Below are 69,138 nucleotides of genomic sequence, written 5' to 3'. Positions count from 1 at the left end.
TTTGAAAGGCAGAATGAAGTACAGCTGTGATTTTTGTGCTGCCCCCAACATTGTATTGCCTGGCAAATGTGCCTTTGAATTTTTTTTTTTTTTTTTTTTTTAAGGTTTTCTTGTTTGTTTTGTTTGCTTTCGTTTTTTTTTTTTTTTTTTTTTTTTGTTGTTGTTGTTGTTTTGTTTTTGGGTTTTTTTGGGAACTAAAAAGATACCTTGTGTTCCTGGAATGTTGCATTCTACCTCTGTTGTTTTCCCAGTTAGTCTGGATCCTCTGCTTACATTTTTTCCTTCACTTATTAGATGTCGTGGATATGCTGGCTGTTCTGATGGAGGGCAGTGATGGCTTAGATGAGGAAATTGTGTTCTCTTTAAATGAAGGCGTGATTATCCAGACATTTCCCTTCAGTGCTGTTGTCCCTGCTGCATTAGCAGCCAGGAATATGCTGTTGCTTCAGTCTGAAAACGGAACAGGTACAGTTTTTTTTTTTTATGTTTTATGTGTCGTTTCTAGCAGTGGAGTGAAAGTGGCATCATTTCTACTCTCTTGTAATAATTTTTTACCGTTTATAATTTTTTACCTTGAGGCATGTTATTACCTTCCCTGCAAGCAGAAGGAGGTGCAGATTGATGGTGTTTTGTGCTCAAGAGGGGCATTGAAGCTCTGTAGGTGCTTCTGCCCTAATTCCCTGACCCTGAAGAGAAGGGACACTGTCCCTGCATGGACAGTCTTGGTCTGGAAGTAGTTGGCCTCAGTAACACAGCGTTTTAAGGGCAGAGCATGGCGATCAGGAGAGGAAGGTGTTTCCCGTGCCTGTGGGCAGCTCTTCCCGAGATCAGGGAGAGGGGACTGCCTTGTTAAGTAGGAAATGGATGCGTTTCCCAAGGAAAACTTCAGAAATTAAGCTCCAGGGGCAAATACTGCGAGGTTCTACTACCTCCTTGAGGACAGCGTTAAAACCACAGGGGCATCAGCAGGGCTTGGAACAGGACTGGCCAACCGCAGAGCACCTCACGAAGCCCTCTCTGTGTATGTGGCAGTCGAGTAGCACCTGGGGGGTGCTGAAAGTCCCAGTTCTGACAGAAAATTCTGTTTAACTTGTACACGTTGGCTGGGTGTATCCCCCCAGTACAGCTCGGTTCTTCTCTGAGGCGGTGCCTGGCAGGGTGTCTCCCTGTAAAGAGACGGGCGTGTTTTTGGCACAAGACAGCGAAGGTGGATTGTTTGCTTCAGCAGGAGCTGATGATGTCTGGAGGGTTTTTCAGGTACCTCTGCAGTCAGGAGCACGTGTCTAGGTCACTGCGAACACTTTTTGATCTCGTTCAGTTCTTTTCTGCGTGAGGCTCTGTGGGCTGCTGGCAAGGCCCAAAGTAAGGAAGGTTGCCCCAGTGTCCGTGCTCATGTCAATAGTTTAATTTATTTGGCTTTTCTAGGAGCAGATGTCGTGGAGGACTTTGTTGCTGTTTTCACTGGCCTCCTGCACTCTCCGAGAGAGCCCCTTTCTCCCTGCTTGACGTTCCAGCTCTGTGACAAAGCTGCTAAGTATCCTCAGCTCTACCAGTTTAACCGATACTATAGACTCTGGATGCCCAAGTAGTCCCAGGAACCTGTGGTATGGAATACCTGAAGTCACTGAATTCTTGAGCCAGTATTCCTATAAAATCCTCACAGTTGACAGAGGTTACATTTCCATCAGGAACAGCGTTTTTATTGAGGAGGTAATTCTGCATCCTTGTTGATCGTGCTGGGGACACACGTTTGCTCCAGGGCTTTTCTCTGATGACACAAGAGGTCTCTGTGGTGTTTGGGAGGCGATACCAGGCCTCAGGGCTCATACAGAGACTCCTCAGCAGGCACAGCAGAGCCTGGTGTGCGCTGTGGCCTCTGTTTACAGCGCCCGGAGTTCCCCCGGGTGGGTGGAGGATCACAGGCCCCTGGGCTGGGTTTGGTGAGTTTTTCTCAGTTCAGCAGTGTGAACACTCCAGATACCCCTGGGGACACTACTGGACAGCTCTGTTCTAGCAGGACTGCACGCCTGTGCTCCCAGAGCTTCAGTTCAGAGCTCATCTCAAACCAAAGGTGGCTGAAGAGACTTTTGTTTCATACTCATCACTGTTTTTCTCTTACGCTTTTTGTTTCGCTTTAAACAGTTTGAAAACCACAAGGAGGTCAGGCAAGAGCCTTCTGTGGCACCGGATTCTGTATTTGCTACTTTGCTGAAGGGAGCCCGGGAGAGAGGAAGCAGTACCTTCCTGGAAGATGGTGTTCAGACAAAGTGGAGAGACTTGGCTTCCCGGCTCCCCCCACCTGAGCAGCTTTTGTTGGGAGTAAAGCACGTGCTGCTGTACCTTAAACCTACAGTGGAGAACTTCAGCAGATAATACTGTAGTGATGCTTGGTTTACTTTATGGCACAAGTTACAAATGACTCAGCTGCTAAAACTTAGGTTCCAGTGCTGTAGCTCTTTTTCCTCGACTCGCCTCCGAGGGTACGCAGCACCATACAAAACTGCACCTAATTTGTAAACAAATGTCAGTTGTTCTGATTATTGAAGCTGGGCTTTATTCAGTTGTGTGTGCTGTGGCCAGGTCCTTTGTACAAATAGTATACGGAGGGTGGGGAAACCAGAACTGCACATTCCTTGTGATATGTATGGGATTTTGGGGGGGGGTTAAATGAAAAGGAGATGCAAAATGAGGGAATTGCTTTTAGATGTAACTATTCTTGTCCTAAAGGAGCCATCAGCTCTGTCCCGAGAGTTGAGTTACAAGTGTGTGTTGAAAGAGCCGCAAGCCTTTAGGGGCTGCAATTTGTGTGCCCTGGAATGAGGTGCCCTGAGGAAATGTGTGAGCCGGAGGGAGCCGAGCTGTGGGAGTGGGCGAATGGAGGCGGGTGCGGGCGGGAATAGCCGAGCGTGGCCGAAAGTGGCCGGGAGGGCCCGTGGAGGCGAGTGGAGCCGAGCTGCGCCGAAGAGGCGAGTGGGGCCGAATGCGGTCGGAAATAGCCGAGCTTAGCCGAAAGTAACCGAAGCTGGCCGAGGAGCCGAGCGTAGCCGAGCGGCTCCGAGTACAGCCGAGGCGAGCCGAGCTTTGCCGAAGAGGCTAATCGAGCCGAATGCGGCTGGTAATAGCCGAGCGTGGCCCAAAGTAGCCGAAGCTGGCCGAGGAGCCGAGTCCAGCCGAACCGAGCCGAGCTCGGCCGAGCGCAGCAGCCCGGGCAGGGCGGGGCGCTGGGAGGATCCCCTCCTGTCCCTCTCTCTACCGCTCCATCCTCCTCCCCGTATTCCCCTCACTTACCTCTCTTTCCCCCGTTTCCGTGTCCCCCCCCAAACTCGGCTCCTTCCTGTCCTGTCCCTGCCCTGCTCCTCCGTTCCATTCCCCCTCTCTCCCTCCTCTGTTCACCGTCCCTCTTCCTCCCCTGCCGGCCTTTCCCTTCCCCGCCCGCTTTCCTCCGCAGCCCGTCCTCCCTCCCCGACCTTTCGCATGCCCCGCTCTCCCTCCTCTCTTCCCGTCGCCCCTTCGCTTCTTTCCCCCGCAGCCGCGGGGCTCGGGGCGCCGGAGAATAAAGCCCCGAGGGCCGGAGCCCGGCGCCCCCCGGGCCTTGCGGGAGTCCCCGCACGGGGCCGGAGGCTCTCGGCGGATCCCCCGCGCCGCTCGGACCCCGCCCCGGCGCTGCCGGACCTGCGGCTCCGCCGGCATCGCGCTGCGAGCGGCCCCCGCTCTGTGCCGTGCCGGCCGTGCCGCGTCCCCGCCGCCTCTGCCGCTCCCTCTTTCTGGCCCTGGCCCGCGACAGCGAGGCGGGGCAGGAGCTTCGAGCCTTCTGGGGGCTGCCCCCCCTTCCTTGTTGCGGCGGAGTCCCTTTCTGGGGGGATGGACGCGTGGGAAGGGCTGGAAGGGAGTGCTGGGCTGCTGTCCGGGGCAGTTGGACTCGTCCTGTGCCTTCTTCGGGAGTCAGGGTTAGGGGCTGAAGACTCGGGGCTCTGATGTCATTTGGGGCACCCCAAGGTCGCTAGGAGAGGGACGCACACTGCGGTGGGGGAGCGGGTGGGTGGCAGATGAGAGGGGGGGTCACGCTGGGTGCCGTCCCGCAGAGGGACCCAAAGCTACCCCAAAATTCCCAGGGAGGGGTGTGTGTAGAATACTAAAACCTGGCAAGTGTTTCGTTTTCACAGGTATTGGTAAAGAATAGGAAGCTATGGCTAAACTAATTTGAAAAGAAGCCCTCTCTCGATCCACTCATTTGTACCCAGGAATGTAGGAAACTCTGACTGTGGATGGGCAGTAGTTTTGAAAATCATGCCGTAGCCTTTTTCTCTAGGAACGAACCAAGCGAGTGCCCTGAAACCAGCGGAGCAGCTGCAGGGGCTAAATGGAACAGAAAGGGCTCCCCGGCACCTTTTGCCTCCGTTCTCTGCCATTCCTCAAAACGTGTCGCAGCCCCGGAAGAGGCGTTTGTCATTCCAGCCTGCCAAAATAAAGACCTGTAAAATCCTAGCTCTGCCTTTTGTTTAACGTGTTCTTACTTTCTATTTATGTCATCACAGAAAGCAAGGAAAGAAGAAATGTGACTGGTTCCCACTATTGCTCCATGCAGGCATTTTTAAAGGCTTCTGTACTTCTATCCTCTTTTTCCACTCCAAGCTTCATTTTTCCCCTCCTTTTTCGAGGTCTGCTGCTTTGGGTGTCCCAAGGAGGGCTGGGTTCCTCAGCAGGGGTCTTAGGAGTTGGTGCTGATTCTGCTTTTCCACAGATATATCAAAGTGTGCTACCAAAGTGACTATTTTCTCCAGGGGAAAGCTTTCTCTCAATGACCATCAATGCATGTATGTGTTTTAATCGTGTAACCAGATGGATTAAGAAAAGCTGACACCCGTAGCAGATTTCTGTTGGATCTGTGTCTGTGAGAAGTGCGCTGTGTGCTGGAGAGGGAGAGACGCTGTTGGAGAGTGGCAACAGCGGCAGGTGTGAGCTGTTAGGATGATGGGGGCTCAGAGCAGCCCCAGGTGTGAGCTGTGAGGATGATGAGGAGGGGGCGGCTCCTCCGAGGGCTGATTTAGGGGGTTTTCCTCACATCGCTTTTGCACGGAGCTGCTGGAGAAGAGGAGTTTATGGGGGGCTCCCGGGGCTGTCTCCTGGAAGGACGGTGAGTGCTTCGGACGGGGTCTGGGGGATCACCTGGATATGCACTTGGAGACGTGGAGCATTGCTCAAAGGAGGAGCCGAGGGACAAACCCTTGTGCCGAGAAGCAGTAGCCAAACAGGTGAGCCGGTGCGCCTTTGTAGTGGGGGCTTTTGTCCTTTCCCTTTGAAATTTCGTCATCCTGAGGTTGAAATGGAGGGGTCAGTCCTGTGGTCCCGCCTTTTAAGAGGTTTGGATTGAGGTAAAATTCTCCCTTTTACCATTATTTGAGGCAGGCCCCTTGTTTTCTGCTCTTCTAGGGGACGCAATTGAAGGGGGGGAGCGCACGTTTCTGTGCCCTCGTTGGGGTGAGGTGAGCGCCGGAGCGTGGCGTCAGTGTCGGGCCTTCAGAGGAAGGGAGCTGCAGCCGTGGCAGCGCTGGCAGGGCGGGGATCGCGCTGTGCCGCTGCATTCGGGGCGCTTCTTCTGCCCCCGGCCCGGCAGCGAAGGGTCCGGCGCGGAGCCCTGGCGGCAGTGCCGGGGCTGGCCGGGGCGGAAGGGGAGCTGGGCGCGGCTGGGCTGCCGCGGGCCCGCCGGAGCCGCGCCGGTGCGAGCCGTGCGGAGCCGAGCGGAGCTTTGGCCGGGCCGGCGGGCGGGGGAGGCGGCGCGGGCGGCGCGCCCCGGCGCCGGCCGGTGCCGCCGCTCCGGGCGCGGGGCTCGGGCGCCGCCGGGGCCCCCCGGGCCCGGTGCCGGCCCCGCCGGGCCGGGGGCAGCGGGCGGGGGTCTGCCGGCGCGGCGCCGCCTCTGCCTGCCGGAGGATCCGCTTTCCTGCCGGAGCCGCGCTGCGCCCGGGGCCGGGAGCGCGGCTCCGCATCTTCCAGCCTCCCTCGCTGCGCTGCTTTTGAGGAATTTATGGGATCCTTTTCTTTTGTTCGTAGTTGCTGTAGGAGAAGGGCCATGGTGTTACTTTTTGGTTGTTACGGTTCTTGCTTCAGGTGCGCATGACAAGGGGGTTTTTTTTGATTGAGTGTTGTTGGATTTCTTTTTGATCCGTTCTTATGTTTCTAAAGAATGTGTTCTTAAAGGTTTACAATGGTTTTTATGGGTCGTAGCATGAAGTAGACGTTAGGTTTTTAATTCGTTTGTGAAGGCTTTTATTAGCATGAGCATATGTAGTGTTTGTTTTGGTGGGTTTGAGGTAGTGTCCTGTAGTTAATCAGTGAGGTTTTTTTTTAATATTGATTATTGCATTCTTGTTTATTATGTTATAGGGGTTTTATGCATTTGGCATATTTGATTGCCGTGTATGTTTTATTGTTGCAGAGAGTTCGGGAGTTATTAAAATTGTTACATTTCTCTTTTGGCGACGTGTTTATTTCTAGGTGGTATTTGTGTTTTGATGGTTTGAGGCATAATGGGTTTATTGAGTTAGGAATAATTATTTTGTTGTTGTTAATATATATATCTTTTTTTTTTTAGTTTGATGTATTTGGTTGTTGTTTTTTTATTAGTTTTATTTTTGGGAACATGGGTCTATCTATGGTGGGTCTTTATGCGCAGTTATTTTATCTGGGTGGTGAATTTTTTTTCCTTCGTGGTTTCGATTTTTTAATATCTGTAATTATTTGGTGGGTTTTTTTAGTTCATTTTATAGAGCATTGGGTTCTCTTTATGAGTTAGTGTAGTGGTAGAGTTTTGGTTATTTTTTTTAGAAACGTTCGGGGTCTGTTGTATGATTTGCAGTATAGTAAGTTAGTTGGGTTTTTTTTTTTTTTCATTTTAGTGGTTTTTGTGATTTGCTGTGTGGATTTCTATAGGTTGTTTTAAATGTTTGTTTCGTTTTTGTGATGTGATAAGAACTGTTAGTGAAAGGAGTGTAGTGTGGGTTTTTTTGCTGGTAGTTGGTTGGCTGGTGGAGCCTTTCTGAATTTTTTGGATGGTATTGGTGGGAATTTGATGCTGTTTGTTTTGGCATTTTATTTTTAGGAATTGGATTATAACTGCAAAGTTTTAACTATAACTCTAATGAAACAAAAGAAATGCATAAATATGAAAATGGAATATAAACCTTCAATTTTAAATATAAACGGAATACATATAAATAAAACATGTAACATAAATAATGTTATCCATTACTATTAGGTATTATATTGTTTGATATAGAGTATTTTATATGTATATATAAATACATATAAATAGAGATTATAAATACAAGCAAAATAACCATATAGAGTTGTATAATTAATTCGTGTGGATATATAAATATAAAAATTACAAAATAATAGAAATCAATGCAGTACATAATGCATATTTTACAGTACATGTGTTATTATAACGCATTATATGTCATAAATATTATATATCAAAATATAGTACCTCAATATATTGTGATAGAAGATATAAGTACTATTAAAAATAAAATATAGAAATATTTAAATATCGTTTAAAATAAAGGGGATTTTTATTTTCTATTTGGTAGTAGGTAGGGGTTTTATTACAAAAATTATAAATATAAATAAAATAAAATTAGAAATCTATGTGTAGAAATATATCCTAAATACATTAAGATCTATATAAAAATTCAGTGGTAAGTAAATATAAGTATTAGCAGTATGTACGAAATAGAGTTTAAATAATAATTTATCTATCTTGCTACCTTATAATATATATAATATATATTTATAAATACATCAGTGTAAAGTAGAAATACAAATGTGACTATAATGATGAAAAATTATATGAATAATCAAGTATTGCTTATAGACAGAGCTTTTTTTTTTAAATTTGGTTAGAGACGGGGCTTTAATAGAAAAAATATGAATATACATTTTATTTTGATATCGTTCTAAATATGGAAATATATATTCAATGTATACAGATATATATAAAAATATAAAAAAATAAAAATAAGTATTAGGAAGAGATAGGCTATAAATAACATCATACATCAATCTACATTTAAAATGTAAATTTGAATATAAATGCAAAAAATAGAGATAAACGTAAACGGAGCTTAAATAATGGGATTTTTTTAAAGATTTTGACTTGGATGGAGGCAGGGGTTTATTTTAAGCAATATAAACCTTCTAGAAATCTAAATCTAACTATAGAAATATATAAGCAATATATTAAGATATGTACTAAAATAGAATAAAATATAATAGAAATAAATGTAAGAAATTATAAAAATTCAGTTATACATCAATATACATTATAAATCCGAATGTGAATATAAATATGAAAAATATAAAAATAAAATACATTGAAATGCAGTTTAAAAGAAAAGGTTTTTTCTTTTGGTTCTTGTTGGGTTAGAGGCAAGGGGTTTTTTTTTTGTTGGCGTTCTTTTCCGCGCGGGATATTTTGGGGCATTTGCTACCGAGGATGTTCCGGAGGGGACGGCGCCCGTTCTTTTTGCCGCCTGCCCCGCCCGCGGCCCCGAGGCGAGCGGCGGCCCCCGGCGGTGGCGGGCGGCAGTGCTGCCGCCTTGTGGACAGAGGTGGGTACTACAGACACAGCCCGCGGGCGCCATCTTGGGAGTGGCTTGGCGCGGACTCGGCTTGACCTTCTCAAGAGGGTGCAAAAACGAGGACAAGAAAGTCGAGGACCCGTGTCTGTTTTCCACACTGCCTGAATTGCCCGCACCGCCGGCGCCCCCCTAGGGGATTTTCCGCGGCAGTTCTGGTGCCGTGCACACGGGCTGTGGGGTCAGCAGCACCGCGAGCCTGCGGGATTTTGGCACGAGCCGACAGGCATCGGCAAAACGCCTGTCTCCGTCAAGGTCCTCACGGGCCGCCATCTTGCGAGTGCTTGTCGCGCACTCTCTTGACAAGTGCTGCCGCCTTGTGGACAGAGGGTGGTACTGCAGCCCCCCAGCCAGCGCCCGGCAAAACCACCGAGACGGGGCGGGAGCGAGCGGCGAGTGGGGCGGTGTCTGTGAGTGAGGGGAGGGCTGAAGGCGGCTCAGCGGCGGCGAGGATGGCGGCGAGGGCAGCCCGGTGGGGCCGGTGCCGGCGGGCGGCGGAGGCGCGGTCGCAGCGCTCCCGGGCCGCGGCCGAGCGGCATCGGAGCAGGGCTGCGCCGCCTTTCCCGGCCCCGCGCCCCTCTCCAGACGCCGGGAGCGGCCGCGTGCCGGAAAATGCCGCCGGGGCGGCGGAGCGGGGCCCTGGCTCTGCCCGCCCCTCCTGCCGCCCTCCTTGGAATGGTTCGAGGCGTTATGGGTTTATTGAGGTAGGAATAATTATTTTGTTGTTGTTAATTTAATGTGGGGTTTTTTTTATTTGTTTGTTTTTGTCGTTTGATGTATTTGGTTTGTAGAGCAGGAACTGCAGACAGAATCCTGCAGAAGTAATATGGAATTTGTCCTCCCAAAACCCACCCGGCTTCAAACCACTTTCAGCACGTGGTCTTCCTTAGCAGCACATGGTTCCCCCATGCTTGAGAGGCGCTGCACTCTACTTTTCTCTCCACCTTTGCTGACAGATCCTGCTGAAGGCTGAGGACAAAGCCCTACCGCTACACGGACAAAGCAGCAGACCTGGTTCGGGAAGCCAGCGTGCTCCAGGTTGCTACAGGACTCTGATCAAACATCAGCATCCCCGTCTCTCACATTGATGGTATGTGGTAACCCCTTAAGAACAGAACTCCACGACTTGGGGCTACCTTTTCTAACCCTAAGCAACAAACTGGGGATGGATAACTCTAGAGATCCTGTTATGTAAGGATCTCCAGGATTCAGCCCTCCATGTGTCCTTGGAATCAGCAGAGTTTCCACTTTACTCCCAGACGTAATTTTTGATGTGGTTGTGCCACTTTAACAGTATTTGAAATCTCTCTTCGTGTTCTTGCAGCAGCATTATTGAACTACAATGGAAATGTAGTCCTGCCTGAAGCTGTTCACAGAATCGTGGAATCCCAGAAGGGTTTGGATGGGAAGGCACCTTTTTTTAAAGCTCATCCCGTTCCACCCCCTGCCATGGGCAGGGACACCTTCCACCATGCCAGGGTGCTCTAAGCCCTGTCCAGCCTGGCCTTGGACACTTCCATGGATCCGGGGGCAGCCACAGCTTCTCTGGGCAACCTGTGCTGGACAGCAGCTTTGAAAGGCAGAATGAAGTACAGCTGTGATTTTTGTGCTGCCCCCAACATTGTATTGCCTGGCAAATGTGCCTTTGAATTTTTTTTTTTTTTTTTTTTTTAAGGTTTTCTTGTTTGTTTTGTTTGCTTTTGTGTTTTTTTTTTGTTGTTGTTGTTGTTGTTGTTTTGTTTTTGGGTTTTTTGGGAACTAAAAAGATACCTTGTGTTCCTGGAATGTTGCATTCTACCTCTGTTGTTTTCCCAGTTAGTCTGGATCCTCTGCTTACATTTTTTCCTTCACTTATTAGATGTCGTGGATATGCTGGCTGTTCTGATGGAGGGCAGTGATGGCTTAGATGAGGAAATTGTGTTCTCTTTAAATGAAGGCGTGATTATCCAGACATTTCCCTTCAGTGCTGTTGTCCCTGCTGCATTAGCAGCCAGGAATATGCTGTTGCTTCAGTCTGAAAACGGAACAGGTACAGTTTTTTTTTTTTATGTTTTATGTGTCGTTTCTAGCAGTGGAGTGAAAGTGGCATCATTTCTACTCTCTTGTAATAATTTTTTACCGTTTATAATTTTTTACCTTGAGGCATGTTATTACCTTCCCTGCAAGCAGAAGGAGGTGCAGATTGATGGTGTTTTGTGCTCAAGAGGGGCATTGAAGCTCTGTAGGTGCTTCTGCCCTAATTCCCTGACCCTGAAGAGAAGGGACACTGTCCCTGCATGGACAGTCTTGGTCTGGAAGTAGTTGGCCTCAGTAACACAGCGTTTTAAGGGCAGAGCATGGCGATCAGGAGAGGAAGGTGTTTCCCGTGCCTGTGGGCAGCTCTTCCCGAGATCAGGGAGAGGGGACTGCCTTGTTAAGTAGGAAATGGATGCGTTTCCCAAGGAAAACTTCAGAAATTAAGCTCCAGGGGCAAATACTGCGAGGTTCTACTACCTCCTTGAGGACAGCGTTAAAACCACAGGGGCATCAGCAGGGCTTGGAACAGGACTGGCCAACCGCAGAGCACCTCACGAAGCCCTCTCTGTGTATGTGGCAGTCGAGTAGCACCTGGGGGGTGCTGAAAGTCCCAGTTCTGACAGAAAATTCTGTTTAACTTGTACACGTTGGCTGGGTGTATCCCCCCAGTACAGCTCGGTTCTTCTCTGAGGCGGTGCCTGGCAGGGTGTCTCCCTGTAAAGAGACGGGCGTGTTTTTGGCACAAGACAGCGAAGGTGGATTGTTTGCTTCAGCAGGAGCTGATGATGTCTGGAGGGTTTTTCAGGTACCTCTGCAGTCAGGAGCACGTGTCTAGGTCACTGCGAACACTTTTTGATCTCGTTCAGTTCTTTTCTGCGTGAGGCTCTGTGGGCTGCTGGCAAGGCCCAAAGTAAGGAAGGTTGCCCCAGTGTCCGTGCTCATGTCAATAGTTTAATTTATTTGGCTTTTCTAGGAGCAGATGTCGTGGAGGACTTTGTTGCTGTTTTCACTGGCCTCCTGCACTCTCCGAGAGAGCCCCTTTCTCCCTGCTTGACGTTCCAGCTCTGTGACAAAGCTGCTAAGTATCCTCAGCTCTACCAGTTTAACCGATACTATAGACTCTGGATGCCCAAGTAGTCCCAGGAACCTGTGGTATGGAATACCTGAAGTCACTGAATTCTTGAGCCAGTATTCCTATAAAATCCTCACAGTTGACAGAGGTTACATTTCCATCAGGAACAGCGTTTTTATTGAGGAGGTAATTCTGCATCCTTGTTGATCGTGCTGGGGACACACGTTTGCTCCAGGGCTTTTCTCTGATGACACAAGAGGTCTCTGTGGTGTTTGGGAGGCGATACCAGGCCTCAGGGCTCATACAGAGACTCCTCAGCAGGCACAGCAGAGCCTGGTGTGCGCTGTGGCCTCTGTTTACAGCGCCCGGAGTTCCCCCGGGTGGGTGGAGGATCACAGGCCCCTGGGCTGGGTTTGGTGAGTTTTTCTCAGTTCAGCAGTGTGAACACTCCAGATACCCCTGGGGACACTACTGGACAGCTCTGTTCTAGCAGGACTGCACGCCTGTGCTCCCAGAGCTTCAGTTCAGAGCTCATCTCAAACCAAAGGTGGCTGAAGAGACTTTTGTTTCATACTCATCACTGTTTTTCTCTTACGCTTTTTGTTTCGCTTTAAACAGTTTGAAAACCACAAGGAGGTCAGGCAAGAGCCTTCTGTGGCACCGGATTCTGTATTTGCTACTTTGCTGAAGGGAGCCCGGGAGAGAGGAAGCAGTACCTTCCTGGAAGATGGTGTTCAGACAAAGTGGAGAGACTTGGCTTCCCGGCTCCCCCCACCTGAGCAGCTTTTGTTGGGAGTAAAGCACGTGCTGCTGTACCTTAAACCTACAGTGGAGAACTTCAGCAGATAATACTGTAGTGATGCTTGGTTTACTTTATGGCACAAGTTACAAATGACTCAGCTGCTAAAACTTAGGTTCCAGTGCTGTAGCTCTTTTTCCTCGACTCGCCTCCGAGGGTACGCAGCACCATACAAAACTGCACCTAATTTGTAAACAAATGTCAGTTGTTCTGATTATTGAAGCTGGGCTTTATTCAGTTGTGTGTGCTGTGGCCAGGTCCTTTGTACAAATAGTATACGGAGGGTGGGGAAACCAGAACTGCACATTCCTTGTGATATGTATGGGATTTTGGGGGGGGGTTAAATGAAAAGGAGATGCAAAATGAGGGAATTGCTTTTAGATGTAACTATTCTTGTCCTAAAGGAGCCATCAGCTCTGTCCCGAGAGTTGAGTTACAAGTGTGTGTTGAAAGAGCCGCAAGCCTTTAGGGGCTGCAATTTGTGTGCCCTGGAATGAGGTGCCCTGAGGAAATGTGTGAGCCGGAGGGAGCCGAGCTGTGGGAGTGGGCGAATGGAGGCGGGTGCGGGCGGGAATAGCCGAGCGTGGCCGAAAGTGGTCGGGAGGGCCCGTGGAGGCGAGTGGAGCCGAGCTGCGCCGAAGAGGCGAGTGGGGCCGAATGCGGTCGGAAATAGCCGAGCTTAGCCGAAAGTAACCGAAGCTGGCCGAGGAGCCGAGCGTAGCCGAGCGGCTCCGAGTACAGCCGAGGCGAGCCGAGCTTTGCCGAAGAGGCTAATCGAGCCGAATGCGGCTGGTAATAGCCGAGCGTGGCCCAAAGTAGCCGAAGCTGGCCGAGGAGCCGAGTCCAGCCGAACCGAGCCGAGCTCGGCCGAGCGCAGCAGCCCGGGCAGGGCGGGGCGCTGGGAGGATCCCCTCCTGTCCCTCTCTCTACCGCTCCATCCTCCTCCCCGTATTCCCCTCACTTACCTCTCTTTCCCCCGTTTCCGTGTCCCCCCCCAAACTCGGCTCCTTCCTGTCCTGTCCCTGCCCTGCTCCTCCGTTCCATTCCCCCTCTCTCCCTCCTCTGTTCACCGTCCCTCTTCCTCCCCTGCCGGCCTTTCCCTTCCCCGCCCGCTTTCCTCCGCAGCCCGTCCTCCCTCCCCGACCTTTCGCATGCCCCGCTCTCCCTCCTCTCTTCCCGTCGCCCCTTCGCTTCTTTCCCCCGCAGCCGCGGGGCTCGGGGCGCCGGAGAATAAAGCCCCGAGGGCCGGAGCCCGGCGCCCCCCGGGCCTTGCGGGAGTCCCCGCACGGGGCCGGAGGCTCTCGGCGGATCCCCCGCGCCGCTCGGACCCCGCCCCGGCGCTGCCGGACCTGCGGCTCCGCCGGCATCGCGCTGCGAGCGGCCCCCGCTCTGTGCCGTGCCGGCCGTGCCGCGTCCCCGCCGCCTCTGCCGCTCCCTCTTTCTGGCCCTGGCCCGCGACAGCGAGGCGGGGCAGGAGCTTCGAGCCTTCTGGGGGCTGCCCCCCCTTCCTTGTTGCGGCGGAGTCCCTTTCTGGGGGGATGGACGCGTGGGAAGGGCTGGAAGGGAGTGCTGGGCTGCTGTCCGGGGCAGTTGGACTCGTCCTGTGCCTTCTTCGGGAGTCAGGGTTAGGGGCTGAAGACTCGGGGCTCTGATGTCATTTGGGGCACCCCAAGGTCGCTAGGAGAGGGACGCACACTGCGGTGGGGGAGCGGGTGGGTGGCAGATGAGAGGGGGGGTCACGCTGGGTGCCGTCCCGCAGAGGGACCCAAAGCTACCCCAAAATTCCCAGGGAGGGGTGTGTGTAGAATACTAAAACCTGGCAAGTGTTTCGTTTTCACAGGTATTGGTAAAGAATAGGAAGCTATGGCTAAACTAATTTGAAAAGAAGCCCTCTCTCGATCCACTCATTTGTACCCAGGAATGTAGGAAACTCTGACTGTGGATGGGCAGTAGTTTTGAAAATCATGCCGTAGCCTTTTTCTCTAGGAACGAACCAAGCGAGTGCCCTGAAACCAGCGGAGCAGCTGCAGGGGCTAAATGGAACAGAAAGGGCTCCCCGGCACCTTTTGCCTCCGTTCTCTGCCATTCCTCAAAACGTGTCGCAGCCCCGGAAGAGGCGTTTGTCATTCCAGCCTGCCAAAATAAAGACCTGTAAAATCCTAGCTCTGCCTTTTGTTTAACGTGTTCTTACTTTCTATTTATGTCATCACAGAAAGCAAGGAAAGAAGAAATGTGACTGGTTCCCACTATTGCTCCATGCAGGCATTTTTAAAGGCTTCTGTACTTCTATCCTCTTTTTCCACTCCAAGCTTCATTTTTCCCCTCCTTTTTCGAGGTCTGCTGCTTTGGGTGTCCCAAGGAGGGCTGGGTTCCTCAGCAGGGGTCTTAGGAGTTGGTGCTGATTCTGCTTTTCCACAGATATATCAAAGTGTGCTACCAAAGTGACTATTTTCTCCAGGGGAAAGCTTTCTCTCAATGACCATCAATGCATGTATGTGTTTTAATCGTGTAACCAGATGGATTAAGAAAAGCTGACACCCGTAGCAGATTTCTGTTGGATCTGTGTCTGTGAGAAGTGCGCTGTGTGCTGGAGAGGGAGAGACGCTGTTGGAGAGTGGCAACAGCGGCAGGTGTGAGCTGTTAGGATGATGGGGGCTCAGAGCAGCCCCAGGTGTGAGCTGTGAGGATGATGAGGAGGGGGCGGCTCCTCCGAGGGCTGATTTAGGGGGTTTTCCTCACATCGCTTTTGCACGGAGCTGCTGGAGAAGAGGAGTTTATGGGGGGCTCCCGGGGCTGTCTCCTGGAAGGACGGTGAGTGCTTCGGACGGGGTCTGGGGGATCACCTGGATATGCACTTGGAGACGTGGAGCATTGCTCAAAGGAGGAGCCGAGGGACAAACCCTTGTGCCGAGAAGCAGTAGCCAAACAGGTGAGCCGGTGCGCCTTTGTAGTGGGGGCTTTTGTCCTTTCCCTTTGAAATTTCGTCATCCTGAGGTTGAAATGGAGGGGTCAGTCCTGTGGTCCCGCCTTTTAAGAGGTTTGGATTGAGGTAAAATTCTCCCTTTTACCATTATTTGAGGCAGGCCCCTTGTTTTCTGCTCTTCTAGGGGACGCAATTGAAGGGGGGGAGCGCACGTTTCTGTGCCCTCGTTGGGGTGAGGTGAGCGCTGGAGCGTGGCGTCACTGTCGGGCCTTCAGAGGAAGGGAGCTGCAGCCGTGGCAGCGCTGGCAGGGCGGGGATCGCGCTGTGCCGCTGCATTCGGGGCGCTTCTTCTGCCCCCGGCCCGGCAGCGAAGGGTCCGGCGCGGAGCCCTGGCGGCAGTGCCGGGGCTGGCCGGGGCGGAAGGGGAGCTGGGCGCGGCTGGGCTGCCGCGGGCCCGCCGGAGCCGCGCCGGTGCGAGCCGTGCGGAGCCGAGCGGAGCTTTGGCCGGGCCGGCGGGCGGGGGAGGCGGCGCGGGCGGCGCGCCCCGGCGCCGGCCGGTGCCGCCGCTCCGGGCGCGGGGCTCGGGCGCCGCCGGGGCCCCCCGGGCCCGGTGCCGGCCCCGCCGGGCCGGGGGCAGCGGGCGGGGGTCTGCCGGCGCGGCGCCGCCTCTGCCTGCCGGAGGATCCGCTTTCCTGCCGGAGCCGCGCTGCGCCCGGGGCCGGGAGCGCGGCTCCGCATCTTCCAGCCTCCCTCGCTGCGCTGCTTTTGAGGAATTTATGGGATCCTTTTCTTTTGTTCGTAGTTGCTGTAGGAGAAGGGCCATGGTGTTACTTTTTGGTTGTTACGGTTCTTGCTTCAGGTGCGCATGACAAGGGGGTTTTTTTTGATTGAGTGTTGTTGGATTTCTTTTTGATCCGTTCTTATGTTTCTAAAGAATGTGTTCTTAAAGGTTTACAATGGTTTTTATGGGTCGTAGCATGAAGTAGACGTTAGGTTTTTAATTCGTTTGTGAAGGCTTTTATTAGCATGAGCATATGTAGTGTTTGTTTTGGTGGGTTTGAGGTAGTGTCCTGTAGTTAATCAGTGAGGTTTTTTTTTAATATTGATTATTGCATTCTTGTTTATTATGTTATAGGGGTTTTATGCATTTGGCATATTTGATTGCCGTGTATGTTTTATTGTTGCAGAGAGTTCGGGAGTTATTAAAATTGTTACATTTCTCTTTTGGCGACGTGTTTATTTCTAGGTGGTATTTGTGTTTTGATGGTTTGAGGCATAATGGGTTTATTGAGTTAGGAATAATTATTTTGTTGTTGTTAATATATATATATTTTTTTTTTTAGTTTGATGTATTTGGTTGTTGTTTTTTTATTAGTTTTATTTTTGGGAACATGGGTCTATCTATGGTGGGTCTTTATGCGCAGTTATTTTATCTGGGTGGTGAATTTTTTTTCCTTCGTGGTTTCGATTTTTTAATATCTGTAATTATTTGGTGGGTTTTTTTAGTTCATTTTATAGAGCATTGGGTTCTCTTTATGAGTTAGTGTAGTGGTAGAGTTTTGGTTATTTTTTTTAGAAACGTTCGGGGTCTGTTGTATGATTTGCAGTATAGTAAGTTAGTTGGGTTTTTTTTTTTTTCATTTTAGTGGTTTTTGTGATTTGCTGTGTGGATTTCTATAGGTTGTTTTAAATGTTTGTTTCGTTTTTGTGATGTGATAAGAACTGTTAGTGAAAGGAGTGTAGTGTGGGTTTTTTTGCTGGTAGTTGGTTGGCTGGTGGAGCCTTTCTGAATTTTTTGGATGGTATTGGTGGGAATTTGATGCTGTTTGTTTTGGCATTTTATTTTTAGGAATTGGATTATAACTGCAAAGTTTTAACTATAACTCTAATGAAACAAAAGAAATGCATAAATATGAAAATGGAATATAAACCTTCAATTTTAAATATAAACGGAATACATATAAATAAAACATGTAACATAAATAATGTTATCCATTACTATTAGGTATTATATTGTTTGATATAGAGTATTTTATATGTATATATAAATACATATAAATAGAGATTATAAATACAAGCAAAATAACCATATAGAGTTGTATAATTAATTCGTGTGGATATATAAATATAAAAATTACAAAATAATAGAAATCAATGCAGTACATAATGCATATTTTACAGTACATGTGTTATTATAACGCATTATATGTCATAAATATTATATATCAAAATATAGTACCTCAATATATTGTGATAGAAGATATAAGTACTATTAAAAATAAAATATAGAAATATTTAAATATCGTTTAAAATAAAGGGGATTTTTATTTTCTATTTGGTAGTAGGTAGGGGTTTTATTACAAAAATTATAAATATAAATAAAATAAAATTAGAAATCTATGTGTAGAAATATATCCTAAATACATTAAGATCTATATAAAAATTCAGTGGTAAGTAAATATAAGTATTAGCAGTATGTACGAAATAGAGTTTAAATAATAATTTATCTATCTTGCTACCTTATAATATATATAATATATATTTATAAATACATCAGTGTAAAGTAGAAATACAAATGTGACTATAATGATGAAAAATTATATGAATAATCAAGTATTGCTTATAGACAGAGCTTTTTTTTTAAATTTGGTTAGAGACGGGGCTTTAATAGAAAAAATATGAATATACATTTTATTTTGATATCGTTCTAAATATGGAAATATATATTCAATGTATACAGATATATATAAAAATATAAAAAAATAAAAATAAGTATTAGGAAGAGATAGGCTATAAATAACATCATACATCAATCTACATTTAAAATGTAAATTTGAATATAAATGCAAAAAATAGAGATAAACGTAAACGGAGCTTAAATAATGGGATTTTTTTAAAGATTTTGACTTGGATGGAGGCAGGGGTTTATTTTAAGCAATATAAACCTTCTAGAAATCTAAATCTAACTATAGAAATATATAAGCAATATATTAAGATATGTACTAAAATAGAATAAAATATAATAGAAATAAATGTAAGAAATTATAAAAATTCAGTTATACATCAATATACATTATAAATCCGAATGTGAATATAAATATGAAAAATATAAAAATAAAATACATTGAAATGCAGTTTAAAAGAAAAGGTTTTTTCTTTTGGTTCTTGTTGGGTTAGAGGCAAGGGGTTTTTTTTTTGTTGGCGTTCTTTTCCGCGCGGGATATTTTGGGGCATTTGCTACCGAGGATGTTCCGGAGGGGACGGCGCCCGTTCTTTTTGCCGCCTGCCCCGCCCGCGGCCCCGAGGCGAGCGGCGGCCCCCGGCGGTGGCGGGCGGCAGTGCTGCCGCCTTGTGGACAGAGGTGGGTACTACAGACACAGCCCGCGGGCGCCATCTTGGGAGTGGCTTGGCGCGGACTCGGCTTGACCTTCTCAAGAGGGTGCAAAAACGAGGACAAGAAAGTCGAGGACCCGTGTCTGTTTTCCACACTGCCTGAATTGCCCGCACCGCCGGCGCCCCCCTAGGGGATTTTCCGCGGCAGTTCTGGTGCCGTGCACACGGGCTGTGGGGTCAGCAGCACCGCGAGCCTGCGGGATTTTGGCACGAGCCGACAGGCATCGGCAAAACGCCTGTCTCCGTCAAGGTCCTCACGGGCCGCCATCTTGCGAGTGCTTGTCGCGCACTCTCTTGACAAGTGCTGCCGCCTTGTGGACAGAGGGTGGTACTGCAGCCCCCCAGCCAGCGCCCGGCAAAACCACCGAGACGGGGCGGGAGCGAGCGGCGAGTGGGGCGGTGTCTGTGAGTGAGGGGAGGGCTGAAGGCGGCTCAGCGGCGGCGAGGATGGCGGCGAGGGCAGCCCGGTGGGGCCGGTGCCGGCGGGCGGCGGAGGCGCGGTCGCAGCGCTCCCGGGCCGCGGCCGAGCGGCATCGGAGCAGGGCTGCGCCGCCTTTCCCGGCCCCGCGCCCCTCTCCAGACGCCGGGAGCGGCCGCGTGCCGGAAAATGCCGCCGGGGCGGCGGAGCGGGGCCCTGGCTCTGCCCGCCCCTCCTGCCGCCCTCCTTGGAATGGTTCGAGGCGTTATGGGTTTATTGAGGTAGGAATAATTATTTTGTTGTTGTTAATTTAATGTGGGGTTTTTTTTATTTGTTTGTTTTTGTCGTTTGATGTATTTGGTTTGTAGAGCAGGAACTGCAGACAGAATCCTGCAGAAGTAATATGGAATTTGTCCTCCCAAAACCCACCCGGCTTCAAACCACTTTCAGCACGTGGTCTTCCTTAGCAGCACATGGTTCCCCCATGCTTGAGAGGCGCTGCACTCTACTTTTCTCTCCACCTTTGCTGACAGATCCTGCTGAAGGCTGAGGACAAAGCCCTACCGCTACACGGACAAAGCAGCAGACCTGGTTCGGGAAGCCAGCGTGCTCCAGGTTGCTACAGGACTCTGATCAAACATCAGCATCCCCGTCTCTCACATTGATGGTATGTGGTAACCCCTTAAGAACAGAACTCCACGACTTGGGGCTACCTTTTCTAACCCTAAGCAACAAACTGGGGATGGATAACTCTAGAGATCCTGTTATGTAAGGATCTCCAGGATTCAGCCCTCCATGTGTCCTTGGAATCAGCAGAGTTTCCACTTTACTCCCAGACGTAATTTTTGATGTGGTTGTGCCACTTTAACAGTATTTGAAATCTCTCTTCGTGTTCTTGCAGCAGCATTATTGAACTACAATGGAAATGTAGTCCTGCCTGAAGCTGTTCACAGAATCGTGGAATCCCAGAAGGGTTTGGATGGGAAGGCACCTTTTTTTAAAGCTCATCCCGTTCCACCCCCTGCCATGGGCAGGGACACCTTCCACCATGCCAGGGTGCTCTAAGCCCTGTCCAGCCTGGCCTTGGACACTTCCATGGATCCGGGGGCAGCCACAGCTTCTCTGGGCAACCTGTGCTGGACAGCAGCTTTGAAAGGCAGAATGAAGTACAGCTGTGATTTTTGTGCTGCCCCCAACATTGTATTGCCTGGCAAATGTGCCTTTGAATTTTTTTTTTTTTTTTTTTTTTTAAGGTTTTCTTGTTTGTTTTGTTTGCTTTCGTTTTTTTTTTTTTTTTTTTTTTTTTTTTTTGTTGTTGTTGTTGTTTTGTTTTTGGGTTTTTTTGGGAACTAAAAAGATACCTTGTGTTCCTGGAATGTTGCATTCTACCTCTGTTGTTTTCCCAGTTAGTCTGGATCCTCTGCTTACATTTTTTCCTTCACTTATTAGATGTCGTGGATATGCTGGCTGTTCTGATGGAGGGCAGTGATGGCTTAGATGAGGAAATTGTGTTCTCTTTAAATGAAGGCGTGATTATCCAGACATTTCCCTTCAGTGCTGTTGTCCCTGCTGCATTAGCAGCCAGGAATATGCTGTTGCTTCAGTCTGAAAACGGAACAGGTACAGTTTTTTTTTTTTATGTTTTATGTGTCGTTTCTAGCAGTGGAGTGAAAGTGGCATCATTTCTACTCTCTTGTAATAATTTTTTACCGTTTATAATTTTTTACCTTGAGGCATGTTATTACCTTCCCTGCAAGCAGAAGGAGGTGCAGATTGATGGTGTTTTGTGCTCAAGAGGGGCATTGAAGCTCTGTAGGTGCTTCTGCCCTAATTCCCTGACCCTGAAGAGAAGGGACACTGTCCCTGCATGGACAGTCTTGGTCTGGAAGTAGTTGGCCTCAGTAACACAGCGTTTTAAGGGCAGAGCATGGCGATCAGGAGAGGAAGGTGTTTCCCGTGCCTGTGGGCAGCTCTTCCCGAGATCAGGGAGAGGGGACTGCCTTGTTAAGTAGGAAATGGATGCGTTTCCCAAGGAAAACTTCAGAAATTAAGCTCCAGGGGCAAATACTGCGAGGTTCTACTACCTCCTTGAGGACAGCGTTAAAACCACAGGGGCATCAGCAGGGCTTGGAACAGGACTGGCCAACCGCAGAGCACCTCACGAAGCCCTCTCTGTGTATGTGGCAGTCGAGTAGCACCTGGGGGGTGCTGAAAGTCCCAGTTCTGACAGAAAATTCTGTTTAACTTGTACACGTTGGCTGGGTGTATCCCCCCAGTACAGCTCGGTTCTTCTCTGAGGCGGTGCCTGGCAGGGTGTCTCCCTGTAAAGAGACGGGCGTGTTTTTGGCACAAGACAGCGAAGGTGGATTGTTTGCTTCAGCAGGAGCTGATGATGTCTGGAGGGTTTTTCAGGTACCTCTGCAGTCAGGAGCACGTGTCTAGGTCACTGCGAACACTTTTTGATCTCGTTCAGTTCTTTTCTGCGTGAGGCTCTGTGGGCTGCTGGCAAGGCCCAAAGTAAGGAAGGTTGCCCCAGTGTCCGTGCTCATGTCAATAGTTTAATTTATTTGGCTTTTCTAGGAGCAGATGTCGTGGAGGACTTTGTTGCTGTTTTCACTGGCCTCCTGCACTCTCCGAGAGAGCCCCTTTCTCCCTGCTTGACGTTCCAGCTCTGTGACAAAGCTGCTAAGTATCCTCAGCTCTACCAGTTTAACCGATACTATAGACTCTGGATGCCCAAGTAGTCCCAGGAACCTGTGGTATGGAATACCTGAAGTCACTGAATTCTTGAGCCAGTATTCCTATAAAATCCTCACAGTTGACAGAGGTTACATTTCCATCAGGAACAGCGTTTTTATTGAGGAGGTAATTCTGCATCCTTGTTGATCGTGCTGGGGACACACGTTTGCTCCAGGGCTTTTCTCTGATGACACAAGAGGTCTCTGTGGTGTTTGGGAGGCGATACCAGGCCTCAGGGCTCATACAGAGACTCCTCAGCAGGCACAGCAGAGCCTGGTGTGCGCTGTGGCCTCTGTTTACAGTGCCCGGAGTTCCCCCGGGTGGGTGGAGGATCACAGGCCCCTGGGCTGGGTTTGGTGAGTTTTTCTCAGTTCAGCAGTGTGAACACTCCAGATACCCCTGGGGACACTACTGGACAGCTCTGTTCTAGCAGGACTGCACGCCTGTGCTCCCAGAGCTTCAGTTCAGAGCTCATCTCAAACCAAAGGTGGCTGAAGAGACTTTTGTTTCATACTCATCACTGTTTTTCTCTTACGCTTTTTGTTTCGCTTTGAACAGTTTGAAAACCACAAGGAGGTCAGGCAAGAGCCTTCTGTGGCACCGGATTCTGTATTTGCTACTTTGCTGAAGGGAGCCTGGGAGAGAGGAAGCAGTACCTTCCTGGAAGATGGTGTTCAGACAAAGTGGAGAGACTTGGCTTCCCGGCTCCCCCCACCTGAGCAGCTTTTGTTGGGAGTAAAGCACGTGCTGCTGTACCTTAAACCTACAGTGGAGAACTTCAGCAGATAATACTGTAGTGATGCTTGGTTTACTTTATGGCACAAGTTACAAATGACTCAGCTGCTAAAACTTAGGTTCCAGTGCTGTAGCTCTTTTTCCTCGACTCGCCTCCGAGGGTACGCAGCACCATACAAAACTGCACCTAATTTGTAAACAAATGTCAGTTGTTCTGATTATTGAAGCTGGGCTTTATTCAGTTGTGTGTGCTGTGGCCAGGTCCTTTGTACAAATAGTATACGGAGGGTGGGGAAACCAGAACTGCACATTCCTTGTGATATGTATGGGATTTTGGGGGGGGTTAAATGAAAAGGAGATGCAAAATGAGGGAATTGCTTTTAGATGTAACTATTCTTGTCCTAAAGGAGCCATCAGCTCTGTCCCGAGAGTTGAGTTACAAGTGTGTGTTGAAAGAGCCGCAAGCCTTTAGGGGCTGCAATTTGTGTGCCCTGGAATGAGGTGCCCTGAGGAAATGTGTGAGCCGGAGGGAGCCGAGCTGTGGGAGTGGGCGAATGGAGGCGGGTGCGGGCGGGAATAGCCGAGCGTGGCCGAAAGTGGCCGGGAGGGCCCGTGGAGGCGAGTGGAGCCGAGCTGCGCCGAAGAGGCGAGTGGGGCCGAATGCGGTCGGAAATAGCCGAGCTTAGCCGAAAGTAACCGAAGCTGGCCGAGGAGCCGAGCGTAGCCGAGCGGCTCCGAGTACAGCCGAGGCGAGCCGAGCTTTGCCGAAGAGGCTAATCGAGCCGAATGCGGCTGGTAATAGCCGAGCGTGGCCCAAAGTAGCCGAAGCTGGCCGAGGAGCCGAGTCCAGCCGAACCGAGCCGAGCTCGGCCGAGCGCAGCAGCCCGGGCAGGGCGGGGCGCCGGGGCGGAGCCGGGGCGCTGGGAGGATCCCCTCCTGTCCCTCTCTCTACCGCTCCATCCTCCTCCCCGTATTCCCCTCAGTTACCTCTCTTTCCCCCGTTTCCGTGTCCCCCCCCAAACTCGGCTCCTTCCTGTCCTGTCCCTGCCCTGCTCCTCCGTTCCATTCCCCCTCTCTCCCTCCTCTGTTCACCGTCCCTCTTCCTCCCCTGCCGGCCTTTCCCTTCCCCGCCCGCTTTCCTCCGCAGCCCGTCCTCCCTCCCCGACCTTTCGCATGCCCCGCTCTCCCTCCTCTCTTCCCGTCGCCCCTTCGCTTCTTTCCCCCGCAGCCGCGGGGCTCGGGGCGCCGGAGAATAAAGCCCCGAGGGCCGGAGCCCGGCGCCCCCCGGGCCTTGCGGGAGTCCCCGCACGGGGCCGGAGGCTCTCGGCGGATCCCCCGCGCCGCTCGGACCCCGCCCCGGCGCTGCCGGACCTGCGGCTCCGCCGGCATCGCGCTGCGAGCGGCCCCCGCTCTGTGCCGTGCCGGCCGTGCCGCGTCCCCGCCGCCTCTGCCGCTCCCTCTTTCTGGCCCTGGCCCGCGACAGCGAGGCGGGGCAGGAGCTTCGAGCCTTCTGGGGGCTGCCCCCCCTTCCTTGTTGCGGCGGAGTCCCTTTCTGGGGGGATGGACGCGTGGGAAGGGCTGGAAGGGAGTGCTGGGCTGCTGTCCGGGGCAGTTGGACTCGTCCTGTGCCTTCTTCGGGAGTCAGGGTTAGGGGCTGAAGACTCGGGGCTCTGATGTCATTTGGGGCACCCCAAGGTCGCTAGGAGAGGGACGCACACTGCGGTGGGGGAGCGGGTGGGTGGCAGATGAGAGGGGGGGTCACGCTGGGTGCCGTCCCGCAGAGGGACCCAAAGCTACCCCAAAATTCCCAGGGAGGGGTGTGTGTAGAATACTAAAACCTGGCAAGTGTTTCGTTTTCACAGGTATTGGTAAAGAATAGGAAGCTATGGCTAAACTAATTTGAAAAGAAGCCCTCTCTCGATCCACTCATTTGTACCCAGGAATGTAGGAAACTCTGACTGTGGATGGGCAGTAGTTTTGAAAATCATGCCGTAGCCTTTTTCTCTAGGAACGAACCAAGCGAGTGCCCTGAAACCAGCGGAGCAGCTGCAGGGGCTAAATGGAACAGAAAGGGCTCCCCGGCACCTTTTGCCTCCGTTCTCTGCCATTCCTCAAAACGTGTCGCAGCCCCGGAAGAGGCGTTTGTCATTCCAGCCTGCCAAAATAAAGACCTGTAAAATCCTAGCTCTGCCTTTTGTTTAACGTGTTCTTACTTTCTATTTATGTCATCACAGAAAGCAAGGAAAGAAGAAATGTGACTGGTTCCCACTATTGCTCCATGCAGGCATTTTTAAAGGCTTCTGTACTTCTATCCTCTTTTTCCACTCCAAGCTTCATTTTTCCCCTCCTTTTTCGAGGTCTGCTGCTTTGGGTGTCCCAAGGAGGGCTGGGTTCCTCAGCAGGGGTCTTAGGAGTTGGTGCTGATTCTGCTTTTCCACAGATATATCAAAGTGTGCTACCAAAGTGACTATTTTCTCCAGGGGAAAGCTTTCTCTCAATGACCATCAATGCATGTATGTGTTTTAATCGTGTAACCAGATGGATTAAGAAAAGCTGACACCCGTAGCAGATTTCTGTTGGATCTGTGTCTGTGAGAAGTGCGCTGTGTGCTGGAGAGGGAGAGACGCTGTTGGAGAGTGGCAACAGCGGCAGGTGTGAGCTGTTAGGATGATGGGGGCTCAGAGCAGCCCCAGGTGTGAGCTGTGAGGATGATGAGGAGGGGGCGGCTCCTCCGAGGGCTGATTTAGGGGGTTTTCCTCACATCGCTTTTGCACGGAGCTGCTGGAGAAGAGGAGTTTATGGGGGGCTCCCGGGGCTGTCTCCTGGAAGGACGGTGAGTGCTTCGGACGGGGTCTGGGGGATCACCTGGATATGCACTTGGAGACGTGGAGCATTGCTCAAAGGAGGAGCCGAGTGCCCTTGTGCCGGGAAGCAGTAGCCAAACAGGTGAGCCGGTGCGCCTTTGTAGTGGGGGCTTTTGTCCTTTCCCTTTGAAATTTCGTCATCCTGAGGTTGAAATGGAGGGGTCAGTCCTGTGGTCCCGCCTTTTAAGAGGTTTGGATTGAGGTAAAATTCTCCCTTTTACCATTATTTGAGGCAGGCCCCTTGTTTTCTGCTCTTCTAGGGGACGCAATTGAAGGGGGGGAGCGCACGTTTCTGTGCCCTCGTTGGGGTGAGGTGAGCGCTGGAGCGTGGCGTCACTGTCGGGCCTTCAGAGGAAGGGAGCTGCAGCCGTGGCAGCGCTGGCAGGGCGGGGATCGCGCTGTGCCGCTGCATTCGGGGCGCTTCTTCTGCCCCCGGCCCGGCAGCGAAGGGTCCGGCGCGGAGCCCTGGCGGCAGTGCCGGGGCTGGCCGGGGCGGAAGGGGAGCTGGGCGCGGCTGGGCTGCCGCGGGCCCGCCGGAGCCGCGCCGGTGCGAGCCGTGCGGAGCCGAGCGGAGCTTTGGCCGGGCCGGCGGGCGGGGGAGGCGGCGCGGGCGGCGCGCCCCGGCGCCGGCCGGTGCCGCCGCTCCGGGCGCGGGGCTCGGGCGCCGCCGGGGCCCCCCGGGCCCGGTGCCGGCCCCGCCGGGCCGGGGGCAGCGGGCGGGGGTCTGCCGGCGCGGCGCCGCCTCTGCCTGCCGGAGGATCCGCTTTCCTGCCGGAGCCGCGCTGCGCCCGGGGCCGGGAGCGCGGCTCCGCATCTTCCAGCCTCCCTCGCTGCGCTGCTTTTGAGGAATTTATGGGATCCTTTTCTTTTGTTCGTAGTTGCTGTAGGAGAAGGGCCATGGTGTTACTTTTTGGTTGTTACGGTTCTTGCTTCAGGTGCGCATGACAAGGGGGTTTTTTTTGATTGAGTGTTGTTGGATTTCTTTTTGATCCGTTCTTATGTTTCTAAAGAATGTGTTCTTAAAGGTTTACAATGGTTTTTATGGGTCGTAGCATGAAGTAGACGTTAGGTTTTTAATTCGTTTGTGAAGGCTTTTATTAGCATGAGCATATGTAGTGTTTGTTTTGGTGGGTTTGAGGTAGTGTCCTGTAGTTAATCAGTGAGGTTTTTTTTTAATATTGATTATTGCATTCTTGTTTATTATGTTATAGGGGTTTTATGCATTTGGCATATTTGATTGCCGTGTATGTTTTATTGTTGCAGAGAGTTCGGGAGTTATTAAAATTGTTACATTTCTCTTTTGGCGACGTGTTTATTTCTAGGTGGTATTTGTGTTTTGATGGTTTGAGGCATAATGGGTTTATTGAGTTAGGAATAATTATTTTGTTGTTGTTAATATATATATATTTTTTTTTTTAGTTTGATGTATTTGGTTGTTGTTTTTTTATTAGTTTTATTTTTGGGAACATGGGTCTATCTATGGTGGGTCTTTATGCGCAGTTATTTTATCTGGGTGGTGAATTTTTTTTCCTTCGTGGTTTCGATTTTTTAATATCTGTAATTATTTGGTGGGTTTTTTTAGTTCATTTTATAGAGCATTGGGTTCTCTTTATGAGTTAGTGTAGTGGTAGAGTTTTGGTTATTTTTTTTAGAAACGTTCGGGGTCTGTTGTATGATTTGCAGTATAGTAAGTTAGTTGGGTTTTTTTTTTTTTCATTTTAGTGGTTTTTGTGATTTGCTGTGTGGATTTCTATAGGTTGTTTTAAATGTTTGTTTCGTTTTTGTGATGTGATAAGAACTGTTAGTGAAAGGAGTGTAGTGTGGGTTTTTTTGCTGGTAGTTGGTTGGCTGGTGGAGCCTTTCTGAATTTTTTGGATGGTATTGGTGGGAATTTGATGCTGTTTGTTTTGGCATTTTATTTTTAGGAATTGGATTATAACTGCAAAGTTTTAACTATAACTCTAATGAAACAAAAGAAATGCATAAATATGAAAATGGAATATAAACCTTCAATTTTAAATATAAACGGAATACATATAAATAAAACATGTAACATAAATAATGTTATCCATTACTATTAGGTATTATATTGTTTGATATAGAGTATTTTATATGTATATATAAATACATATAAATAGAGATTATAAATACAAGCAAAATAACCATATAGAGTTGTATAATTAATTCGTGTGGATATATAAATATAAAAATTACAAAATAATAGAAATCAATGCAGTACATAATGCATATTTTACAGTACATGTGTTATTATAACGCATTATATGTCATAAATATTATATATCAAAATATAGTACCTCAATATATTGTGATAGAAGATATAAGTACTATTAAAAATAAAATATAGAAATATTTAAATATCGTTTAAAATAAAGGGGATTTTTATTTTCTATTTGGTAGTAGGTAGGGGTTTTATTACAAAAATTATAAATATAAATAAAATAAAATTAGAAATCTATGTGTAGAAATATATCCTAAATACATTAAGATCTATATAAAAATTCAGTGGTAAGTAAATATAAGTATTAGCAGTATGTACGAAATAGAGTTTAAATAATAATTTATCTATCTTGCTACCTTATAATATATATAATATATATTTATAAATACATCAGTGTAAAGTAGAAATACAAATGTGACTATAATGATGAAAAATTATATGAATAATCAAGTATTGCTTATAGACAGAGCTTTTTTTTTTAAATTTGGTTAGAGACGGGGCTTTAATAGAAAAAATATGAATATACATTTTATTTTGATATCGTTCTAAATATGGAAATATATATTCAATGTATACAGATATATATAAAAATATAAAAAAATAAAAATAAGTATTAGGAAGAGATAGGCTATAAATAACATCATACATCAATCTACATTTAAAATGTAAATTTGAATATAAATGCAAAAAATAGAGATAAACGTAAACGGAGCTTAAATAATGGGATTTTTTTAAAGATTTTGACTTGGATGGAGGCAGGGGTTTATTTTAAGCAATATAAACCTTCTAGAAATCTAAATCTAACTATAGAAATATATAAGCAATATATTAAGATATGTACTAAAATAGAATAAAATATAATAGAAATAAATGTAAGAAATTATAAAAATTCAGTTATACATCAATATACATTATAAATCCGAATGTGAATATAAATATGAAAAATATAAAAATAAAATACATTGAAATGCAGTTTAAAAGAAAAGGTTTTTTCTTTTGGTTCTTGTTGGGTTAGAGGCAAGGGGTTTTTTTTTTGTTGGCGTTCTTTTCCGCGCGGGATATTTTGGGGCATTTGCTACCGAGGATGTTCCGGAGGGGACGGCGCCCGTTCTTTTTGCCGCCTGCCCCGCCCGCGGCCCCGAGGCGAGCGGCGGCCCCCGGCGGTGGCGGGCGGCAGTGCTGCCGCCTTGTGGACAGAGGTGGGTACTACAGACACAGCCCGCGGGCGCCATCTTGGGAGTGGCTTGGCGCGGACTCGGCTTGACCTTCTCAAGAGGGTGCAAAAACGAGGACAAGAAAGTCGAGGACCCGTGTCTGTTTTCCACACTGCCTGAATTGCCCGCACCGCCGGCGCCCCCCTAGGGGATTTTCCGCGGCAGTTCTGGTGCCGTGCACACGGGCTGTGGGGTCAGCAGCACCGCGAGCCTGCGGGATTTTGGCACGAGCCGACAGGCATCGGCAAAACGCCTGTCTCCGTCAAGGTCCTCACGGGCCGCCATCTTGCGAGTGCTTGTCGCGCACTCTCTTGACAAGTGCTGCCGCCTTGTGGACAGAGGGTGGTACTGCAGCCCCCCAGCCAGCGCCCGGCAAAACCACCGAGACGGGGCGGGAGCGAGCGGCGAGTGGGGCGGTGTCTGTGAGTGAGGGGAGGGCTGAAGGCGGCTCAGCGGCGGCGAGGATGGCGGCGAGGGCAGCCCGGTGGGGCCGGTGCCGGCGGGCGGCGGAGGCGCGGTCGCAGCGCTCCCGGGCCGCGGCCGAGCGGCATCGGAGCAGGGCTGCGCCGCCTTTCCCGGCCCCGCGCCCCTCTCCAGACGCCGGGAGCGGCCGCGTGCCGGAAAATGCCGCCGGGGCGGCGGAGCGGGGCCCTGGCTCTGCCCGCCCCTCCTGCCGCCCTCCTTGGAATGGTTCGAGGCGTTATGGGTTTATTGAGGTAGGAATAATTATTTTGTTGTTGTTAATTTAATGTGGGGTTTTTTTTATTTGTTTGTTTTTGTCGTTTGATGTATTTGGTTTGTAGAGCAGGAACTGCAGACAGAATCCTGCAGAAGTAATATGGAATTTGTCCTCCCAAAACCCACCCGGCTTCAAACCACTTTCAGCACGTGGTCTTCCTTAGCAGCACATGGTTCCCCCATGCTTGAGAGGCGCTGCACTCTACTTTTCTCTCCACCTTTGCTGACAGATCCTGCTGAAGGCTGAGGACAAAGCCCTACCGCTACACGGACAAAGCAGCAGACCTGGTTCGGGAAGCCAGCGTGCTCCAGGTTGCTACAGGACTCTGATCAAACATCAGCATCCCCGTCTCTCACATTGATGGTATGTGGTAACCCCTTAAGAACAGAACTCCACGACTTGGGGCTACCTTTTCTAACCCTAAGCAACAAACTGGGGATGGATAACTCTAGAGATCCTGTTATGTAAGGATCTCCAGGATTCAGCCCTCCATGTGTCCTTGGAATCAGCAGAGTTTCCACTTTACTCCCAGACGTAATTTTTGATGTGGTTGTGCCACTTTAACAGTATTTGAAATCTCTCTTCGTGTTCTTGCAGCAGCATTATTGAACTACAATGGAAATGTAGTCCTGCCTGAAGCTGTTCACAGAATCGTGGAATCCCAGAAGGGTTTGGATGGGAAGGCACCTTTTTTTAAAGCTCATCCCGTTCCACCCCCTGCCATGGGCAGGGACACCTTCCACCATGCCAGGGTGCTCTAAGCCCTGTCCAGCCTGGCCTTGGACACTTCCATGGATCCGGGGGCAGCCACAGCTTCTCTGGGCAACCTGTGCTGGACAGCAGCTTTGAAAGGCAGAATGAAGTACAGCTGTGATTTTTGTGCTGCCCCCAACATTGTATTGCCTGGCAAATGTGCCTTTGAATTTTTTTTTTTTTTTTTTTTTTTTAAGGTTTTCTTGTTTGTTTTGTTTGCTTTCGTTTTTTTTTTTTGTTGTTGTTGTTGTTGTTTTGTTTTTGGGTTTTTTTGGGAACTAAAAAGATACCTTGTGTTCCTGGAATGTTGCATTCTACCTCTGTTGTTTTCCCAGTTAGTCTGGATCCTCTGCTTACATTTTTTCCTTCACTTATTAGATGTCGTGGATATGCTGGCTGTTCTGATGGAGGGCAGTGATGGCTTAGATGAGGAAATTGTGTTCTCTTTAAATGAAGGCGTGATTATCCAGACATTTCCCTTCAGTGCTGTTGTCCCTGCTGCATTAGCAGCCAGGAATATGCTGTTGCTTCAGTCTGAAAACGGAACAGGTACAGTTTTTTTTTTTTATGTTTTATGTGTCGTTTCTAGCAGTGGAGTGAAAGTGGCATCATTTCTACTCTCTTGTAATAATTTTTTACCGTTTATAATTTTTTACCTTGAGGCATGTTATTACCTTCCCTGCAAGCAGAAGGAGGTGCAGATTGATGGTGTTTTGTGCTCAAGAGGGGCATTGAAGCTCTGTAGGTGCTTCTGCCCTAATTCCCTGACCCTGAAGAGAAGGGACACTGTCCCTGCATGGACAGTCTTGGTCTGGAAGTAGTTGGCCTCAGTAACACAGCGTTTTAAGGGCAGAGCATGGCGATCAGGAGAGGAAGGTGTTTCCCGTGCCTGTGGGCAGCTCTTCCCGAGATCAGGGAGAGGGGACTGCCTTGTTAAGTAGGAAATGGATGCGTTTCCCAAGGAAAACTTCAGAAATTAAGCTCCAGGGGCAAATACTGCGAGGTTCTACTACCTCCTTGAGGACAGCGTTAAAACCACAGGGGCATCAGCAGGGCTTGGAACAGGACTGGCCAACCGCAGAGCACCTCACGAAGCCCTCTCTGTGTATGTGGCAGTCGAGTAGCACCTGGGGGGTGCTGAAAGTCCCAGTTCTGACAGAAAATTCTGTTTAACTTGTACACGTTGGCTGGGTGTATCCCCCCAGTACAGCTCGGTTCTTCTCTGAGGCGGTGCCTGGCAGGGTGTCTCCCTGTAAAGAGACGGGCGTGTTTTTGGCACAAGACAGCGAAGGTGGATTGTTTGCTTCAGCAGGAGCTGATGATGTCTGGAGGGTTTTTCAGGTACCTCTGCAGTCAGGAGCACGTGTCTAGGTCACTGCGAACACTTTTTGATCTCGTTCAGTTCTTTTCTGCGTGAGGCTCTGTGGGCTGCTGGCAAGGCCCAAAGTAAGGAAGGTTGCCCCAGTGTCCGTGCTCATGTCAATAGTTTAATTTATTTGGCTTTTCTAGGAGCAGATGTCGTGGAGGACTTTGTTGCTGTTTTCACTGGCCTCCTGCACTCTCCGAGAGAGCCCCTTTCTCCCTGCTTGACGTTCCAGCTCTGTGACAAAGCTGCTAAGTATCCTCAGCTCTACCAGTTTAACCGATACTATAGACTCTGGATGCCCAAGTAGTCCCAGGAACCTGTGGTATGGAATACCTGAAGTCACTGAATTCTTGAGCCAGTATTCCTATAAAATCCTCACAGTTGACAGAGGTTACATTTCCATCAGGAACAGCGTTTTTATTGAGGAGGTAATTCTGCATCCTTGTTGATCGTGCTGGGGACACACGTTTGCTCCAGGGCTTTTCTCTGATGACACAAGAGGTCTCTGTGGTGTTTGGGAGGCGATACCAGGCCTCAGGGCTCATACAGAGACTCCTCAGCAGGCACAGCAGAGCCTGGTGTGCGCTGTGGCCTCTGTTTACAGTGCCCGGAGTTCCCCCGGGTGGGTGGAGGATCACAGGCCCCTGGGCTGGGTTTGGTGAGTTTTTCTCAGTTCAGCAGTGTGAACACTCCAGATACCCCTGGGGACACTACTGGACAGCTCTGTTCTAGCAGGACTGCACGCCTGTGCTCCCAGAGCTTCAGTTCAGAGCTCATCTCAAACCAAAGGTGGCTGAAGAGACTTTTGTTTCATACTCATCACTGTTTTTCTCTTACGCTTTTTGTTTCGCTTTGAACAGTTTGAAAACCACAAGGAGGTCAGGCAAGAGCCTTCTGTGGCACCGGATTCTGTATTTGCTACTTTGCTGAAGGGAGCCTGGGAGAGAGGAAGCAGTACCTTCCTGGAAGATGGTGTTCAGACAAAGTGGAGAGACTTGGCTTCCCGGCTCCCCCCACCTGAGCAGCTTTTGTTGGGAGTAAAGCACGTGCTGCTGTACCTTAAACCTACAGTGGAGAACTTCAGCAGATAATACTGTAGTGATGCTTGGTTTACTTTATGGCACAAGTTACAAATGACTCAGCTGCTAAAACTTAGGTTCCAGTGCTGTAGCTCTTTTTCCTCGACTCGCCTCCGAGGGTACGCAGCACCATACAAAACTGCACCTAATTTGTAAACAAATGTCAGTTGTTCTGATTATTGAAGCTGGGCTTTATTCAGTTGTGTGTGCTGTGGCCAGGTCCTTTGTACAAATAGTATACGGAGGGTGGGGAAACCAGAACTGCACATTCCTTGTGATATGTATGGGATTTTGGGGGGGGTTAAATGAAAAGGAGATGCAAAATGAGGGAATTGCTTTTAGATGTAACTATTCTTGTCCTAAAGGAGCCATCAGCTCTGTCCCGAGAGTTGAGTTACAAGTGTGTGTTGAAAGAGCCGCAAGCCTTTAGGGGCTGCAATTTGTGTGCCCTGGAATGAGGTGCCCTGAGGAAATGTGTGAGCCGGAGGGAGCCGAGCTGTGGGAGTGGGCGAATGGAGGCGGGTGCGGGCGGGAATAGCCGAGCGTGGCCGAAAGTGGCCGGGAGGGCCCGTGGAGGCGAGTGGAGCCGAGCTGCGCCGAAGAGGCGAGTGGGGCCGAATGCGGTCGGAAATAGCCGAGCTTAGCCGAAAGTAACCGAAGCTGGCCGAGGAGCCGAGCGTAGCCGAGCGGCTCCGAGTACAGCCGAGGCGAGCCGAGCTTTGCCGAAGAGGCTAATCGAGCCGAATGCGGCTGGTAATAGCCGAGCGTGGCCCAAAGTAGCCGAAGCTGGCCGAGGAGCCGAGTCCAGCCGAACCGAGCCGAGCTCGGCCGAGCGCAGCAGCCCGGGCAGGGCGGGGCGCCGGGGCGGAGCCGGGGCGCTGGGAGGATCCCCTCCTGTCCCTCTCTCTACCGCTCCATCCTCCTCCCCGTATTCCCCTCAGTTACCTCTCTTTCCCCCGTTTCCGTGTCCCCCCCCAAACTCGGCTCCTTCCTGTCCTGTCCCTGCCCTGCTCCTCCGTTCCATTCCCCCTCTCTCCCTCCTCTGTTCACCGTCCCTCTTCCTCCCCTGCCGGCCTTTCCCTTCCCCGCCCGCTTTCCTCCGCAGCCCGTCCTCCCTCCCCGACCTTTCGCATGCCCCGCTCTCCCTCCTCTCTTCCCGTCGCCCCTTCGCTTCTTTCCCCCGCAGCCGCGGGGCTCGGGGCGCCGGAGAATAAAGCCCCGAGGGCCGGAGCCCGGCGCCCCCCGGGCCTTGCGGGAGTCCCCGCACGGGGCCGGAGGCTCTCGGCGGATCCCCCGCGCCGCTCGGACCCCGCCCCGGCGCTGCCGGACCTGCGGCTCCGCCGGCATCGCGCTGCGAGCGGCCCCCGCTCTGTGCCGTGCCGGCCGTGCCGCGTCCCCGCCGCCTCTGCCGCTCCCTCTTTCTGGCCCTGGCCCGCGACAGCGAGGCGGGGCAGGAGCTTCGAGCCTTCTGGGGGCTGCCCCCCCTTCCTTGTTGCGGCGGAGTCCCTTTCTGGGGGGATGGACGCGTGGGAAGGGCTGGAAGGGAGTGCTGGGCTGCTGTCCGGGGCAGTTGGACTCGTCCTGTGCCTTCTTCGGGAGTCAGGGTTAGGGGCTGAAGACTCGGGGCTCTGATGTCATTTGGGGCACCCCAAGGTCGCTAGGAGAGGGACGCACACTGCGGTGGGGGAGCGGGTGGGTGGCAGATGAGAGGGGGGGTCACGCTGGGTGCCGTCCCGCAGAGGGACCCAAAGCTACCCCAAAATTCCCAGGGAGGGGTGTGTGTAGAATACTAAAACCTGGCAAGTGTTTCGTTTTCACAGGTATTGGTAAAGAATAGGAAGCTATGGCTAAACTAATTTGAAAAGAAGCCCTCTCTCGATCCACTCATTTGTACCCAGGAATGTAGGAAACTCTGACTGTGGATGGGCAGTAGTTTTGAAAATCATGCCGTAGCCTTTTTCTCTAGGAACGAACCAAGCGAGTGCCCTGAAACCAGCGGAGCAGCTGCAGGGGCTAAATGGAACAGAAAGGGCTCCCCGGCACCTTTTGCCTCCGTTCTCTGCCATTCCTCAAAACGTGTCGCAGCCCCGGAAGAGGCGTTTGTCATTCCAGCCTGCCAAAATAAAGACCTGTAAAATCCTAGCTCTGCCTTTTGTTTAACGTGTTCTTACTTTCTATTTATGTCATCACAGAAAGCAAGGAAAGAAGAAATGTGACTGGTTCCCACTATTGCTCCATGCAGGCATTTTTAAAGGCTTCTGTACTTCTATCCTCTTTTTCCACTCCAAGCTTCATTTTTCCCCTCCTTTTTCGAGGTCTGCTGCTTTGGGTGTCCCAAGGAGGGCTGGGTTCCTCAGCAGGGGTCTTAGGAGTTGGTGCTGATTCTGCTTTTCCACAGATATATCAAAGTGTGCTACCAAAGTGACTATTTTCTCCAGGGGAAAGCTTTCTCTCAATGACCATCAATGCATGTATGTGTTTTAATCGTGTAACCAGATGGATTAAGAAAAGCTGACACCCGTAGCAGATTTCTGTTGGATCTGTGTCTGTGAGAAGTGCGCTGTGTGCTGGAGAGGGAGAGACGCTGTTGGAGAGTGGCAACAGCGGCAGGTGTGAGCTGTTAGGATGATGGGGGCTCAGAGCAGCCCCAGGTGTGAGCTGTGAGGATGATGAGGAGGGGGCGGCTCCTCCGAGGGCTGATTTAGGGGGTTTTCCTCACATCGCTTTTGCACGGAGCTGCTGGAGAAGAGGAGTTTATGGGGGGCTCCCGGGGCTGTCTCCTGGAAGGACGGTGAGTGCTTCGGACGGGGTCTGGGGGATCACCTGGATATGCACTTGGAGACGTGGAGCATTGCTCAAAGGAGGAGCCGAGTGCCCTTGTGCCGGGAAGCAGTAGCCAAACAGGTGAGCCGGTGCGCCTTTGTAGTGGGGGCTTTTGTCCTTTCCCTTTGAAATTTCGTCATCCTGAGGTTGAAATGGAGGGGTCAGTCCTGTGGTCCCGCCTTTTAAGAGGTTTGGATTGAGGTAAAATTCTCCCTTTTACCATTATTTGAGGCAGGCCCCTTGTTTTCTGCTCTTCTAGGGGACGCAATTGAAGGGGGGGAGCGCACGTTTCTGTGCCCTCGTTGGGGTGAGGTGAGCGCTGGAGCGTGGCGTCACTGTCGGGCCTTCAGAGGAAGGGAGCTGCAGCCGTGGCAGCGCTGGCAGGGCGGGGATCGCGCTGTGCCGCTGCATTCGGGGCGCTTCTTCTGCCCCCGGCCCGGCAGCGAAGGGTCCGGCGCGGAGCCCTGGCGGCAGTGCCGGGGCTGGCCGGGGCGGAAGGGGAGCTGGGCGCGGCTGGGCTGCCGCGGGCCCGCCGGAGCCGCGCCGGTGCGAGCCGTGCGGAGCCGAGCGGAGCTTTGGCCGGGCCGGCGGGCGGGGGAGGCGGCGCGGGCGGCGCGCCCCGGCGCCGGCCGGTGCCGCCGCTCCGGGCGCGGGGCTCGGGCGCCGCCGGGGCCCCCCGGGCCCGGTGCCGGCCCCGCCGGGCCGGGGGCAGCGGGCGGGGGTCTGCCGGCGCGGCGCCGCCTCTGCCTGCCGGAGGATCCGCTTTCCTGCCGGAGCCGCGCTGCGCCCGGGGCCGGGAGCGCGGCTCCGCATCTTCCAGCCTCCCTCGCTGCGCTGCTTTTGAGGAATTTATGGGATCCTTTTCTTTTGTTCGTAGTTGCTGTAGGAGAAGGGCCATGGTGTTACTTTTTGGTTGTTACGGTTCTTGCTTCAGGTGCGCATGACAAGGGGGTTTTTTTTGATTGAGTGTTGTTGGATTTCTTTTTGATCCGTTCTTATGTTTCTAAAGAATGTGTTCTTAAAGGTTTACAATGGTTTTTATGGGTCGTAGCATGAAGTAGACGTTAGGTTTTTAATTCGTTTGTGAAGGCTTTTATTAGCATGAGCATATGTAGTGTTTGTTTTGGTGGGTTTGAGGTAGTGTCCTGTAGTTAATCAGTGAGGTTTTTTTTTAATATTGATTATTGCATTCTTGTTTATTATGTTATAGGGGTTTTATGCATTTGGCATATTTGATTGCCGTGTATGTTTTATTGTTGCAGAGAGTTCGGGAGTTATTAAAATTGTTACATTTCTCTTTTGGCGACGTGTTTATTTCTAGGTGGTATTTGTGTTTTGATGGTTTGAGGCATAATGGGTTTATTGAGTTAGGAATAATTATTTTGTTGTTGTTAATATATATATATTTTTTTTTTTAGTTTGATGTATTTGGTTGTTGTTTTTTTATTAGTTTTATTTTTGGGAACATGGGTCTATCTATGGTGGGTCTTTATGCGCAGTTATTTTATCTGGGTGGTGAATTTTTTTTCCTTCGTGGTTTCGATTTTTTAATATCTGTAATTATTTGGTGGGTTTTTTTAGTTCATTTTATAGAGCATTGGGTTCTCTTTATGAGTTAGTGTAGTGGTAGAGTTTTGGTTATTTTTTTTAGAAACGTTCGGGGTCTGTTGTATGATTTGCAGTATAGTAAGTTAGTTGGGTTTTTTTTTTTTTCATTTTAGTGGTTTTTGTGATTTGCTGTGTGGATTTCTATAGGTTGTTTTAAATGTTTGTTTCGTTTTTGTGATGTGATAAGAACTGTTAGTGAAAGGAGTGTAGTGTGGGTTTTTTTGCTGGTAGTTGGTTGGCTGGTGGAGCCTTTCTGAATTTTTTGGATGGTATTGGTGGGAATTTGATGCTGTTTGTTTTGGCATTTTATTTTTAGGAATTGGATTATAACTGCAAAGTTTTAACTATAACTCTAATGAAACAAAAGAAATGCATAAATATGAAAATGGAATATAAACCTTCAATTTTAAATATAAACGGAATACATATAAATAAAACATGTAACATAAATAATGTTATCCATTACTATTAGGTATTATATTGTTTGATATAGAGTATTTTATATGTATATATAAATACATATAAATAGAGATTATAAATACAAGCAAAATAACCATATAGAGTTGTATAATTAATTCGTGTGGATATATAAATATAAAAATTACAAAATAATAGAAATCAATGCAGTACATAATGCATATTTTACAGTACATGTGTTATTATAACGCATTATATGTCATAAATATTATATATCAAAATATAGTACCTCAATATATTGTGATAGAAGATATAAGTACTATTAAAAATAAAATATAGAAATATTTAAATATCGTTTAAAATAAAGGGGATTTTTATTTTCTATTTGGTAGTAGGTAGGGGTTTTATTACAAAAATTATAAATATAAATAAAATAAAATTAGAAATCTATGTGTAGAAATATATCCTAAATACATTAAGATCTATATAAAAATTCAGTGGTAAGTAAATATAAGTATTAGCAGTATGTACGAAATAGAGTTTAAATAATAATTTATCTATCTTGCTACCTTATAATATATATAATATATATTTATAAATACATCAGTGTAAAGTAGAAATACAAATGTGACTATAATGATGAAAAATTATATGAATAATCAAGTATTGCTTATAGACAGAGCTTTTTTTTTTAAATTTGGTTAGAGACGGGGCTTTAATAGAAAAAATATGAATATACATTTTATTTTGATATCGTTCTAAATATGGAAATATATATTCAATGTATACAGATATATATAAAAATATAAAAAAATAAAAATAAGTATTAGGAAGAGATAGGCTATAAATAACATCATACATCAATCTACATTTAAAATGTAAATTTGAATATAAATGCAAAAAATAGAGATAAACGTAAACGGAGCTTAAATAATGGGATTTTTTTAAAGATTTTGACTTGGATGGAGGCAGGGGTTTATTTTAAGCAATATAAACCTTCTAGAAATCTAAATCTAACTATAGAAATATATAAGCAATATATTAAGATATGTACTAAAATAGAATAAAATATAATAGAAATAAATGTAAGAAATTATAAAAATTCAGTTATACATCAATATACATTATAAATCCGAATGTGAATATAAATATGAAAAATATAAAAATAAAATACATTGAAATGCAGTTTAAAAGAAAAGGTTTTTTCTTTTGGTTCTTGTTGGGTTAGAGGCAAGGGGTTTTTTTTTTGTTGGCGTTCTTTTCCGCGCGGGATATTTTGGGGCATTTGCTACCGAGGATGTTCCGGAGGGGACGGCGCCCGTTCTTTTTGCCGCCTGCCCCGCCCGCGGCCCCGAGGCGAGCGGCGGCCCCCGGCGGTGGCGGGCGGCAGTGCTGCCGCCTTGTGGACAGAGGTGGGTACTACAGACACAGCCCGCGGGCGCCATCTTGGGAGTGGCTTGGCGCGGACTCGGCTTGACCTTCTCAAGAGGGTGCAAAAACGAGGACAAGAAAGTCGAGGACCCGTGTCTGTTTTCCACACTGCCTGAATTGCCCGCACCGCCGGCGCCCCCCTAGGGGATTTTCCGCGGCAGTTCTGGTGCCGTGCACACGGGCTGTGGGGTCAGCAGCACCGCGAGCCTGCGGGATTTTGGCACGAGCCGACAGGCATCGGCAAAACGCCTGTCTCCGTCAAGGTCCTCACGGGCCGCCATCTTGCGAGTGCTTGTCGCGCACTCTCTTGACAAGTGCTGCCGCCTTGTGGACAGAGGGTGGTACTGCAGCCCCCCAGCCAGCGCCCGGCAAAACCACCGAGACGGGGCGGGAGCGAGCGGCGAGTGGGGCGGTGTCTGTGAGTGAGGGGAGGGCTGAAGGCGGCTCAGCGGCGGCGAGGATGGCGGCGAGGGCAGCCCGGTGGGGCCGGTGCCGGCGGGCGGCGGAGGCGCGGTCGCAGCGCTCCCGGGCCGCGGCCGAGCGGCATCGGAGCAGGGCTGCGCCGCCTTTCCCGGCCCCGCGCCCCTCTCCAGACGCCGGGAGCGGCCGCGTGCCGGAAAATGCCGCCGGGGCGGCGGAGCGGGGCCCTGGCTCTGCCCGCCCCTCCTGCCGCCCTCCTTGGAATGGTTCGAGGCGTTATGGGTTTATTGAGGTAGGAATAATTATTTTGTTGTTGTTAATTTAATGTGGGGTTTTTTTTATTTGTTTGTTTTTGTCGTTTGATGTATTTGGTTTGTAGAGCAGGAACTGCAGACAGAATCCTGCAGAAGTAATATGGAATTTGTCCTCCCAAAACCCACCCGGCTTCAAACCACTTTCAGCACGTGGTCTTCCTTAGCAGCACATGGTTCCCCCATGCTTGAGAGGCGCTGCACTCTACTTTTCTCTCCACCTTTGCTGACAGATCCTGCTGAAGGCTGAGGACAAAGCCCTACCGCTACACGGACAAAGCAGCAGACCTGGTTCGGGAAGCCAGCGTGCTCCAGGTTGCTACAGGACTCTGATCAAACATCAGCATCCCCGTCTCTCACATTGATGGTATGTGGTAACCCCTTAAGAACAGAACTCCACGACTTGGGGCTACCTTTTCTAACCCTAAGCAACAAACTGGGGATGGATAACTCTAGAGATCCTGTTATGTAAGGATCTCCAGGATTCAGCCCTCCATGTGTCCTTGGAATCAGCAGAGTTTCCACTTTACTCCCAGACGTAATTTTTGATGTGGTTGTGCCACTTTAACAGTATTTGAAATCTCTCTTCGTGTTCTTGCAGCAGCATTATTGAACTACAATGGAAATGTAGTCCTGCCTGAAGCTGTTCACAGAATCGTGGAATCCCAGAAGGGTTTGGATGGGAAGGCACCTTTTTTTAAAGCTCATCCCGTTCCACCCCCTGCCATGGGCAGGGACACCTTCCACCATGCCAGGGTGCTCTAAGCCCTGTCCAGCCTGGCCTTGGACACTTCCATGGATCCGGGGGCAGCCACAGCTTCTCTGGGCAACCTGTGCTGGACAGCAGCTTTGAAAGGCAGAATGAAGTACAGCTGTGATTTTTGTGCTGCCCCCAACATTGTATTGCCTGGCAAATGTGCCTTTGAATTTTTTTTTTTTTTTTTTTTAAGGTTTTCTTGTTTGTTTTGTTTGCTTTTGTGTTTTTTTTGTTGTTGTTGTTGTTGTTGTTGTTTTGTTTTTGGGTTTTTTGGGAACTAAAAAGATACCTTGTGTTCCTGGAATGTTGCATTCTACCTCTGTTGTTTTCCCAGTTAGTCTGGATCCTCTGCTTACATTTTTTCCTTCACTTATTAGATGTCGTGGATATGCTGGCTGTTCTGATGGAGGGCAGTGATGGCTTAGATGAGGAAATTGTGTTCTCTTTAAATGAAGGCGTGATTATCCAGACATTTCCCTTCAGTGCTGTTGTCCCTGCTGCATTAGCAGCCAGGAATATGCTGTTGCTTCAGTCTGAAAACGGAACAGGTACAGTTTTTTTTTTTTATGTTTTATGTGTCGTTTCTAGCAGTGGAGTGAAAGTGGCATCATTTCTACTCTCTTGTAATAATTTTTTACCGTTTATAATTTTTTACCTTGAGGCATGTTATTACCTTCCCTGCAAGCAGAAGGAGGTGCAGATTGATGGTGTTTTGTGCTCAAGAGGGGCATTGAAGCTCTGTAGGTGCTTCTGCCCTAATTCCCTGACCCTGAAGAGAAGGGACACTGTCCCTGCATGGACAGTCTTGGTCTGGAAGTAGTTGGCCTCAGTAACACAGCGTTTTAAGGGCAGAGCATGGCGATCAGGAGAGGAAGGTGTTTCCCGTGCCTGTGGGCAGCTCTTCCCGAGATCAGGGAGAGGGGACTGCCTTGTTAAGTAGGAAATGGATGCGTTTCCCAAGGAAAACTTCAGAAATTAAGCTCCAGGGGCAAATACTGCGAGGTTCTACTACCTCCTTGAGGACAGCGTTAAAACCACAGGGGCATCAGCAGGGCTTGGAACAGGACTGGCCAACCGCAGAGCACCTCACGAAGCCCTCTCTGTGTATGTGGCAGTCGAGTAGCACCTGGGGGGTGCTGAAAGTCCCAGTTCTGACAGAAAATTCTGTTTAACTTGTACACGTTGGCTGGGTGTATCCCCCCAGTACAGCTCGGTTCTTCTCTGAGGCGGTGCCTGGCAGGGTGTCTCCCTGTAAAGAGACGGGCGTGTTTTTGGCACAAGACAGCGAAGGTGGATTGTTTGCTTCAGCAGGAGCTGATGATGTCTGGAGGGTTTTTCAGGTACCTCTGCAGTCAGGAGCACGTGTCTAGGTCACTGCGAACACTTTTTGATCTCGTTCAGTTCTTTTCTGCGTGAGGCTCTGTGGGCTGCTGGCAAGGCCCAAAGTAAGGAAGGTTGCCCCAGTGTCCGTGCTCATGTCAATAGTTTAATTTATTTGGCTTTTCTAGGAGCAGATGTCGTGGAGGACTTTGTTGCTGTTTTCACTGGCCTCCTGCACTCTCCGAGAGAGCCCCATTCTCCCTGCTTGACGTTCCAGCTCTGTGACAAAGCTGCTAAGTATCCTCAGCTCTACCAGTTTAACCGATACTATAGACTCTGGATGCCCAAGTAGTCCCAGGAACCTGTGGTATGGAATACCTGAAGTCACTGAATTCTTGAGCCAGTATTCCTATAAAATCCTCACAGTTGACAGAGGTTACATTTCCATCAGGAACAGCGTTTTTATTGAGGAGGTAATTCTGCATCCTTGTTGATCGTGCTGGGGACACACGTTTGCTCCAGGGCTTTTCTCTGATGACACAAGAGGTCTCTGTAGTGTTTGGGAGGCGATACCAGGCCTCAGGGCTCATACAGAGACTCCTCAGCAGGCACAGCAGAGCCTGGTGTGCGCTGTGGCCTCTGTTTACAGCGCCCAGAGTTCCCCCGGGTGGGTGGAGGATCACAGGCCCCTGGGCTGGGTTTGGTGAGTTTTTCTCAGTTCAGCAGTGTGAACACTCCAGATACCCCTGGGGACACTACTGGACAGCTCTGTTCTAGCAGGACTGCACGCCTGTGCTCCCAGAGCTTCAGTTCAGAGCTCATCTCAAACCAAAGGTGGCTGAAGAGACTTTTGTTTCATACTCATCACTGTTTTTCTCTTACGCTTTTTGTTTCGCTTTGAACAGTTTGAAAACCACAAGGAGGTCAGGCAAGAGCCTTCTGTGGCACCGGATTCTGTATTTGCTACTTTGCTGAAGGGAGCCTGGGAGAGAGGAAGCAGTACCTTCCTGGAAGATGGTGTTCAGACAAAGTGGAGAGACTTGGCTTCCCGGCTCCCCCCACCTGAGCAGCTTTTGTTGGGAGTAAAGCACGTGCTGCTGTACCTTAAACCTACAGTGGAGAACTTCAGCAGATAATACTGTAGTGATGCTTGGTTTACTTTATGGCACAAGTTACAAATGACTCAGCTGCTAAAACTTAGGTTCCAGTGCTGTAGCTCTTTTTCCTCGACTCGCCTCCGAGGGTACGCAGCACCATACAAAACTGCACCTAATTTGTAAACAAATGTCAGTTGTTCTGATTATTGAAGCTGGGCTTTATTCAGTTGTGTGTGCTGTGGCCAGGTCCTTTGTACAAATAGTATACGGAGGGTGGGGAAACCAGAACTGCACATTCCTTGTGATATGTATGGGATTTTGGGGGGGGTTAAATGAAAAGGAGATGCAAAATGAGGGAATTGCTTTTAGATGTAACTATTCTTGTCCTAAAGGAGCCATCAGCTCTGTCCCGAGAGTTGAGTTACAAGTGTGTGTTGAAAGAGCCGCAAGCCTTTAGGGGCTGCAATTTGTGTGCCCTGGAATGAGGTGCCCTGAGGAAATGTGTGAGCCGGAGGGAGCCGAGCTGTGGGAGTGGGCGAATGGAGGCGGGTGCGGGCGGGAATAGCCGAGCGTGGCCGAAAGTGGCCGGGAGGGCCCGTGGAGGCGAGTGGAGCCGAGCTGCGCCGAAGAGGCGAGTGGGGCCGAATGCGGTCGGAAATAGCCGAGCTTAGCCGAAAGTAACCGAAGCTGGCCGAGGAGCCGAGCGTAGCCGAGCGGCTCCGAGTACAGCCGAGGCGAGCCGAGCTTTGCCGAAGAGGCTAATCGAGCCGAATGCGGCTGGTAATAGCCGAGCGTGGCCCAAAGTAGCCGAAGCTGGCCGAGGAGCCGAGTCCAGCCGAACCGAGCCGAGCTCGGCCGAGCGCAGCAGCCCGGGCAGGGCGGGGCGCCGGGGCGGAGCCGGGGCGCTGGGAGGATCCCCTCCTGTCCCTCTCTCTACCGCTCCATCCTCCTCCCCGTATTCCCCTCAGTTACCTCTCTTTCCCCCGTTTCCGTGTCCCCCCCCAAACTCGGCTCCTTCCTGTCCTGTCCCTGCCCTGCTCCTCCGTTCCATTCCCCCTCTCTCCCTCCTCTGTTCACCGTCCCTCTTCCTCCCCTGCCGGCCTTTCCCTTCCCCGCCCGCTTTCCTCCGCAGCCCGTCCTCCCTCCCCGACCTTTCGCATGCCCCGCTCTCCCTCCTCTCTTCCCGTCGCCCCTTCGCTTCTTTCCCCCGCAGCCGCGGGGCTCGGGGCGCCGGAGAATAAAGCCCCGAGGGCCGGAGCCCGGCGCCCCCCGGGCCTTGCGGGAGTCCCCGCACGGGGCCGGAGGCTCTCGGCGGATCCCCCGCGCCGCTCGGACCCCGCCCCGGCGCTGCCGGACCTGCGGCTCCGCCGGCATCGCGCTGCGAGCGGCCCCCGCTCTGTGCCGTGCCGGCCGTGCCGCGTCCCCGCCGCCTCTGCCGCTCCCTCTTTCTGGCCCTGGCCCGCGACAGCGAGGCGGGGCAGGAGCTTCGAGCCTTCTGGGGGCTGCCCCCCCTTCCTTGTTGCGGCGGAGTCCCTTTCTGGGGGGATGGACGCGTGGGAAGGGCTGGAAGGGAGTGCTGGGCTGCTGTCCGGGGCAGTTGGACTCGTCCTGTGCCTTCTTCGGGAGTCAGGGTTAGGGGCTGAAGACTCGGGGCTCTGATGTCATTTGGGGCACCCCAAGGTCGCTAGGAGAGGGACGCACACTGCGGTGGGGGAGCGGGTGGGTGGCAGATGAGAGGGGGGGTCACGCTGGGTGCCGTCCCGCAGAGGGACCCAAAGCTACCCCAAAATTCCCAGGGAGGGGTGTGTGTAGAATACTAAAACCTGGCAAGTGTTTCGTTTTCACAGGTATTGGTAAAGAATAGGAAGCTATGGCTAAACTAATTTGAAAAGAAGCCCTCTCTCGATCCACTCATTTGTACCCAGGAATGTAGGAAACTCTGACTGTGGATGGGCAGTAGTTTTGAAAATCATGCCGTAGCCTTTTTCTCTAGGAACGAACCAAGCGAGTGCCCTGAAACCAGCGGAGCAGCTGCAGGGGCTAAATGGAACAGAAAGGGCTCCCCGGCACCTTTTGCCTCCGTTCTCTGCCATTCCTCAAAACGTGTCGCAGCCCCGGAAGAGGCGTTTGTCATTCCAGCCTGCCAAAATAAAGACCTGTAAAATCCTAGCTCTGCCTTTTGTTTAACGTGTTCTTACTTTCTATTTATGTCATCACAGAAAGCAAGGAAAGAAGAAATGTGACTGGTTCCCACTATTGCTCCATGCAGGCATTTTTAAAGGCTTCTGTACTTCTATCCTCTTTTTCCACTCCAAGCTTCATTTTTCCCCTCCTTTTTCGAGGTCTGCTGCTTTGGGTGTCCCAAGGAGGGCTGGGTTCCTCAGCAGGGGTCTTAGGAGTTGGTGCTGATTCTGCTTTTCCACAGATATATCAAAGTGTGCTACCAAAGTGACTATTTTCTCCAGGGGAAAGCTTTCTCTCAATGACCATCAATGCATGTATGTGTTTTAATCGTGTAACCAGATGGATTAAGAAAAGCTGACACCCGTAGCAGATTTCTGTTGGATCTGTGTCTGTGAGAAGTGCGCTGTGTGCTGGAGAGGGAGAGACGCTGTTGGAGAGTGGCAACAGCGGCAGGTGTGAGCTGTTAGGATGATGGGGGCTCAGAGCAGCCCCAGGTGTGAGCTGTGAGGATGATGAGGAGGGGGCGGCTCCTCCGAGGGCTGATTTAGGGGGTTTTCCTCACATCGCTTTTGCACGGAGCTGCTGGAGAAGAGGAGTTTATGGGGGGCTCCCGGGGCTGTCTCCTGGAAGGACGGTGAGTGCTTCGGACGGGGTCTGGGGGATCACCTGGATATGCACTTGGAGACGTGGAGCATTGCTCAAAGGAGGAGCCGAGGGACAAACCCTTGTGCCGAGAAGCAGTAGCCAAACAGGTGAGCCGGTGCGCCTTTGTAGTGGGGGCTTTTGTCCTTTCCCTTTGAAATTTCGTCATCCTGAGGTTGAAATGGAGGGGTCAGTCCTGTGGTCCCGCCTTTTAAGAGGTTTGGATTGAGGTAAAATTCTCCCTTTTACCATTATTTGAGGCAGGCCCCTTGTTTTCTGCTCTTCTAGGGGACGCAATTGAAGGGGGGGAGCGCACGTTTCTGTGCCCTCGTTGGGGTGAGGTGAGCGCTGGAGCGTGGCGTCACTGTCGGGCCTTCAGAGGAAGGGAGCTGCAGCCGTGGCAGCGCTGGCAGGGCGGGGATCGCGCTGTGCCGCTGCATTCGGGGCGCTTCTTCTGCCCCCGGCCCGGCAGCGAAGGGTCCGGCGCGGAGCCCTGGCGGCAGTGCCGGGGCTGGCCGGGGCGGAAGGGGAGCTGGGCGCGGCTGGGCTGCCGCGGGCCCGCCGGAGCCGCGCCGGTGCGAGCCGTGCGGAGCCGAGCGGAGCTTTGGCCGGGCCGGCGGGCGGGGGAGGCGGCGCGGGCGGCGCGCCCCGGCGCCGGCCGGTGCCGCCGCTCCGGGCGCGGGGCTCGGGCGCCGCCGGGGCCCCCCGGGCCCGGTGCCGGCCCCGCCGGGCCGGGGGCAGCGGGCGGGGGTCTGCCGGCGCGGCGCCGCCTCTGCCTGCCGGAGGATCCGCTTTCCTGCCGGAGCCGCGCTGCGCCCGGGGCCGGGAGCGCGGCTCCGCATCTTCCAGCCTCCCTCGCTGCGCTGCTTTTGAGGAATTTATGGGATCCTTTTCTTTTGTTCGTAGTTGCTGTAGGAGAAGGGCCATTGTTGAGGCGCGGCATGCGCTCCTCGCCGCGGCACTCCGAGCCGTGCTGGGCGGTGAGGGAAGAGAACGGGCGGCCGCTTTCCCCCGCAAGCTCTGCAGTTTCAGTTCGTGGCGCGCAGGGACAGACGAAGGCGACACGGGACTTGGGGGGGGAACGAGATGGTTTTATTCCATGAGCCCCAAGACCCCGGCGGGCGGGGGGGCAAAGGTTTTATACAGAACTCAGGAGGACGGGTGTAGGAACAGTAACCAATGAGGGAATAGCAGGGGAGGAGTTTAGGGCAGAACTAACATCTGGAAGCTGAGGAGGGGGCTAGAATGAATGACAGGGAAGGTTCTAGGGAAAGGGGCAGGGAAAGGGGGGTTGGGGGGGGGAAACAGATATTAAACAAATATCAAATGAAAGAAAAACACACCACCGCATCTCCCTCTTTTACTTTACAAAAAGAAGGAGAATTTTGTGGTTTAAGCAAATTAATAAAACATGCAAATAATATAAAATTATATGATAACATTGTAAATTACTTAAAGGACATGAAAGACACATTATTGCATTTATAGGGCAGGAAGAGTAGTAACAGCTTAAATTAGACACAAGACTGCACAAAACTTGCTGTTTTGCTGTTCTGAGTAACAATTTAAAATAATGTAAATAATGTAAATAATTGAAATAGAATGAAATAATTGACAGAAATTAAACTAAAAAATTTAATTAGAATGATTAAAATTACAACTATCTAATTTGAATAAAATAATTAAATGGAATTATTGGAATTAAATATAATAAAAAATCAACTAAATATAACTAATAAATTTTTAAATTTCGCAGCAATGCAGCAAGCCTGAAGCGATATAGTAGCTGAGTGATTCTTGTAGCAATAATGGTTAAACACAGCCTTTAAGTCAAAAAATATCAGAAAAGACTGAATTAATTATAATTACAACAAAACAACTTAATATAAAATCAAATTGTAACATTATATATTATTAAAAAAACATAAATTGAAAGACATTAAAAAATGATAAACTAATTGTGATTATAACATATGAAACATATAAAAACTTTATCTGGAATATATAAAATTGTCTTAAATGAGAGTCCAAATTAAGGGTACAAAGCACAGCAGGATTTGTGACTTCATCTGATTTAGAATTTGCTGCGTCGCGGCGTTTGCGATGTTCAGCTTCTTAAATTCTTAAAGCAGAGTCAGCGGATAACGGCGCTTGTTTTAAAGCAGAGTTAGCGGATAGCGATGTGGTTTGTTCAATTTGAATGTCCGTTTGAGAGGTGGGCATAATATCTTGAGTAATAATTAACTGGGATGGTATTTCTTTCTATAAAATATAACTCAACAAACAGATTATTCAAAAATAATCAAAAGCAAAAAGAGGAATTTGTAGTTAAATAAAAAGGAATATTGGGTAGGGTACATTAAGGAATAGGATAGGGGAATCAGACAATCACTTAATTAGTGATTGCCATGATTAACAGGGGGTATCGGTAAGGGGTGGACCGGGGCGCCGCCATTTCAGGGGGAAGACAAAATGACGGATCCTCAGTCCCGGGTTTCGGCTCCATTTCCTCGGGAGAAGATCCCTCCCGACCCTCCCCCCGGAGGACGAGCCCGAAGAAGGATGGGGAATATCCAACCCCGCCTCCCCCAACAGGGACTAGCCTCGTGCAGGGACGGTGCAGGGCTATTGGGGGAGAGATGGGACTGGCGGGAAACCAGGGGCGGAAAAGAAGGGTCAAGGCGGGAAATGGGTCCCGAGCGGCGTGGCCAGCGCCATCTTGAGAGGGGTGCCGGGCACACTGCACTTGGCCTGAGCAGTGTCCGGCAGGGCACTTGGGGCGGCTCGGCCACAGCAATCCCCAAGGGAGGATAGGAAAGGGTTTTAGGAAAGTCCGAGGGGATGGGGGCATAGGGAGCTTCACAGAAGCAAAAAGGGGAAATTTATAGGAGGGGGGGGGGGGGCCGCCCGACGCAGCTGGATGTCGGCGCAATGCGTGGGTGTAAAGGGCCCCTTTTAACAACTCTCCTATAGCTAACGTGTCGTCTTCTTAGCTGATCCCTACTGGTGTCTTTTCTACCCCCTCCGTCCAGCCCAGAATGGGGAGGGGAGGATAGAGAAGACAACTTTTTCGAGGAGAAGAAAAAGCGATCTAATCTAGGTCCCCACAGAAGACTAGGCGAAGGATAGCACTCAGTGCTAGCTTCTCCCAGAAAAAGAAAACCCACCCGCTTGCCAGGGACATGTACGGCTACAGCCCCAGTCTGGGCGCAGACGGGGGTTAAAACGCGAGAAAAAAAAAAGGTGGCAGACCCAGCCGCCCGTCGGGGCGACCCCCACCCCGTGTAGCCCACCTTACCTTGCAGGCTCGGACGGAGATGGCTTGAATCTTCTCCTCGACTCGATGGAAAAGTCGCGCTGAAAACTGGGGATGTTCCTTCCCGGTTTTGGCCCTTCCGGAAGCCTGGGTGTTCCCGTTAAACCAAGACTCGTCCCCGAAGCCTTGGTTTCGGCCACTATCAGCCTCCGGTGGTCTCGCTGCAGATGCTGACCGAGGAATGAACCTCTTCTCGGTCAGTCCCTCTTCAGGCTCCCCCGAGCCGCTGCCAAAACCGCCCTCTGTGTTCTCGGGTAAGTCTGCCCGCCAAAAAGCTCTGCAGCCCGGCTGCCCGTGCAGCGCGGCTGCTCCCGGGCGGGAAGATGGCGAGAACAAAGAGGTCCCGGAGCTTCAATCTTTCGCTCGGCGCTCAGCTCCTCTTAGCATCCGGCAGAGCTTTTACGGCCGTAGATGTTCCTCTTCCCTCCTTCTTCTTCTGTGAGGCGGGCGCCCCCACAAATTTGCCCGTTTTTTTTACAAGACGAAGGAGGGAACCATCCTCTCGCTACCATATGTTGAGGCGCGGCATGCGCTCCTCGCCGCGGCACTCCGAGCCGTGCTGGGCGGTGAGGGAAGAGAACGGGCGGCCGCTTTCCCCCGCAAGCTCTGCAGTTTCAGTTCGTGGCGCGCAGGGACAGACGAAGGCGACACGGGACTTGGGGGGGGAACGAGATGGTTTTATTCCATGAGCCCCAAGACCCCGGCGGGCGGGGGGGCAAAGGTTTTATACAGAACTCAGGAGGACGGGTGTAGGAACAGTAACCAATGAGGGAATAGCAGGGGAGGAGTTTAGGGCAGAACTAACATCTGGAAGCTGAGGAGGGGGCTAGAATGAATGACAGGGAAGGTTCTAGGGAAAGGGGCAGGGAAAGGGGGGTTGGGGGGGGGAAACAGATATTAAACAAATATCAAATGAAAGAAAAACACACCACCGCAGGCCATGGTGTTACTTTTTGGTTGTTACGGTTCTTGCTTCAGGTGCGCATGACAAGGGGGTTTTTTTTGATTGAGTGTTGTTGGATTTCTTTTTGATCCGTTCTTATGTTTCTAAAGAATGTGTTCTTAAAGGTTTACAATGGTTTTTATGGGTCGTAGCATGAAGTAGACGTTAGGTTTTTAATTCGTTTGTGAAGGCTTTTATTAGCATGAGCATATGTAGTGTTTGTTTTGGTGGGTTTGAGGTAGTGTCCTGTAGTTAATCAGTGAGTTTTTTTTTTAATATTGATTATTGCATTCTTGTTTATTATGTTATAGGGGTTTTATGCATTTGGCGTATTTGATTGCCGTGTATGTTTTATTGTTGCAGAGAGTTCGGGAGTTATTAAAATTGTTACATTTCTCTTTTGGCGACGTGTTTATTTCTAGGTGGTATTTGTGTTTTGATGGTTTGAGGCATAATGGGTTTATTGAGTTAGGAATAATTATTTTGTTGTTGTTAATATATATATTTTTTTTTTTTTAGTTTGATGTATTTGGTTGTTGTTTTTTTATTAGTTTTATTTTTGGGAACATGGGTCTATCTATGGTGGGTCCTTATGCGCAGTTATTTTATCTGGGTGGTGAATTTTTTTTCCTTCGTGGTTTCGATTTTTTAATATCTGTAATTATTTGGTGGGTTTTTTTAGTTCATTTTATAGAGCATTGGGTTCTCTTTATGAGTTAGTGTAGTGGTAGAGTTTTGGTTATTTTTTTTAGAAACGTTCGGGGTCTGTTGTATGATTTGCAGTATAGTAAGTTAGTTGGGTTTTTTTTTTTTTCATTTTAGTGGTTTTTGTGATTTGCTGTGTGGATTTCTATAGGTTGTTTTAAATGTTTGTTTCGTTTTTGTGATGTGATAAGAACTGTTAGTGAAAGGAGTGTAGTGTGGGTTTTTTTGCTGGTAGTTGGTTGGCTGGTGGAGCCTTTCTGAATTTTTTGGATGGTATTGGTGGGAATTTGATGCTGTTTGTTTTGGCATTTTATTTTTAGGAATTGGATTATAACTGCAAAGTTTTAACTATAACTCTAATGAAACAAAAGAAATGCATAAATATGAAAATGGAATATAAACCTTCAATTTTAAATATAAACGGAATACATATAAATAAAACATGTAACATAAATAATGTTATCCATTACTATTAGGTATTATATTGTTTGATATAGAGTATTTTATATGTATATATAAATACATATAAATAGAGATTATAAATACAAGCAAAATAACCATATAGAGTTGTATAATTAATTCGTGTGGATATATAAATATAAAAATTACAAAATAATAGAAATCAATGCAGTACATAATGCATATTTTACAGTACATGTGTTATTATAACGCATTATATGTCATAAATATTATATATCAAAATATAGTACCTCAATATATTGTGATAGAAGATATAAGTACTATTAAAAATAAAATATAGAAATATTTAAATATCGTTTAAAATAAAGGGGATTTTTATTTTCTATTTGGTAGTAGGTAGGGGTTTTATTACAAAAATTATAAATATAAATAAAATAAAATTAGAAATCTATGTGTAGAAATATATCCTAAATACATTAAGATCTATATAAAAATTCAGTGGTAAGTAAATATAAGTATTAGCAGTATGTACGAAATAGAGTTTAAATAATAATTTATCTATCTTGCTACCTTATAATATATATAATATATATTTATAAATACATCAGTGTAAAGTAGAAATACAAATGTGACTATAATGATGAAAAATTATATGAATAATCAAGTATTGCTTATAGACAGAGCTTTTTTTTTTAAATTTGGTTAGAGACGGGGCTTTAATAGAAAAAATATGAATATACATTTTATTTTGATATCGTTCTAAATATGGAAATATATATTCAATGTATACAGATATATATAAAAATATAAAAAAATAAAAATAAGTATTAGGAAGAGATAGGCTATAAATAACATCATACATCAATCTACATTTAAAATGTAAATTTGAATATAAATGCAAAAAATAGAGATAAACGTAAACGGAGCTTAAATAATGGGATTTTTTAAAAGATTTTGACTTGGATGGAGGCAGGGGTTTATTTTAAGCAATATAAACCTTCTAGAAATCTAAATCTAACTATAGAAATATATAAGCAATATATTAAGATATGTACTAAAATAGAATAAAATATAATAGAAATAAATGTAAGAAATTATAAAAATTCAGTTATACATCAATATACATTATAAATCCGAATGTGAATATAAATATGAAAAATATAAAAATAAAATACATTGAAATGCAGTTTAAAAGAAAAGGTTTTTTCTTTTGGTTCTTGTTGGGTTAGAGGCAAGGGGTTTTTTTTTTGTTGGCGTTCTTTTCCGCGCGGGATATTTTGGGGCATTTGCTACCGAGGATGTTCCGGAGGGGACGGCGCCCGTTCTTTTTGCCGCCTGCCCCGCCCGCGGCCCCGAGGCGAGCGGCGGCCCCCGGCGGTGGCGGGCGGCAGTGCTGCCGCCTTGTGGACAGAGGTGGGTACTACAGACACAGCCCGCGGGCGCCATCTTGGGAGTGGCTTGGCGCGGACTCGGCTTGACCTTCTCAAGAGGGTGCAAAAACGAGGACAAGAAAGTCGAGGACCCGTGTCTGTTTTCCACACTGCCTGAATTGCCCGCACCGCCGGCGCCCCCCTAGGGGATTTTCCGCGGCAGTTCTGGTGCCGTGCACACGGGCTGTGGGGTCAGCAGCACCGCGAGCCTGCGGGATTTTGGCACGAGCCGACAGGCATCGGCAAAACGCCTGTCTCCGTCAAGGTCCTCACGGGCCGCCATCTTGCGAGTGCTTGTCGCGCACTCTCTTGACAAGTGCTGCCGCCTTGTGGACAGAGGGTGGTACTGCAGCCCCCCAGCCAGCGCCCGGCAAAACCACCGAGACGGGGCGGGAGCGAGCGGCGAGTGGGGCGGTGTCTGTGAGTGAGGGGAGGGCTGAAGGCGGCTCAGCGGCGGCGAGGATGGCGGCGAGGGCAGCCCGGTGGGGCCGGTGCCGGCGGGCGGCGGAGGCGCGGTCGCAGCGCTCCCGGGCCGCGGCCGAGCGGCATCGGAGCAGGGCTGCGCCGCCTTTCCCGGCCCCGCGCCCCTCTCCAGACGCCGGGAGCGGCCGCGTGCCGGAAAATGCCGCCGGGGCGGCGGAGCGGGGCCCTGGCTCTGCCCGCCCCTCCTGCCGCCCTCCTTGGAATGGTTCGAGGCGTTATGGGTTTATTGAGGTAGGAATAATTATTTTGTTGTTGTTAATTTAATGTGGGGTTTTTTTTATTTGTTTGTTTTTGTCGTTTGATGTATTTGGTTTGTAGAGCAGGAACTGCAGACAGAATCCTGCAGAAGTAATATGGAATTTGTCCTCCCAAAACCCACCCGGCTTCAAACCACTTTCAGCACGTGGTCTTCCTTAGCAGCACATGGTTCCCCCATGCTTGAGAGGCGCTGCACTCTACTTTTCTCTCCACCTTTGCTGACAGATCCTGCTGAAGGCTGAGGACAAAGCCCTACCGCTACACGGACAAAGCAGCAGACCTGGTTCGGGAAGCCAGCGTGCTCCAGGTTGCTACAGGACTCTGATCAAACATCAGCATCCCCGTCTCTCACATTGATGGTATGTGGTAACCCCTTAAGAACAGAACTCCACGGCTTGGGGCTACCTTTTCTAACCCTAAGCAACAAACTGGGGATGGATAACTCTAGAGATCCTGTTATGTAAGGATCTCCAGGATTCAGCCCTCCATGTGTCCTTGGAATCAGCAGAGTTTCCACTTTACTCCCAGACGTAATTTTTGATGTGGTTGTGCCACTTTAACAGTATTTGAAATCTCTCTTCGTGTTCTTGCAGCAGCATTATTGAACTACAATGGAAATGTAGTCCTGCCTGAAGCTGTTCACAGAATCGTGGAATCCCAGAAGGGTTTGGATGGGAAGGCACCTTTTTTTAAAGCTCATCCCGTTCCACCCCCTGCCATGGGCAGGGACACCTTCCACCATGCCAGGGTGCTCTAAGCCCTGTCCAGCCTGGCCTTGGACACTTCCATGGATCCGGGGGCAGCCACAGCTTCTCTGGGCAACCTGTGCTGGACAGCAGCTTTGAAAGGCAGAATGAAGTACAGCTGTGATTTTTGTGCTGCCCCCAACATTGTATTGCCTGGCAAATGTGCCTTTGAATTTTTTTTTTTTTTTTTTTTTTTTAAGGTTTTCTTGTTTGTTTTGTTTGCTTTCGTTTTTTTTTTTTTTTTTTTTTTTTTTTTTGTTGTTGTTGTTGTTTTGTTTTTGGGTTTTTTTGGGAACTAAAAAGATACCTTGTGTTCCTGGAATGTTGCATTCTACCTCTGTTGTTTTCCCAGTTAGTCTGGATCCTCTGCTTACATTTTTTCCTTCACTTATTAGATGTCGTGGATATGCTGGCTGTTCTGATGGAGGGCAGTGATGGCTTAGATGAGGAAATTGTGTTCTCTTTAAATGAAGGCGTGATTATCCAGACATTTCCCTTCAGTGCTGTTGTCCCTGCTGCATTAGCAGCCAGGAATATGCTGTTGCTTCAGTCTGAAAACGGAACAGGTACAGTTTTTTTTTTTTATGTTTTATGTGTCGTTTCTAGCAGTGGAGTGAAAGTGGCATCATTTCTACTCTCTTGTAATAATTTTTTACCGTTTATAATTTTTTACCTTGAGGCATGTTATTACCTTCCCTGCAAGCAGAAGGAGGTGCAGATTGATGGTGTTTTGTGCTCAAGAGGGGCATTGAAGCTCTGTAGGTGCTTCTGCCCTAATTCCCTGACCCTGAAGAGAAGGGACACTGTCCCTGCATGGACAGTCTTGGTCTGGAAGTAGTTGGCCTCAGTAACACAGCGTTTTAAGGGCAGAGCATGGCGATCAGGAGAGGAAGGTGTTTCCCGTGCCTGTGGGCAGCTCTTCCCGAGATCAGGGAGAGGGGACTGCCTTGTTAAGTAGGAAATGGATGCGTTTCCCAAGGAAAACTTCAGAAATTAAGCTCCAGGGGCAAATACTGCGAGGTTCTACTACCTCCTTGAGGACAGCGTTAAAACCACAGGGGCATCAGCAGGGCTTGGAACAGGACTGGCCAACCGCAGAGCACCTCACGAAGCCCTCTCTGTGTATGTGGCAGTCGAGTAGCACCTGGGGGGTGCTGAAAGTCCCAGTTCTGACAGAAAATTCTGTTTAACTTGTACACGTTGGCTGGGTGTATCCCCCCAGTACAGCTCGGTTCTTCTCTGAGGCGGTGCCTGGCAGGGTGTCTCCCTGTAAAGAGACGGGCGTGTTTTTGGCACAAGACAGCGAAGGTGGATTGTTTGCTTCAGCAGGAGCTGATGATGTCTGGAGGGTTTTTCAGGTACCTCTGCAGTCAGGAGCACGTGTCTAGGTCACTGCGAACACTTTTTGATCTCGTTCAGTTCTTTTCTGCGTGAGGCTCTGTGGGCTGCTGGCAAGGCCCAAAGTAAGGAAGGTTGCCCCAGTGTCCGTGCTCATGTCAATAGTTTAATTTATTTGGCTTTTCTAGGAGCAGATGTCGTGGAGGACTTTGTTGCTGTTTTCACTGGCCTCCTGCACTCTCCGAGAGAGCCCCTTTCTCCCTGCTTGACGTTCCAGCTCTGTGACAAAGCTGCTAAGTATCCTCAGCTCTACCAGTTTAACCGATACTATAGACTCTGGATGCCCAAGTAGTCCCAGGAACCTGTGGTATGGAATACCTGAAGTCACTGAATTCTTGAGCCAGTATTCCTATAAAATCCTCACAGTTGACAGAGGTTACATTTCCATCAGGAACAGCGTTTTTATTGAGGAGGTAATTCTGCATCCTTGTTGATCGTGCTGGGGACACACGTTTGCTCCAGGGCTTTTCTCTGATGACACAAGAGGTCTCTGTGGTGTTTGGGAGGCGATACCAGGCCTCAGGGCTCATACAGAGACTCCTCAGCAGGCACAGCAGAGCCTGGTGTGCGCTGTGGCCTCTGTTTACAGTGCCCGGAGTTCCCCCGGGTGGGTGGAGGATCACAGGCCCCTGGGCTGGGTTTGGTGAGTTTTTCTCAGTTCAGCAGTGTGAACACTCCAGATACCCCTGGGGACACTACTGGACAGCTCTGTTCTAGCAGGACTGCACGCCTGTGCTCCCAGAGCTTCAGTTCAGAGCTCATCTCAAACCAAAGGTGGCTGAAGAGACTTTTGTTTCATACTCATCACTGTTTTTCTCTTACGCTTTTTGTTTCGCTTTGAACAGTTTGAAAACCACAAGGAGGTCAGGCAAGAGCCTTCTGTGGCACCGGATTCTGTATTTGCTACTTTGCTGAAGGGAGCCTGGGAGAGAGGAAGCAGTACCTTCCTGGAAGATGGTGTTCAGACAAAGTGGAGAGACTTGGCTTCCCGGCTCCCCCCACCTGAGCAGCTTTTGTTGGGAGTAAAGCACGTGCTGCTGTACCTTAAACCTACAGTGGAGAACTTCAGCAGATAATACTGTAGTGATGCTTGGTTTACTTTATGGCACAAGTTACAAATGACTCAGCTGCTAAAACTTAGGTTCCAGTGCTGTAGCTCTTTTTCCTCGACTCGCCTCCGAGGGTACGCAGCACCATACAAAACTGCACCTAATTTGTAAACAAATGTCAGTTGTTCTGATTATTGAAGCTGGGCTTTATTCAGTTGTGTGTGCTGTGGCCAGGTCCTTTGTACAAATAGTATACGGAGGGTGGGGAAACCAGAACTGCACATTCCTTGTGATATGTATGGGATTTTGGGGGGGGTTAAATGAAAAGGAGATGCAAAATGAGGGAATTGCTTTTAGATGTAACTATTCTTGTCCTAAAGGAGCCATCAGCTCTGTCCCGAGAGTTGAGTTACAAGTGTGTGTTGAAAGAGCCGCAAGCCTTTAGGGGCTGCAATTTGTGTGCCCTGGAATGAGGTGCCCTGAGGAAATGTGTGAGCCGGAGGGAGCCGAGCTGTGGGAGTGGGCGAATGGAGGCGGGTGCGGGCGGGAATAGCCGAGCGTGGCCGAAAGTGGCCGGGAGGGCCCGTGGAGGCGAGTGGAGCCGAGCTGCGCCGAAGAGGCGAGTGGGGCCGAATGCGGTCGGAAATAGCCGAGCTTAGCCGAAAGTAACCGAAGCTGGCCGAGGAGCCGAGCGTAGCCGAGCGGCTCCGAGTACAGCCGAGGCGAGCCGAGCTTTGCCGAAGAGGCTAATCGAGCCGAATGCGGCTGGTAATAGCCGAGCGTGGCCCAAAGTAGCCGAAGCTGGCCGAGGAGCCGAGTCCAGCCGAACCGAGCCGAGCTCGGCCGAGCGCAGCAGCCCGGGCAGGGCGGGGCGCTGGGAGGATCCCCTCCTGTCCCTCTCTCTACCGCTCCATCCTCCTCCCCGTATTCCCCTCAGTTACCTCTCTTTCCCCCGTTTCCGTGTCCCCCCCCAAACTCGGCTCCTTCCTGTCCTGTCCCTGCCCTGCTCCTCCGTTCCATTCCCCCTCTCTCCCTCCTCTGTTCACCGTCCCTCTTCCTCCCCTGCCGGCCTTTCCCTTCCCCGCCCGCTTTCCTCCGCAGCCCGTCCTCCCTCCCCGACCTTTCGCATGCCCCGCTCTCCCTCCTCTCTTCCCGTCGCCCCTTCGCTTCTTTCCCCCGCAGCCGCGGGGCTCGGGGCGCCGGAGAATAAAGCCCCGAGGGCCGGAGCCCGGCGCCCCCCGGGCCTTGCGGGAGTCCCCGCACGGGGCCGGAGGCTCTCGGCGGATCCCCCGCGCCGCTCGGACCCCGCCCCGGCGCTGCCGGACCTGCGGCTCCGCCGGCATCGCGCTGCGAGCGGCCCCCGCTCTGTGCCGTGCCGGCCGTGCCGCGTCCCCGCCGCCTCTGCCGCTCCCTCTTTCTGCCCCTGGCCCGCGACAGCGAGGCGGGGCAGGAGCTTCGAGCCTTCTGGGGGCTGTCCCCCCTTCCTTGTTGCGGCGGAGTCCCTTTCTGGGGGGATGGACGCGTGGGAAGGGCTGGAAGGGAGTGCTGGGCTGCTGTCCGGGGCAGTTGGACTCGTCCTGTGCCTTCTTCGGGAGTCAGGGTTAGGGGCTGAAGACTCGGGGCTCTGATGTCATTTGGGGCACCCCAAGGTCGCTAGGAGAGGGACGCACACTGCGGTGGGGGAGCGGGTGGGTGGCAGATGAGAGGGGGGGTCACGCTGGGTGCCGTCCCGCAGAGGGACCCAAAGCTACCCCAAAATTCCCAGGGAGGGGTGTGTGTAGAATACTAAAACCTGGCAAGTGTTTCGTTTTCACAGGTATTGGTAAAGAATAGGAAGCTATGGCTAAACTAATTTGAAAAGAAGCCCTCTCTCGATCCACTCATTTGTACCCAGGAATGTAGGAAACTCTGACTGTGGATGGGCAGTAGTTTTGAAAATCATGCCGTAGCCTTTTTCTCTAGGAACGAACCAAGCGAGTGCCCTGAAACCAGCGGAGCAGCTGCAGGGGCTAAATGGAACAGAAAGGGCTCCCCGGCACCTTTTGCCTCCGTTCTCTGCCATTCCTCAAAACGTGTCGCAGCCCCGGAAGAGGCGTTTGTCATTCCAGCCTGCCAAAATAAAGACCTGTAAAATCCTAGCTCTGCCTTTTGTTTAACGTGTTCTTACTTTCTATTTATGTCATCACAGAAAGCAAGGAAAGAAGAAATGTGACTGGTTCCCACTATTGCTCCATGCAGGCATTTTTAAAGGCTTCTGTACTTCTATCCTCTTTTTCCACTCCAAGCTTCATTTTTCCCCTCCTTTTTCGAGGTCTGCTGCTTTGGGTGTCCCAAGGAGGGCTGGGTTCCTCAGCAGGGGTCTTAGGAGTTGGTGCTGATTCTGCTTTTCCACAGATATATCAAAGTGTGCTACCAAAGTGACTATTTTCTCCAGGGGAAAGCTTTCTCTCAATGACCATCAATGCATGTATGTGTTTTAATCGTGTAACCAGATGGATTAAGAAAAGCTGACACCCGTAGCAGATTTCTGTTGGATCTGTGTCTGTGAGAAGTGCGCTGTGTGCTGGAGAGGGAGAGACGCTGTTGGAGAGTGGCAACAGCGGCAGGTGTGAGCTGTTAGGATGATGGGGGCTCAGAGCAGCCCCAGGTGTGAGCTGTGAGGATGATGAGGAGGGGGCTGATTTAGGGGGTTTTCCTCACATCGCTTTTGCACGGAGCTGCTGGAGAAGAGGAGTTTATGGGGGGCTCCCGGGGCTGTCTCCTGGAAGGACGGTGAGTGCTTCGGACGGGGTCTGGGGGATCACCTGGATATGCACTTGGAGACGTGGAGCATTGCTCAAAGGAGGAGCCGAGGGACAAACCCTTGTGCCGAGAAGCAGTAGCCAAACAGGTGAGCCGGTGCGCCTTTGTAGTGGGGGCTTTTGTCCTTTCCCTTTGAAATTTCGTCATCCTGAGGTTGAAATGGAGGGGTCAGTCCTGTGGTCCCGCCTTTTAAGAGGTTTGGATTGAGGTAAAATTCTCCCTTTTACCATTATTTGAGGCAGGCCCCTTGTTTTCTGCTCTTCTAGGGGACGCAATTGAAGGGGGGGAGCGCACGTTTCTGTGCCCTCGTTGGGGTGAGGTGAGCGCCGGAGCGTGGCGTCACTGTCGGGCCTTCAGAGGAAGGGAGCTGCAGCCGTGGCAGCGCTGGCAGGGCGGGGATCGCGCTGTGCCGCTGCATTCGGGGCGCTTCTTCTGCCCCCGGCCCGGCAGCGAAGGGTCCGGCGCGGAGCCCTGGCGGCAGTGCCGGGGCTGGCCGGGGCGGAAGGGGAGCTGGGCGCGGCTGGGCTGCCGCGGGCCCGCCGGAGCCGCGCCGGTGCGAGCCGTGCGGAGCCGAGCGGAGCTTTGGCCGGGCCGGCGGGCGGGGGAGGCGGCGCGGGCGGCGCGCCGGTGCCGGCCGGTGCCGCCGCTCCGGGCGCGGGGCTCGGGCGCCGCCGGGGCCCCCCGGGCCCGGTGCCGGCCCCGCCGGGCCGGGGGCAGCGGGCGGGGGTCTGCCGGCGCGGCGCCGCCTCTGCCTGCCGGAGGATCCGCTTTCCTGCCGGAGCCGCGCTGCGCCCGGGGCCGGGAGCGCGGCTCCGCATCTTCCAGCCTCCCTCGCTGCGCTGCTTTTGAGGAATTTATGGGATCCTTTTCTTTTGTTCGTAGTTGCTGTAGGAGAAGGGCCATGGTGTTACTTTTTGGTTGTTACGGTTCTTGCTTCAGGTGCGCATGACAAGGGGGTTTTTTTTGATTGAGTGTTGTTGGATTTCTTTTTGATCCGTTCTTATGTTTCTAAAGAATGTGTTCTTAAAGGTTTACAATGGTTTTTATGGGTCGTAGCATGAAGTAGACGTTAGGTTTTTAATTCGTTTGTGAAGGCTTTTATTAGCATGAGCATATGTAGTGTTTGTTTTGGTGGGTTTGAGGTAGTGTCCTGTAGTTAATCAGTGAGGTTTTTTTTAATATTGATTATTGCATTCTTGTTTATTATGTTATAGGGGTTTTATGCATTTGGCATATTTGATTGCCGTGTATGTTTTATTGTTGCAGAGAGTTCGGGAGTTATTAAAATTGTTACATTTCTCTTTTGGCGACGTGTTTATTTCTAGGTGGTATTTGTGTTTTGATGGTTTGAGGCATAATGGGTTTATTGAGTTAGGAATAATTATTTTGTTGTTGTTAATATATATATATATTTTTTTTTAGTTTGATGTATTTGGCTGTTGTTTTTTTATTAGTTTTATTTTTGGGAACATGGGTATATCTATGGTGGGTCTTTATGCGCAGTTATTTTATCTGGGTGGTGAATTTTTTTTCCTTCGTGGTTTCGATTTTTTAATATCTGTAATTATTTGGTGGGTTTTTTTAGTTCATTTTATAGAGCATTGGGTTCTCTTTATGAGTTAGTGTAGTGGTAGAGTTTTGGTTATTTTTTTTAGAAACGTTCGGGGTCTGTTGTATGATTTGCAGTATAGTAAGTTAGTTGGGTTTTTTTTTTTTTCATTTTAGTGGTTTTTGTGATTTGCTGTGTGGATTTCTATAGGTTGTTTTAAATGTTTGTTTCATTTTTGTGATGTGATAAGAACTGTTAGTGAAAGGAGTGTAGTGTGGGTTTTTTTGCTGGTAGTTGGTTGGCTGGTGGAGCCTTTCTGAATTTTTTGGATGGTATTGGTGGGAATTTGATGCTGTTTGTTTTGGCATTTTATTTTTAGGAATTGGATTATAACTGCAAAGTTTTAACTATAACTCTAATGAAACAAAAGAAATGCATAAATATGAAAATGGAATATAAACCTTCAATTTTAAATATAAACGGAATACATATAAATAAAACATGTAACATAAATAATGTTATCCATTACTATTAGGTATTATATTGTTTGATATAGAGTATTTTATATGTATATATAAATACATATAAATAGAGATTATAAATACAAGCAAAATAACCATATAGAGTTGTATAATTAATTCGTGTGGATATATAAATATAAAAATTACAAAATAATAGAAATCAATGCAGTACATAATGCATATTTTACAGTATATGTGTTATTATAACACATTATATGTCATAAATATTATATATCAAAATATAGTACCTCAATATATTGTGATAGAAGATATAAGTACTATTAAAAATAAAATATAGAAATATTTAAATATCGTTTAAAATAAAGGGGATTTTTATTTTCTATTTGGTAGTAGGTAGGGGTTTTATTACAAAAATTATAAATATAAATAAAATAAAATTAGAAATCTATGTGTAGAAATATATCCTAAATACATTAAGATCTATATAAAAATTCAGTGGTAAGTAAATATAAGTATTAGCAGTATGTACGAAATAGAGTTTAAATAATAATTTATCTATCTTGCTACCTTATAATATATATAATATATATTTATAAATACATCAGTGTAAAGTAGAAATACAAATGTGACTATAATGATGAAAAATTATATGAATAATCAAGTATTGCTTATAGACAGAGCTTTTTTTTTTAAAATTTGGTTAGAGACAGGGCTTTAATAGAAAAAATATGAATATACATTTTATTTTGATATCGTTCTAAATATGGAAATATATATTCGATGTATACAGATATATATAAAAATATAAAAAAATAAAAATAAGTATTAGGAAGAGATAGGCTATAAATAACATCATACATCAATCTACATTTAAAATGTAAATTTGAATATAAATGCAAAAAATAGAGATAAATGTAAACGGAGCTTAAATAATGGGATTTTTTTAAAGATTTTGACTTGGATGGAGGCAGGGGTTTATTTTAAGCAATATAAACCTTCTAGAAATCTAAATCTAACTATAGAAATATATAAGCAATACATTAAGATATGTACTAAAATAGAATAAAATATAATAGAAATAAATGTAAGAAATTATAAAAATTCAGTTATACATCAATATACATTATAAATCCGAATGTGAATATAAATATGAAAAATATAAAAATAAAATACATTGAAATGCAGTTTAAAAGAAAAGGTTTTTTCTTTTGGTTCTTGTTGGGTTAGAGGCAAGGGGTTTTTTTTTGTTGGCGTTCTTTTCCGCGCGGGATATTTTGGGGCATTTGCTACCGAGGATGTTCCGGAGGGGACGGCGCCCGTTCTTTTTGCCGCCTGCCCCGCCCGCGGCCCCGAGGCGAGCGGCGGCCCCCGGCGGTGGCGGGCGGCAGTGCTGCCGCCTTGTGGACAGAGGTGGGTACTACAGACACAGCCCGCGGGCGCCATCTTGGGAGTGGCTTGGCGCGGACTCGGCTTGACCTTCTCAAGAGGGTGCAAAAACGAGGACAAGAAAGTCGAGGACCCGTGTCTGTTTTCCACACTGCCTGAATTGCCCGCACCGCCGGCGCCCCCCTAGGGGATTTTCCGCGGCAGTTCTGGTGCCGTGCACACGGGCTGTGGGGTCAGCAGCACCGCGAGCCTGCGGGATTTTGGCACGAGCCGACAGGCATCGGCAAAACGCCTGTCTCCGTCAAGGTCCTCACGGGCCGCCATCTTGCGAGTGCTTGTCGCGCACTCTCTTGACAAGTGCTGCCGCCTTGTGGACAGAGGGTGGTACTGCAGCCCCCCAGCCAGCGCCCGGCAAAACCACCGAGACGGGGCGGGAGCGAGCGGCGAGTGGGGCGGTGTCTGTGAGTGAGGGGAGGGCTGAAGGCGGCTCAGCGGCGGCGAGGATGGCGGCGAGGGCAGCCCGGTGGGGCCGGTGCCGGCGGGCGGCGGAGGCGCGGTCGCAGCGCTCCCGGGCCGCGGCCGAGCGGCATCGGAGCAGGGCTGCGCCGCCTTTCCCGGCCCCGCGCCCCTCTCCAGACGCCGGGAGCGGCCGCGTGCCGGAAAATGCCGCCGGGGCGGCGGAGCGGGGCCCTGGCTCTGCCCGCCCCTCCTGCCGCCCTCCTTGGAATGGTTCGAGGCGTTATGGGTTTATTGAGGTAGGAATAATTATTTTGTTGTTGTTAATTTAATGTGGGTTTTTTTTTATTTGTTTGTTTTTGTCGTTTGATGTATTTGGTTTGTAGAGCAGGAACTGCAGACAGAATCCTGCAGAAGTAATATGGAATTTGTCCTCCCAAAACCCACCCGGCTTCAAACCACTTTCAGCACGTGGTCTTCCTTAGCAGCACATGGTTCCCCCATGCTTGAGAGGCGCTGCACTCTACTTTTCTCTCCACCTTTGCTGACAGATCCTGCTGAAGGCTGAGGACAAAGCCCTACCGCTACACGGACAAAGCAGCAGACCTGGTTCGGGAAGCCAGCGTGCTCCAGGTTGCTACAGGACTCTGATCAAACATCAGCATCCCCGTCTCTCACATTGATGGTATGTGGTAACCCCTTAAGAACAGAACTCCACGGCTTGGGGCTACCTTTTCTAACCCTAAGCAACAAACTGGGGATGGATAACTCTAGAGATCCTGTTATGTAAGGATCTCCAGGATTCAGCCCTCCATGTGTCCTTGGAATCAGCAGAGTTTCCACTTTACTCCCAGACGTAATTTTTGATGTGGTTGTGCCACTTTAACAGTATTTGAAATCTCTCTTCGTGTTCTTGCAGCAGCATTATTGAACTACAATGGAAATGTAGTCCTGCCTGAAGCTGTTCACAGAATCGTGGAATCCCAGAAGGGTTTGGATGGGAAGGCACCTTTTTTTAAAGCTCATCCCGTTCCACCCCCTGCCATGGGCAGGGACACCTTCCACCATGCCAGGGTGCTCTAAGCCCTGTCCAGCCTGGCCTTGGACACTTCCATGGATCCGGGGGCAGCCACAGCTTCTCTGGGCAACCTGTGCTGGACAGCAGCTTTGAAAGGCAGAATGAAGTACAGCTGTGATTTTTGTGCTGCCCCCAACATTGTATTGCCTGGCAAATGTGCCTTTGAATTTTTTTTTTTTTTTTTTTTTTAAGGTTTTCTTGTTTGTTTTGTTTGCTTTCGTTTTTTTTTTTTTTTTTTTTTTTTGTTGTTGTTGTTGTTTTGTTTTTGGGTTTTTTTGGGAACTAAAAAGATACCTTGTGTTCCTGGAATGTTGCATTCTACCTCTGTTGTTTTCCCAGTTAGTCTGGATCCTCTGCTTACATTTTTTCCTTCACTTATTAGATGTCGTGGATATGCTGGCTGTTCTGATGGAGGGCAGTGATGGCTTAGATGAGGAAATTGTGTTCTCTTTAAATGAAGGCGTGATTATCCAGACATTTCCCTTCAGTGCTGTTGTCCCTGCTGCATTAGCAGCCAGGAATATGCTGTTGCTTCAGTCTGAAAACGGAACAGGTACAGTTTTTTTTTTTTATGTTTTATGTGTCGTTTCTAGCAGTGGAGTGAAAGTGGCATCATTTCTACTCTCTTGTAATAATTTTTTACCGTTTATAATTTTTTACCTTGAGGCATGTTATTACCTTCCCTGCAAGCAGAAGGAGGTGCAGATTGATGGTGTTTTGTGCTCAAGAGGGGCATTGAAGCTCTGTAGGTGCTTCTGCCCTAATTCCCTGACCCTGAAGAGAAGGGACACTGTCCCTGCATGGACAGTCTTGGTCTGGAAGTAGTTGGCCTCAGTAACACAGCGTTTTAAGGGCAGAGCATGGCGATCAGGAGAGGAAGGTGTTTCCCGTGCCTGTGGGCAGCTCTTCCCGAGATCAGGGAGAGGGGACTGCCTTGTTAAGTAGGAAATGGATGCGTTTCCCAAGGAAAACTTCAGAAATTAAGCTCCAGGGGCAAATACTGCGAGGTTCTACTACCTCCTTGAGGACAGCGTTAAAACCACAGGGGCATCAGCAGGGCTTGGAACAGGACTGGCCAACCGCAGAGCACCTCACGAAGCCCTCTCTGTGTATGTGGCAGTCGAGTAGCACCTGGGGGGTGCTGAAAGTCCCAGTTCTGACAGAAAATTCTGTTTAACTTGTACACGTTGGCTGGGTGTATCCCCCCAGTACAGCTCGGTTCTTCTCTGAGGCGGTGCCTGGCAGGGTGTCTCCCTGTAAAGAGACGGGCGTGTTTTTGGCACAAGACAGCGAAGGTGGATTGTTTGCTTCAGCAGGAGCTGATGATGTCTGGAGGGTTTTTCAGGTACCTCTGCAGTCAGGAGCACGTGTCTAGGTCACTGCGAACACTTTTTGATCTCGTTCAGTTCTTTTCTGCGTGAGGCTCTGTGGGCTGCTGGCAAGGCCCAAAGTAAGGAAGGTTGCCCCAGTGTCCGTGCTCATGTCAATAGTTTAATTTATTTGGCTTTTCTAGGAGCAGATGTCGTGGAGGACTTTGTTGCTGTTTTCACTGGCCTCCTGCACTCTCCGAGAGAGCCCCTTTCTCCCTGCTTGACGTTCCAGCTCTGTGACAAAGCTGCTAAGTATCCTCAGCTCTACCAGTTTAACCGATACTATAGACTCTGGATGCCCAAGTAGTCCCAGGAACCTGTGGTATGGAATACCTGAAGTCACTGAATTCTTGAGCCAGTATTCCTATAAAATCCTCACAGTTGACAGAGGTTACATTTCCATCAGGAACAGCGTTTTTATTGAGGAGGTAATTCTGCATCCTTGTTGATCGTGCTGGGGACACACGTTTGCTCCAGGGCTTTTCTCTGATGACACAAGAGGTCTCTGTGGTGTTTGGGAGGCGATACCAGGCCTCAGGGCTCATACAGAGACTCCTCAGCAGGCACAGCAGAGCCTGGTGTGCGCTGTGGCCTCTGTTTACAGCGCCCGGAGTTCCCCCGGGTGGGTGGAGGATCACAGGCCCCTGGGCTGGGTTTGGTGAGTTTTTCTCAGTTCAGCAGTGTGAACACTCCAGATACCCCTGGGGACACTACTGGACAGCTCTGTTCTAGCAGGACTGCACGCCTGTGCTCCCAGAGCTTCAGTTCAGAGCTCATCTCAAACCAAAGGTGGCTGAAGAGACTTTTGTTTCATACTCATCACTGTTTTTCTCTTACGCTTTTTGTTTCGCTTTGAACAGTTTGAAAACCACAAGGAGGTCAGGCAAGAGCCTTCTGTGGCACCGGATTCTGTATTTGCTACTTTGCTGAAGGGAGCCTGGGAGAGAGGAAGCAGTACCTTCCTGGAAGATGGTGTTCAGACAAAGTGGAGAGACTTGGCTTCCCGGCTCCCCCCACCTGAGCAGCTTTTGTTGGGAGTAAAGCACGTGCTGCTGTACCTTAAACCTACAGTGGAGAACTTCAGCAGATAATACTGTAGTGATGCTTGGTTTACTTTATGGCACAAGTTACAAATGACTCAGCTGCTAAAACTTAGGTTCCAGTGCTGTAGCTCTTTTTCCTCGACTCGCCTCCGAGGGTACGCAGCACCATACAAAACTGCACCTAATTTGTAAACAAATGTCAGTTGTTCTGATTATTGAAGCTGGGCTTTATTCAGTTGTGTGTGCTGTGGCCAGGTCCTTTGTACAAATAGTATACGGAGGGTGGGGAAACCAGAACTGCACATTCCTTGTGATATGTATGGGATTTTGGGGGGGGTTAAATAAAAAGGAGATGCAAAATGAGGGAATTGCTTTTAGATGTAACTATTCTTGTCCTAAAGGAGCCATCAGCTCTGTCCCGAGAGTTGAGTTACAAGTGTGTGTTGAAAGAGCCGCAAGCCTTTAGGGGCTGCAATTTGTGTGCCCTGGAATGAGGTGCCCTGAGGAAATGTGTGAGCCGGAGGGAGCCGAGCTGTGGGAGTGGGCGAATGGAGGCGGGTGCGGGCGGGAATAGCCGAGCGTGGCCGAAAGTGGCCGGGAGGGCCCGTGGAGGCGAGTGGAGCCGAGCTGCGCCGAAGAGGCGAGTGGGGCCGAATGCGGTCGGAAATAGCCGAGCTTAGCCGAAAGTAACCGAAGCTGGCCGAGGAGCCGAGCGTAGCCGAGCGGCTCCGAGTACAGCCGAGGCGAGCCGAGCTTTGCCGAAGAGGCTAATCGAGCCGAATGCGGCCGGAAATAGCCGAGCGTGGCCCAAAGTAGCCGAAGCTGGCCGAGGAGCCGAGTCCAGCCGAACCGAGCCGAGCTCGGCCGAGCGCAGCAGCCCGGGCAGGGCGGGGCGCCGGGGCGGAGCCGGGGCGCTGGGAGGATCCCCTCCTGTCCCTCTCTCTACCGCTCCATCCTCCTCCCCGTATTCCCCTCAGTTACCTCTCTTTCCCCCGTTTCCGTGTCCCCCCCCCAAACTCGGCTCCTTCCTGTCCTGTCCCTGCCCTGCTCCTCCGTTCCATTCCCCCTCTCTCCCTCCTCTGTTCACCGTCCCTCTTCCTCCCCTGCCGGCCTTTCCCTTCCCCGCCCGCTTTCCTCCGCAGCCCGTCCTCCCTCCCCGACCTTTCGCATGCCCCGCTCTCCCTCCTCTCTTCCCGTCGCCCCTTCGCTTCTTTCCCCCGCAGCCGCGGGGCTCGGGGCGCCGGAGAATAAAGCCCCGAGGGCCGGAGCCCGGCGCCCCCCGGGCCTTGCGGGAGTCCCCGCACGGGGCCGGAGGCTCTCGGCGGATCCCCCGCGCCGCTCGGACCCCGCCCCGGCGCTGCCGGACCTGCGGCTCCGCCGGCATCGCGCTGCGAGCGGCCCCCGCTCCGTGCCGTGCCGGCCGTGCCGCGTCCCCGCCGCCTCTGCCGCTCCCTCTTTCTGCCCCTGGCCCGCGACAGCGAGGCGGGGCAGGAGCTTCGAGCCTTCTGGGGGCTGCCCCCCCTTCCTTGTTGCGGCGGAGTCCCTTTCTGGGGGGATGGACGTGTGGGAAGGGCTGGAAGGGAGTGCTGGGCTGCTGTCCGGGGCAGTTGGACTCGTCCTGTGCCTTCTTCGGGAGTCAGGGTTAGGGGCTGAAGACTCGGGCCTCTGATGTCATTTGGGGCACCCCAAGGTCGCTAGGAGAGGGACGCACACTGCGGTGGGGGAGCGGGTGGGTGGCAGATGAGAGGGGGGGTCACGCTGGGTGCCGTCCCGCAGAGGGACCCAAAGCTACCCCAAAATTCCCAGGGAGGGGTGTGTGTAGAATACTAAAACCTGGCAAGTGTTTCTTTTTCACAGGTATTGGTAAAGAATAGGAAGCTATGGCTAAACTAATTTGAAAAGAAGCCCTCTCTCGATCCACTCATTTGTACCCAGGAATGTAGGAAACTCTGACTGTGGATGGGCAGTAGTTTTGAAAATCATGCCCTAGCCTTTTTCTCTAGGAACGAACCAAGCGAGTGCCCTGAAACCAGCGGAGCAGCTGCAGGGGCTAAATGGAACAGAAAGGGCTCCCCGGCACCTTTTGCCTCCGTTCTCTGCCATTCCTCAAAACGTGTCGCAGCCCCGGAAGAGGCGTTTGTCATTCCAGCCTGCCAAAATAAAGACCTGTAAAATCCTAGCTCTGCCTTTTGTTTAACGTGTTCTTACTTTCTATTTATGTCATCACAG

General features: G+C 49.7%; 7 long non-coding RNA genes across 11 annotated transcripts in view; all 7 read left to right on the top strand.

The window, feature by feature from the left end:
- LOC144246680 (uncharacterized) overlaps positions 1-2,560 on the top strand; it is a 3,190-nt gene extending 630 nt beyond the window's left edge. The window contains exons 1-3 of the long non-coding RNA XR_013340345.1: positions 1-465; positions 1,426-1,710; positions 2,143-2,560. The exon at positions 1-465 is cut by the window's left edge and continues 630 nt beyond it. This is a non-coding gene — a long non-coding RNA (uncharacterized LOC144246680). The remainder of the gene's footprint in view (positions 466-1,425; positions 1,711-2,142) is intronic.
- A 7,812-nt stretch (positions 2,561-10,372) lies between these two features.
- LOC144246679 (uncharacterized) lies at positions 10,373-12,760 on the top strand. The gene is made up of 3 exons (XR_013340344.1): positions 10,373-10,665; positions 11,626-11,910; positions 12,343-12,760. It is a non-coding gene; the product is annotated as an uncharacterized LOC144246679 (long non-coding RNA).
- Positions 12,761-15,415: 2,655 nt separating this feature from the next.
- Positions 15,416-23,100, top strand: LOC144246678 (uncharacterized). 3 transcript variants are annotated; one of them, XR_013340342.1, is made up of 3 exons: positions 15,416-15,452; positions 19,791-20,877; positions 21,838-23,100. It is a non-coding gene; the product is annotated as an uncharacterized LOC144246678 (long non-coding RNA). The 3 variants fall into 3 exon arrangements; XR_013340343.1 differs by lacking the exon at positions 15,416-15,452 and having other exon boundaries at positions 19,413-20,877; positions 21,838-22,122; positions 22,555-23,100; XR_013340341.1 differs by lacking the exon at positions 15,416-15,452 and having other exon boundaries at positions 19,413-20,877.
- A 7,683-nt stretch (positions 23,101-30,783) lies between these two features.
- Positions 30,784-33,312, top strand: LOC144246677 (uncharacterized). The gene is made up of 2 exons (XR_013340340.1): positions 30,784-31,089; positions 32,050-33,312. It is a non-coding gene; the product is annotated as an uncharacterized LOC144246677 (long non-coding RNA).
- A 9,027-nt stretch (positions 33,313-42,339) lies between these two features.
- LOC144246676 (uncharacterized) lies at positions 42,340-43,523 on the top strand. Its single transcript, XR_013340339.1, has 2 exons — positions 42,340-42,545; positions 42,978-43,523. It is a non-coding gene; the product is annotated as an uncharacterized LOC144246676 (long non-coding RNA).
- Positions 43,524-46,068: 2,545 nt separating this feature from the next.
- LOC144246675 (uncharacterized) lies at positions 46,069-57,085 on the top strand. 3 transcript variants are annotated; one of them, XR_013340337.1, is made up of 3 exons: positions 46,069-46,105; positions 53,776-54,862; positions 55,823-57,085. It is a non-coding gene; the product is annotated as an uncharacterized LOC144246675 (long non-coding RNA). The 3 variants fall into 3 exon arrangements; XR_013340338.1 differs by lacking the exon at positions 46,069-46,105 and having other exon boundaries at positions 53,398-54,862; positions 55,823-56,107; positions 56,540-57,085; XR_013340336.1 differs by lacking the exon at positions 46,069-46,105 and having other exon boundaries at positions 53,398-54,862.
- Positions 57,086-63,591: 6,506 nt separating this feature from the next.
- Positions 63,592-67,272, top strand: LOC144246673 (uncharacterized). Its single transcript, XR_013340334.1, has 3 exons — positions 63,592-65,049; positions 66,010-66,294; positions 66,727-67,272. It is a non-coding gene; the product is annotated as an uncharacterized LOC144246673 (long non-coding RNA).
- The last annotated feature ends 1,866 nt before the right edge of the window (positions 67,273-69,138 follow it).

The sequence above is a fragment of the Lonchura striata genome, chromosome 8 (genome assembly GCF_046129695.1).
Source record: "Lonchura striata isolate bLonStr1 chromosome 8, bLonStr1.mat, whole genome shotgun sequence".
Lineage (NCBI taxonomy): Eukaryota > Metazoa > Chordata > Aves > Passeriformes > Estrildidae > Lonchura > Lonchura striata.
Note: the sequence above shows the minus strand (reverse complement) of the source record. Positions and strands in the feature narration are given on the sequence as shown.